The 72,089-nt window shown below is 40.4% G+C and overlaps 1 protein-coding gene across 1 annotated transcript; it reads left to right on the top strand.

Moving 5' to 3' along the window:
• Window positions 1-39,403: 39,403 nt before the first annotated feature.
• Window positions 39,404-40,902, top strand: LOC147637517 (chitinase 3-like). Its single transcript, XM_086799303.1, has 3 exons — window positions 39,404-40,094; window positions 40,186-40,294; window positions 40,430-40,902. The coding sequence occupies exons 1-3, from the start codon at window positions 39,638-39,640 to the stop codon at window positions 40,734-40,736; spliced, it is 873 nt and encodes a 290-aa protein (XP_086655429.1). The 5' UTR covers window positions 39,404-39,637; the 3' UTR covers window positions 40,737-40,902.
• Window positions 40,903-72,089: the final 31,187 nt, after the last annotated feature.

Below are 72,089 nucleotides of genomic sequence, written 5' to 3' on the forward strand. Positions count from 1 at the left end.
TTTTTGCATATAATCAAATTTAATTTTTAATAGGGCATGTAAGAGAGCTATTGCAGCTATTGAAGATGAATATCCGAATTTGAAAAAGGAGGCATAGTATAAGTTTCTAAATCAGCCAGTTGCTTTACAAAAAGAGTCTACCTCATGTGGATGGCATGCTATTGCCAATGTGTGGAAATTTCTTTTGTCTAAGTATACCGAGATTGATAGTAGTGTAGGTTATGTTAAAAATCCACTATTTTTGCTATGAATCTTTACCCAATTTTTTAACTTGTTTTCTATAGTTCCAGGTTCTTAAATCTGAGAAATTTTCTTAATTTGACAGACTCTTAAATCTCACGAGTTTTTGATGTGGAGTGTTCGTGCAAGATCAATCAATATTATTTTGAATAATTCAATTACTCCTAATGATCCAGACTCTTCACTCTCCCAAGTCAAGCCTCTCCATCTAATAAGAAGGAGAAAATGCATGTACATTCACCACGGAAGCATTTTATGTTTAAGCAAGGAACTCTACATAAAGAAACCAAGGGTGCTCCTCAACAAGGCACTCATAAAGAAACCAAGGGTACTAAACCAGGAAGTAACTCCAAGAAAAGTGGTCCGCAAGTGGGTGCCAAGAAGGGTGTTGGCAAGAAAGCTAAGAAGGAACTCAAGTTTGCTGGTAAGAATAACTAGAAGTAGTCAAAGGAAAAGGGCATGAAGACAAGGGAAAGGGACATGGAGACAAAGGAAGAGACAAAACCAAAGGAGATGGAGACAAAACAGGAGGAGACAAAATAGAAAGCTTCATTTCTCCTTATTTATCATTGTAAATATTTGTAAATTTTCTTCAAATTTTATAATATTTTTTTATAAAGACTGAAATTCTCTTCTCATTTTATCATGTTTTATACTCAGAACACATTTGTACTTAAATTTTTCAAGGTAGAAACATGTTGTGTTTGTAATGGGCTTGCTATGGTTTTGAGATATTGTACCACAATTGCCTTCAAATGTCATCTTGTGACTCGAGTACATCTCTAAAAGGAAAATATTAGAACTGTAAGAGTACTTCATAAAAAAAACTCAAAATATTGTAATTCTAAAAGAACTTCATAAAAACATTTCCAAAGGCACAACAATCACAAGATAAAACTTTTTATTGATGAATTACATAAGTAAATTTACAAAATTGGTTTGAGTGGAGCTCAAGAGTCGAAGGAAAATATTATAATTCTAAACAGACTTCATAAAAAAACTCCAAAGATTTCTTATTAAGTCATGCTTATACCATTAGATTCCCAATTAGCATCTACCAAGGTCTTCGACTCCATTCGCATTCGAATCTTTCTGTTTTTCACCTTGAATTGTGCCCTGCTTATATCCTCACTTTCCATGATATTGGGGTGCTACCTAATATTTAGGAGGCTCCAATGCCTGCTTGTATACTTACAATTTCCACCACACCATTGGGCAACCTAACGCATATGTCAAGAGGCAAAACAACTTGTTCATTTGCTTGCAATGGGACCCAACTACTATTTTTCTTCATCCACCATTTGTATTAAAAGTGAATGTATAAGGTAGCACGAGTTTTACCAAAATGTAACATTGGACTCTACTATATTGCACTTGAATGTATCATCCGTATGCTACCCCTCTACAATGTTCTACTACTCTCCAAGCCAAGAAACCATGTCATCATCTAGTACTTTCTTGCACACAAACATGGTAGGTGTTTGTGAGAAAGTAAATTGATTGAACATCTTAGTAAAAAGATGAATTGGGCATACCCAGCTGAGACCCACAGATCAAGATGGCTTTGCAAACTTTAAAGATCCTTGTATGTCACAAAGCATCTTTGATTTCATGACCACAACCGTCCAAGCATTAGGGGTTGGCCATTCAACAGAAGAGAGGAGAGGAGATGTGATGATATCTAGCTTACCAAACCCACCGTCATGCATTGGCACCACATAGGAGTGCTAGTAAAAGAAGATCTTTTCCTTAAGAAGGTCTGCACTAGTTTTACAAGAGAGAACAGTGCCTCACCAATGTTTGTAATAAGGAGTGCTTGAAATATGCTAGTAGGGCTTCGTAATGGTTTCTCATCTACCAAGTTGGAAGGAAAAATATCTACAACCCAAAAATAAGATCGTTAAACATGAAAGATATAGCTATCGTAATATCTGCAACCCAAAAATAAGATCATTAAACATGAAAGATGTAGCTATTGTAATATCACATGCCTCTTTCCTTCCCTATGATACTTACAGTTGCATGGGAATCAAGTTTGTTGGTAAAGATGGATGTCTCGTGCCGTGTACATATGTTGTATAATGGCCACCAGGTCTCCATTGCTCAATTTCTTGAATCCCTGTAAATGACCCTTCCAATGAAGCTCCATCACATCTCATCTTCGAACTCGGTGTGCTGACCCAATAGCAGTAGGTTATAAGAAAAACCAAGCACCCTTGCAAAATTCCTCTCTCACCCAAGCACCATCATCGTCCCTCTTGTTGTACAACGAGATATCCTCAATCTTATCTTTTGGTCTTTTCATTGTGCAGCCATATCAATTGTGAAGCTATAGTAGTGAGATTAGGGTTGGGCAAATGAGATGGAGAAAGAAAAAACAAAGATGCTATGTAAATTAGGGTTTCGAGCTTGATGGATATTGAAGAGATGAAAGAAGAAGGGAGGAGGGTTAACGAGAGTTTAATTTGGACGTTCAAGAGGGAAAGTGGACTTGAAAATAAAATTTTTGACTATAATGAAATTTGAGATGGGTTTTTAGGGAAAAAAAGTGACTTTTAAAGTTTTAAAATTTTAAAATTTTAAGGATTTTTTAAACCACGAGAATGGTGGGATCACTGTTGGTATTGGACTCACACACTAACACACACAGAATCCTACAAATTAGGGTTAGGTGCAGGAAGAAGCTCACACAAAAATGAGAGAGAGAGAGAGAGAGAGAGAGAGAGAGAGAGAGAGAGAGAGAGAGAGAGAGCCAAAACATGTGATAGCCACAAAATGCAAGTCAACCCTTGCATGTGTGTCACATCCATATAATATAAAAATATAAAATATTATATGGATAGAGTGTCCTTTCACACTTGATATCCAAGGGAAAAAACCACATGGGAAAAAGTGCCCTTGGTTAAGCCTGGATAGAGTGTCCTTTCACACTTGATATCCAAGGGAAAAAACCACATGGGAAAAAGTGCCCTTGGTTAAGCCTTGTTCATACATAGTGTGATACAAAGTTAGGGTTTTGATTTCGATCACTTCTTAGAATCAAAACACATTTGTATGAAACCTCACAACCTCCTCACCTCCCTTTCTCTCCCTAGGTTAAGATAAAGATAAACACATCAAAGGTGAGATCATAATTCATGGAAGAAAAGATGAAAGGCTCAGGAGAAGCAAGAATTTCTGCCAGTCTTGTAGCTCTAAACAAGAGGGCAATTCTTTGTTAGAAGAAAATCTTCCGACTCTCAGGGTTATGTGAACGGAAACATACTGGGAATGTTGGTAAGGTTCATCCATTCGAATTGGGCGATTTAGACAGAACATCTTAAAGTAAAAGAATATAGCAATCACTTACAAGAGGATAAGATACATGGGATTTGCTTTTTGATAAGAGATTAAGAGAAATTAATCATTATTAAGAAGAAATAATTACCAAAAGTCTATAAAAACAGAGATACACAGAGAATTAGAGTTTTAAATCCATATAGACTGTACAAAAGAGGATTACACAAGTACGTAGAGCTTGAAGAGAGCTTTGCGCCTATATAATAACTTTTAAAAACGGGCAACTGAGCGAAAAGTTATGAGCATTTTACAAGACTATAAAACTATCAAAATTCACCTAAAAGTTAGCAACTTTGGGAGAAATTTTGATCATCAATGAAGTAAAGGATTAAGAAATTAGTTATATGATTGGAAAGAGCATATAAAGAGCTTCCTAGCCACATGATCAATTTTAGAAACCAATACCTGAGTGATGAAAATTACCGGTTGAAACTTGGATATTAGACCACAAAAACTGCACTTCCCTCTCTTTGCATGAAACCTCAATTTTCACATAGCCTCTTGCCTTTCATCACATTCATAATTCAAGCTAGAGGGTAAGGGTTAACATTGCTCAGCGGACAATCGTAAAGATTTACCTATGGTCCCCAAAGTCTTTCCACATGCTCATTACCGCTAAAACCATTAGTACCTCCAAAGGAGGGCGGCAATAAGGCAAGGGCTACCTTGAGAAGTCACAGGCCCACAAAGATAATAACTCCTTATCCCACTTATCATAAATCATCAAAGAGGTCCAAAATTGGGTTAAGCATGAGGAGCTAATGCTAAATGAGACATTCACATGTAAATCTGAGAGTCTTTGAATAAGGGTTTGAAGATAAGAGAATGGCAATGACACAAAATGTTCAATTGAGGAGGCTTCATTCATTGATTTAAAAGGGAGAGGAGGGATCCTTTTATAGGTGGAGAATCACTCTCTCTTTCATTGTTACAAATTACAACATAAAAATCTTTAACCCTTCAGTGACATAAGGGTAGATGTCACCATCAATTGTCCTCTTAGGCTAAGCCTTCTACTGATTATTCAATTGTCCTCTTAGGCTAAGCCTTCTACTGATTATCAAATTGAAGACTTTTTAACTTTGAAAGTGTGATGAGATAATAGCCAAGTCTAAGTGGCATGTAGGTGGAGATCCCACTTACACATGGCAGAATTATCCTCTTCCATGTAGGCATTCTAGAAGAATCTTTCCCAATTATGCACCTACACACACTCCTCCACATGCCTTCCACACTCCGCAACTTGTAGCCTGATGGTGAATACTATATTAATAACACAACTAAAATCCATGTGAGCATGAAGGCCCACTTTTATTTTCCACATCACTAGACTATCTACCATACCAAAGTATTTATCAAGCATACTTGTGGCATTTACAATGTGTGCACCCTAAATCAAGTAAAACCATTATATTTGAAGATAGAATGTTGTTAATCAGGGTAGCTGCCAAGCCGTTGCATCACCACACCATTATTCCATTGTGGGCGCCGCAATCTTCCACCTTGTTACCATTGAGAAACCATCAAAATATGTACAAAATTGAAAATGAAAGATATCAATTTTTCATGTCACAATAGCACTACCATAAGTGAGCATATGTCTACAAATCCCCCCTGTAGTGAAAGTGTGAACCTGTACAAGGTAGCAGATCACTCTTTGTATGAGAGTAAGCCCAAATCTTTGTGGAAAGCTTCAAACTTTTCTCGAGGTAAAGCCTTTGTGAATAGATCTGCAACATTATCTTGTGTAGGGCAATAAGATAAACTGATCTCCCCTACATGTAACCTCTCTGTGACATAGTGATAATGAATCTCAACATGCTTGGTACGTGCATGAAATATGGGATTTTGTGCCACGGCCATAGCACTCTGGCTATCAGTGAGAATGGTGGTGGGTGTCTACTGACACTCACAAAGATCAGCCCAATAATCTACTCAACCATACACAATCTACTGTAGCTGGTGAAGATTGCCCTATACTTAGCCTCACAAGTAGATGTGGCAACATTGGGTTGTTTTTTGCTCAAGCAAGATATGCATGAACTGCTAAGAAAAAAACAATTCCCACTGGTGGATTGCTTGGTATCATAATCACCAGCCCAATCTTAATCACTATATGCATAAAGCTACAAGCTGCCCCCTGGGAGATAGAACAAGCCAAGATCCAGGGTACCTGAAGATAACAAAAAATGTGTTTGACTGCTCCAATGCTTTGTTCCTGGGCTATGCATGAATTTGCTCAACAAAGACACCCCAAAAGATATGTCAGGCCTTGTGTTACACAAGTAAATGAGGCATCCCATTGCCTGGCTGTAAATGCCAGCCTCAAAGGGCTCTCCAATATCATTCATAGTAAGCTATACACCTGGTTCTACTAGAGTAGAAATGGGCTTACATTCATCCATGTGAAACCTTTTTAGCAAACTTTTTATGTACTTAGTTTGCCGCATAACAATGCCATCATCTATATGCATAAACTATATGCCGAGATAGTAGTGTAAAGGCCCCAAATCTGACATATCAAATTCAACTTTCAAATTAGCTTTGAAATCTGAAATTTGTGCTTTGCTAGTCCCTGTAATGAGCATGTCATCTACATACAAGATGACTATGAGAATATCGGCACCGGTTTTCTTCACATACAATGTGCTTTCAGCTGGACTATTCACATAACCTGGGCTGGTTAGATGAGCATGTATTTCATCATACCAAGCTCTTGGAGCTTGCTTGAACCCATACAATGCTCTGTGTAACTTGCATACTTTATGTTCCTCACCAAGAACTACAAAACCAATGGGATGACTTACATATGCTTCCTCTTGTAAATCCCCATTTAAGAATGCAGTTTTGATGTCCAATTGATGCACTTTCCATCCTTTATGTGCAGCCAATGCAATCACTGATCTTATTGTAGTCATTATGGAAGTAGGAGCAAAAGTCTCCTCATAATCTATTCCCTTTTTCTGAGAGTAGCCTTTAGCCACAAGTCTTGATTTGTACCTGTCAATAGTACCATCAAACTTTCTTTTGACTTTGTACACCCACTGACATGCTTGCCTTTCGGCAAGTCCACTAGATCCCAAGTATTGTTCTTCATGATAGAAGAGATTTCATCTTGCATGGCTTGCACCCAATGCTCATTCTCATGTGCTTCTTCATAATAAGAAAGCTCTTCTGAATCAAAGAGACCACCTATGGCTAATGCAGACTCCCCATGATGCATATTCAATGCATGGCTGGAACTAGCCCTTGTTCTACCTATGAGTGGAGCTGCAAGTTTGCTTTCTTGCGAAGTTTTTAGCAACGATCTTGGCACCGACTTGGCTATGTCTATGGCTATTTTCTCTTCCCTGACAAGATCTTCTACTTCTTCCGAAAGGGGGCTGAATGGTTGGTTGTTCCACATGGTCTACATGAGGATTTGCTTGTGTAGGGGCTGGCTGATTTGAATCCCCCCTAATTGCAATGGGTAATAGTCCATCAAACATGTCATGTATGCCTGTATCATTACTTTTATATAAGCTGTACATGGGCTGTACTACTGAATTTTCAGCAAATACCAAATCTCTACTACTGACAAAAATCTTGCGCGTTGTTGGATTATAAAGACAGTATCCTTTTCTCTCATTGTTGTAGCCCACAAAAATGCATTTCATTGCTTTATTATCTAGCTTTGTTCGGAGTTGTTCTGGCACATGTGCATATGCCAAACACCCAAATGTACGCATATAATCCACTTTTGGCTTTCAGCTATACCAAGCCTCAAATGGTGTTATGGTTTTCAAATATTTTGTTGGACACCTGTTCAACACGTGTGGCACACATTATAGCTTCCATCCAAAAAATGTGAGGCAACTTTTGTGCTTTCACCATGCATCTTGCCATCTCCATGAGAGATCTATTTTTCCTCTCAGCTACACCATTCTGCTGCAGTGTATAAGGCATAGTACATTGGTGTTTGATGCCCTTTTGAAGCATATAATACTTAAATTTGACATGTATTCTCCACCTCTATCTGAGTGAAGTGTTTGAACTTTACATCCACACATATTTTCAACCATTGCTACAAAGTGTTGAAAGCATGTAAACACCTCTTCTTTCGCTTTCGCTTTCGCTTTCAAGGGGTAAACCCAAGCAAACCTGGAGTAGTCATTAATGAATGTGACGAAATAAAGATTCCCCCTATGGATGGTGTCTGCATTGGACCACATAAAGCACTGTGTATGAGCTGTAATTTACTTTCAGCTCTATCAGCTCCATCATTGGGGAATGGTTTTTGATGCATCTTTCCCAAACTTTACACCCCTCACATACATGTCTTGTTGGAGACTCAAGAGGCAGCATATTATCAACCATATGATGCTTCTACAAAAGCATCAAACTTTAAAAATTTACATGCCCAAAATGAGCATGCCATATCTCTCCATTGTGCATAGCAAGAGTGTGGGCAGCCACTATATTTGCATAATAAGTACGCTTGTCATAGCTGTCTAGCTTATACAAGCCTTTGTATCGTGTTCCAGAAGTGAATATTTCATAACCCTTTGATGGGTCTTTTACCAAACACTTCCCATCTTCAAATGCAACTTTTAAACCTTGGTCGTTTATGGCTGAGATGACGGAGAGTAGATTTTTCTTTATCCGTGGAACATACAACACATTTTTCATACATATATTGGCACCATTGGCTGCAACAAGTATGACATTGCCAATTCCCTTTATTGGATATGTGGTATGATCTGCACATGATACAGTGAGGCCATTTGAAGCATGAAGTGATGTGGCTCAAAGATCCACTATCAAAATACCATGATACATCCTGTTTGTCGTCAGATGCAATGCAAGACATATCATTGTCTGAAGCACTTTGTGTGTCACTAGTGTATGTGACCAAAAAAGTGTACTCTTCTTGAATTACATTAGCTGATTGTTGTGCTTTTTCATCAGAAGAGTTTGCTACTGTATTGCCTGCATCTTTCTTTTTCTCTTTTGCAATCCGCTTTCTACATTCATTGATGTAGTGGCCAAGCTTATGGCAATAGTGACATTTTCCCTTCTTTTTAAACATGTTTGCATTCCCTTTTTCAAACTTTTCACCACCGGAAGAGGGCTATCCATGACCAGCCTTACTAGTGATAAAAAACAGAAGCAGGAAGGAACACACACAAGAGAAGCAAACCCTAATCCATATCCATCAATCATAAAGAAGGAGAGAAGCCATAGTCACCATCTCTCTCACACACACAAAAGGAGAACACAACATAGTGTTATGTCCACACTACAAGTAAACCTAATGTAATGTCCACACCACACATGACCAGCTGGACGCGGTCATAAACACACCACACGATATCTATCTACCATACTGTCACTCTGTCAGCACCCATATGCTATCCTCCAGCTGTATACGAGCTTGACATTTCAACACTCCCTCTCAAGCTCGACATGTCCATCTCTAGGACTCCCAATCTAGTACGGAAATACTCGAACTTATCCTTACCAAGTGCTTTGGTAAAGATATCTGCAACCTGCTCATCTGTCTACACATATGTCAAATCAACATGCCCATCTAGCACTTTCTCTCTGATGAAGTGATAGTGGACCTCAATATGTTTGGTCCTGGCATGATAAACTGGGTTGCTAGCAAGCTGAATACTACTCATGTTGTCACAATGAATGACAACTTTCATATCACTCTGTAACTTGACATCATCTAGCAACTTCTTCAACCACATAGCCTCACATGCAGCTATGGCTGCTCCACGATACTCTACCTCTGTGGTAGATAAAGCAATTGTAGGTTGCTTTTTACTGCTCCAACTCACAGCTCCGCTACCAAGGTTGAAAACATAGCCACTGGTAGACCTCCTGTCATATGCACTACCGGCCCAATCTGCATCTGTATATCCATAGACATGCATGTCTTTTCCTGCCTCATAGAAAAGACCATAATGCACGGTAGTTTTGACGTATCTCAGAATACGTCTCACAGCATCCAAGTGAGGTTTACGAGGACTTTGCATAAACTGACTCACCAAACCAACTGCATAACTGAGATCTGGCCTCGTAATGGTCATGTAGATAAGGCTACCAACCATTTTCCTATACATGGTGATATCATCAAGCTCATCACCCAAATCAGCCCTAAGCTTCATGTTTTGCTCTAATGGTGTCAACATTGGTTTGTATGCTGTCATACCATACTTTGCCAGCATGTCAAGTGCATATTGCCTTTGCACCAACCATATACCCTTGCTTGTTCTAATCACCTCAATGCCAAGAAAGAACCTTAAATCACCAAGGCCTTTCATATCAAACTCTTTGCATAAAGAGGCCTTAACCTCATCAATGCCTTTCCCACAATCACCTGTGATAATCAAATCATCAACATAAATGACTATCATCACAATACCATCATGTGTCTTCTTCACATAGAGTGAAGAGTCCGCATTTCCAACCACAAATCCAATACTGACAAGATATCTGCTGATCTTGTCACTCCAAGCACGAGGTGCTTGCTTCAAACCATAGATTGCTTTCTTTAACCTGCAAACAAAAGTCAGATATTTTGGATGTACATATCCTTCTGGCTGTTCCATGTACACCTCTTCTTGTAGTTCACCATTCAAGAAAGCATTTTTGACATCCATTTGATGTAAAGCCCAACCTTTTTGTGCTGCTAGTGCAATGATAGACCTCACTGTAGCCATCTTAGCCACTGGGCTGAAAGTTTCATCATAATCAAGACCATAAGTTTGTGCATATCCTTTAGCGACCAGCCTTGCCTTATGTCTCTCTAGGCTGCCATCTGACTTGCACTTTACTTTATACACCCATTTGCAACCAATTGCATTCTTTCCTTGAGGTAACTCAGCCAATTCCCACGTATCATTTTTGTCCAAAGTATCCATCTCTTCATCCATGGCTTTCTCCCATACATGCTCTCCAATAGCCTCTGTATAGCATGTAGGTTCCACATGCTTTACCATAGATGTCATGTATGCATAGTGCATAGCAAAATCTCGATATGTCAATCTTTCAACTGGATATTTGACTCTCTGGGATCTCCGCAATGCATGCGGGTCACTCTGTACACCTGTAACTCTAGCATGTGGGGGCACATATCTGTCCTGCCTAGCACCAGGTGTGCGTAACACATGTATGCCAAGCTCCTCATCTAGACTCTCAGAACTAGATGACCCATAACCTGTGTTTCAAATTTATTCGACTTTCTTTTTGCCTTTGTCCATAGCACTACTCCCAGTGCTCACACTCTCATGCCTCAAACGTCCTGACCATGGACGTACACTGCTACTCTCAGCTTCTGCTCTGCTGGCCTAGACATAGTAGTAGAACTAGAACTTGCTTGTGATGGTAAGTTCACAGACACATCTGCCTCAAGTGAGTCAATAACTCCCTCATCTTTTGCTTTGTACCAACTAGCAAGCTCATCAAACACTACATCTCGTGAGATGACTACTTGTCTAGTTTGAGGGTTATAACATTTGTAGGCCTTTCGATCCTATGCATATCCAACAAATACACATTTCTCTGCCTTAGGATCCAACTTCCGTCTTCTTTCGTCAGGCACATGGACATAAGCTACACATCCAAAGACTTTGAGATGTCCAATGTCTGGCCTGTAACCTGTAAGCCGCATCTCTGGTGTGCTTCCATGAATGGCTGCTGTAGGTGTTTTGTTCAGAATATACACTGCAGTAGCACATGCTTCTGCCCAATAGTAATCTGGCATGCTCTTTTCATTGAGCATTGCCCTTGCCACTTCACATATAACTCGATTCTTTCTCTCAGCCACACCATTCTGCTGAGGTGTATACCTGCATGTCAACTATCTTCTTATCCCATGCTTCCGCAAGAAATGCTCAAAGGCTTTTGAGGTGTATTCACCACCTCCATCTGTTCTCAAACATTTAATCCAACAGCCATATTGCTTTTCTACAAGAGCTTTGAAATCCATGAACTTTTCCAGCACTTCACTCTTCTCTCTCAGAAAGTATATCCATGTCATCCTACTGAAATCATCTATAAATGTCACATAGTATAGACTGCCTTTGATAGATGGATTTTGTGCAGGGCCCCATACATCACTGTGTACTATCTCAAGTGGCCTGTTACTCATATTTCCTTCTCTAGGAAACCTCAGCCTTGCCTGCTTTCGAAACTGACAGGCTTCACAAACATGCATATGTCCATCATATTTGAATCTTGGCAATCCACTGACAATTCCTCTTGTTTGCATGTTCTTTAATCTCTGTATATTGACATGACTAATCCTCTTGTGCCACATGTCAATGTCCTGCACAATCCCATTGCTCTGTGAAAACATGGCTGAGCTCAATTCTGGTATGCCTGCATCCAATTTGAACAACCTTCCTTCCTTCTTGCCCTTGGCAATTAATCTACAGCCATGCTTAAAGTCTTCCACAAAACAACCATTCTCATTGAATCTTACTTGTAGTCCCTGCTCAACCATTTGGCCTACTGATGCCAAATTCCTTGTAATGGATGGTACATATAATACCTCTGACATATTCTTTACATTTCCATCATGCATCCTCAAAGGCACACTGCCAACATGTGTTATAAGATGCTGAGTATCATCTCTTGTGACCACATAACCATTTGTACCCAATGGTTGCATCTTCTCAAACCACTCACCATGACATGTCATGTGGTTTGAGGCACCTGAATCCATATACCATGACTCATCTCCAGCATCCTGAGAATCCATTGTCCCCATAATGTGCTTCATTGCAAAAAGATGATTTGAACTTCCATCATTGTTACTAGTAGATGCAGAATTTCCATGTTGTGGTCTTCCATTCCTGACATCATTCTGCTTTTTGTAACAATCTTTTGCCATATGTCCAAGTTTGCCACAATAGTGACATTCAATCCCATTCAAATTTTGTTGAGGACCTTGCCATCGTCCTCTACCACGAGCACCTGTTCCAACTCTCCCCCTATGGGATTGAAATCCATGACCTCCACGTGATCCAAATGATGACTGTGAATTCTGAAAATTTTGATTTGATTGTGGTTGAGTAGACCTGTCATTCCAACCACGTCCTCCATGGCCTCAAGGGGTAAATCTCCCCCCTGCCTCGAAAGCCTCTAGATGAGTAAAAAGCCTGATTCCTTGCATGCTCATCATTACTGGATGAGGATACACCACCTGTAATACTCATACCACCAAGTCCAAGCTTCAATTCTTCCACAATGAGCAATGACACAAGCTCATTAAAGTCTGGCATTCCTCCCAACCTTACTGAGATGGAAGTGTCAAAAGATTTGTATTCTTTGCCTAAACCACGCAATGTGAGAGCAACCAAATCATCATCATCCATTGGGGCATGGATTGATGACAAGGAATCTGCATAACCCTTGATTTCCTAAACATACTCATGTATACTCCGATTCCTTTGTGTTACACTGTGAATCTGTTGCTTTAGTTGTATCTTCCTTGCACCAGTGTCTGTCTCATACATTCGGCACAATATACCCCATGCTTCTTTCGGTGTATCTGCATCTTGGATGTGAATAAGCAAGGCATCTGTTACACATATTGAAAAATAATGCGACACCTTCGAAGACCGCTCTACCCATTGCTTGTGAGCCACCAACTGAGCATTATTTGGTTGAGGAGGTAGGTATGGCTCCGGGTCTTCATCCGAGATGAGACTCCATAAACCTTTGCCTTTCAAAAAACTCTTCATTCGAAACTTCCACACTTGAAAGTTAGTGCGGTCAAGCTTCTCTCCAACAATCTGTATCGGACCATCTCCCATTGTTGCAAAAATATAGTAGATGTACCCCTTTGACAAGTTGTATGCCGGACTTGTAAAGCTTCAAATCTCTCCAAATCACATCAAATGCTTGCAAATTGTGTGCATTAACATCCCACAATGATGCATCAACAATGTACACTTGATCAAAGTTGAAACCAAATGATACTTCTTCACAAAAAAATTTCTGGTTTTTTTCTCGCCAGTAACCAGTCAAGATTATGCTCTAAATCCTTCAAATCTTGTCCAAATTCAATGATTCAACTTGCATTGGCTTCCCAACACATTGCTCCAACATATCCTAGAAGGGTTTGATCAAATTCTTCAAGGTTAATGAGAACCACCAATTTTTGTAGCTCCCTGGTTTGCCTTTTTCTGCATCTGTCAGGTACCACCTTTCACTAAAAGTACTCTATCTCCTTCAAATCTTATCCAAATTCAAAACTTTTTGAATCAAAAGTTTAGCAACTCATATGACTCTACTTGTACCAAAGGAATTAGGCCAATTTGATATAGACAAGGATTAATGCCTTGATTAATAATGCTCTGTTTCTGGACAGACTTTCTGCAAACCTGCACACCTCTGATAAATGACTTCAATGAGCTCCAAATACATCAAATGAGCTGCAACCAAGCATCACAAGGCCTTAGCAATGTCTTTGCTAAACTCCCCAAGCTTTGAATGGCATCAAATGGATTAGAAATGAGTGAATGGCATGATATCAAATGAGACTATCCAGAATTCTGCAGAGAGATGCGCCGCCTGCTCCTGGGGCCTATAGAGAAGGGGTTTTTCACAATTGAGTTGATAAGCTTCTTAGCAATGACCTAATGCATCATGGGTATGAGGGGTTTGGCTCAATTTTGCTTCAATCTTTCGTATTCGATCCTCCACCAGGCATATGTTCTTTGTTTTTGTAGAGTCCAAAAAACCAGAATTTTTTCTTCACAAATTGCCTGTAATGTATCAATTTTCCATGCAATGACTTGCCCCAAAGTTGCTAATACATGTGTTCATTCACAATAAATGAGAGCCTCAGTGATTGCTTTGCATTTGATCCAATACATTTGCCAAGACACACTCCTTCATAAGCTTTCCATTAAAGCTTCAAAACAGAAATTTTCTGCTTGCTTTTGCACCTTTAATCTTCTCTTACACTTGCTCTTGATACCTGCAATCCGCAGAGGGGGTCTTGCTACACTTACCAATGGTCCTTAGCTCTCAGATCTGATGCCGGTGTGTGCTCCACAGCTTCTCCTTTGCTCCAAGCTCCAATGGCTTCCTTCACAGCTTTTTCTTCTTCTTCCCTCTTCTCTCACTCACTCTCACAACACAGCTAATGAGCTCTAGGCTCTGATACCATGATAAAAAACAGAAGCAGGAAGGAACACACACAAGAGAAGCAAACCCTAATCCATATCCATCAATCATAAAGAAGGACAGAAGCCATAGTCACCATCTCTCTCACACACACAAAAGGAGAACACAACATAGTGTTATGTCCACACTACAAGTAAACCTAATGTAATGTCCACACCACACATGACCAGCTGGACGCGGTCATAAACACACCACACGATATCTATCTACCATACTGTCACTCTGTCAGCACCCATGTGCTATCCTCCAGCTGTATACGAGCTTGACATTTCAACAACTAGATTGTTTCCCCATGCTTAAAGCTCTTTGCTTTACCCTTATCCTTGGCTGTAAATGCCTTGTCTCCACCACGGTTGCTAGATAGGTTTGCTCTTGTTTGCTCTTCCTGCAAGCGTAAACCCACCAGCTCTTCAAAAGTGACAGGATCACTGTTGGATAGGTGTCATCTCTGTTGAAATATACAAGTGAATAGGGTGTGTGTGGGAACAAGCTCTTGGTTAGAGGCTGTAAAAGAGAAGATGTAATTGTGAAAGAACCTGTGAAAAGGTGAGAAGAATCTACTAGGAGAGAATAAAGGGTAACATGAGATAATTTAGGAGTGTGGAGTTATTCTGGGAGATATTTAGGGAAAATAGAAGAGGTGGAGAGAATCAGGCAAGAGGTGGAGATATTCTGGGAGTGAATCATGGAGAAATCAATGGGATTTGATGCTTGATGTAAACTCTATAAATTGAGGCATAGCCCTAATGAGAATTGGCTGGTTTTTGAGTATCCATGCCTACATTAATCTATTTGTTAATTATCCACTAATTACATCTTAATTATTTGCTAATCACTTTGTTAATGATGTTGATTCTAGTGTATGATCCATCATAGCTCATCATTATGCTCAAATTTCAACATGGTATCAGAGCCATGCCTAGAATCAATTAGGTTTATGAGCCCATTATCTAATTAATTAGGATTAGTAGATAATTAGCAAATAATCAAAATTTTAGTTAGTTTTCACTTCCTCCCTTCACCCCCAGCCAGTGGGGAGGACTCCATTCACCTTGCACACATAGAATCAGGGCAAGCCCTTCTAACACAAGCTAGCCAACTCCCTTGGCTTCAAGCCTATCAAGACGGCGCAGCAAACCACCAGCGAAGGAAGCCAAAATCGTCATTTTATCAGGCACCGTTTTTTTGAAGCAGATTGGAGATTTCTTCTTGCTCAAGTCAAATCTCTCTAATTCCTTTTAGCCCAAGGTGTATTCAAGCATGCTCTACAAGCTGGTCAAGACAGAATTCAATTTCATCAAGTCTACAGTGAGATCCAAGCTCTTCATCAAATCTGCAGGTGACTTTGGTAAAATAGAGATTAAGCTTTTAATATTTGGTCAAATCTTGTGTTTCTTGGCTTAATCCTCTACTAGACTCATTGCTATTGATGCCTTTGAAAGCATTTGAGATCATTTTAAGTGTAAGGCACCAGATCTGGACTCCCCACATACTCTATTTTTTGCACACAAAACAGAGGATTAATTTACTAATCAGTGATTAATCAGTGCTAATCATTGTATTTTAGTGCAATTGAGGGTTCAAATTAACCATTAGGTATCTGATACAGATCCCTATAGCTTCAGATTGCAAATCGGAGTTGGTTTGATACTCCAACCATCCCGTACAAATTGGTTATCCCGATTTAATGTGAAAATTATACTGATAAATTTGTGATAATCATCATTTTACATTTAACCCTTGGTTAATGCCTGTAAATCTCACTCAAAATCAAGATTATTCACAGCCAGAGTTGCATTTGGAATGTGTATAAGAATGAATGCTATACGCATTATGTATTAGGCACATTGCATCAGTGTAAATATGGGATTAGACACTGCCCTTGTCCAGAATAAGGCAAGAGGTAAGACCTCCCGCATAAATTTGGGTTTGCATTGCATAATGACATAAGATGAACATCAAAATCCCAAAGAAACTGTCAGCAAAACATTGAAACATGTTGCTCACATGGAGCAAAAAGACCTAACGGACGAGCTCATGGCCCCAGCCATGAAAGAAGAAGAATATCTCTTTCCAAGAAGAGGATCCACACCAAGAAGATCTAAAGGAAGACATTGACACAAGAAGAGAAGCTACCACAAGAAGAGAAGCTGCCCCAAGAAGACTGAAAGAAGAGACGGACGCGTGGAGAGAAGCTGCCACGACAAGAAGACTGAAGAAAAGAGAAGATGTAAGGCTCCAAAGAGTGAGGAGCCATGTGAAAATCTCTGAGAGAGAGAGAGAGAGAGACCCCATAACCCAATGTAACCTGCCCCAACAAAGTAAAACCACCTCTGAGCCACCGATGATGTAGGCCACGTGGTAGATGTATGTGTGAGCACTTTAGTCAAGGTCACGGGCACTTATAGTAGCCTTGGACACAAAGAGAGAGAGAGAGACTGTTAAGGACTATGGAGTTTAGGGACTTGAGGCACTGGTCGCGTGCTATCAAGTAAGAGGGAAACTTGGTATAGGGTCCAGGTGTGCTAGGATTATTCGCTTGAGGGGAGGTGTTGAAATATACAAGTGAATAGGGTGTGTGTGGGAACAAGCTCTTGGTTAGAGGCTGTAAAAGAGAAGATGTAATTGTGAAAGAACCTGTGAAAAGGTGAGAAGAATCTACTGGGAGAGAATAAAGAGTAGCATGAGAGAATTTAGGAGTGTGGAGTTATTCTGGGAGATATTTAGGGAAAAGAGAAGAGGTGGAGAGAATCAGGCAAGAGGTGGAGATATTCTGGGAGTGAATCATGGAGAAATCAATGGGATTTGATGCTTGATGTAAACTCTATAAATTGAGGCATAGCCCTAATGAGAATTGGCTGGTGTTTGAGTATCCATGCCTACATTAATCTATTTGTTAATTACCCACTAATTACGTCTTAATTATTTGCTAAATAATCACTTTGTTAATGATGTTGATTCTAGTGTATGATCCACCATAGCTCATCATTATGCTCAAATTTCAACAATCTCCAGATGGTGTCACGCTAGTGGCACACTCTTTAGCCTCTAGGCATTTTTGGGATTTATAGCATTCATTTCCATTTTTTCCTATTTACACACATTTTTGGATGGAGGAAAGGGTGGAGGAACTTTCTTATATATATGAGGCATTGTAGTTCATTTCTAATGAAGTTGGATAGTGGTTCATTGACGAGTTCTTGAGTACATTGTCTCTTCTCTCATCTCTTCTTTCTCACAAGGTATCAGAGCAAGGTGGTGGCGCACATAGAGCCTCCTTATCCTTCTTCCTCTCTACCTCTAGTCCTCTTCATTCAACAACCCACTTTCAATTGCGTCTCTCATCTCTTCTTTCTCACATGGTATCAGAGCAAGGTGGTGGCACACATAGAGCCTCCTTATCCTTCTTCCTCTCTACCTCTAGTCCTTATCCTTCTTCCTTTCTACATCTAGCCCTCTTCAACAACCCCGCTTTCAATTGCGTTTTTTAATTCTTGATTATTTGCTAAAAGGATGCGTTTTTGAGGATTGTGCCCGAGTGACCTACTGGAATCATCGTGGTCTACAACTTTGCAGAAGAAAGTTTTCGCAAATTCCTCACCGTTTTTGAGTTGTTCTTCGCAGACTACCTGCATGCAGAATTTCTGCTTGCATTTTTTGCAGAAGCTCTTACATTCTTGATTATCTACGGATGCGTTTTTTAGGATTGTGCCCACGTGACCTATTGGAATCATCGTGGTCTACAACTTTGCAGAAGAAAGTTTTTGCAAATTCCTCCTAAAAATTCCACTTTGCTACACACACTTTGTGTTTGCGTGTTTGTGGACAATCAACTCCTCCATACTCCTTCTACCTAAGGCTACATTCTCAGCCCTCTTTTGGTGGTTTCTACGGAGTCTATTGGTTCATATATCCGCTGCGTTTTGAGGCTGCATTTTTGTGTTTTGTGGCTGCGTTTTGTGGCTGCATTTTTTGAAAGCTCCTAGCACCGGCCGTGCTTGCTCCTGAGCAACTAAGGTTCTCTCACGGTTCACAACTTGCTGTCTAGGTGCAGAGTTGGCTGCTTGTTCCCTTTGTATCCTTACAATGTGATTGCAGTCCGAAGTCACATGTGTGTAGTTCCATTTACAAAGCTGGCACCACTTCTTTGCTGGTTGATTGCGGTTGGGCACTGCTCGGTTTTTTGGCTACCTCCACATCCTCCATAGACGTAGGGGCCTGTAGGTACAGTATGCATGTATGATGGTTAGGGTTGGTAGGAAGGTCTGTAGTATTACCCCATCTTTTTCAATACTATCTCGGCAATCTGATTTGGATTAACTAATGGCACACTAGAGTCAGAGCCCTTCCCAGAGCTACGTTTATCATCCGGATGACTATCTTGGTTTCCCATGCCAGTCATGTCAAAGTTGTCATCATAATCCATGGCATCCATGCAACACTCATTGAAGATGACATGCTTCTTTGCGTACAAGTGAGCGTGAAGCGTTTTGTTTCGTAAGCCTTCCAGGAAGATAGAAATTAATCTCCCTTGGCTTGGCTTCTCATCGTCAGGGCATCGATTGATGTATTGCTTTAGCCTATTTACACAATCTCGCACAGATTCTTGATCTTTTTGCTTAAAAGCGTAAATTTGAGCTACCGCATTGTGCTTAATTCCCATTTTTGAAAACGCAGCTATAAAGCTCTTTTCCAGCCCATCGAAAGACCTCTTTGCCTCAGGCTCTAAAGTCTGAAACCATGATAAAGACTTGCTCTCTAGCGTCAAGCCAAATCCTTCGATTTGTGTATGCATATCCGTGACTTGCTCCACATGTATAGCTTGCTTAAAAGCTGCTATATGGTCATATGGGTCACCGGATCCGTCATACTTCTTGACAAGCTTTTGCAGTGCAGATGGTCTCACTTTTCTAGAATATTCATCGTCATGTCTCCTATATGAGTCTGGGCCTCTAAATCTAGGCTCTTCAAATGTCAGTTCACTTGGTCTATGGGGTTCTCTTGGAGGTACATATCCACTTGCTCGTGGTCTTTCTTCTCCCCTAGATTCTGTAATAGCCTCGGGTCTCCTCGTAGGATCAATCATTGGAAAGACTGTTCCTTTAGTAGTTGTTCGCATGGAAGGTGCTGGTCGAGCCACACTTGGGGTTCTAGCCCATGGTGGTGCTAGTGTTTCTCCTCGAAAGGCAGATTCATCTGGACGTGCCGTGTCTAAGGTAGACACCTCAGTGAAAAAGGGCCTTCCTTTCCATGTCATTTCCCTAACCTCTGGCCATTCAAGGGTTCTAAAGTCGTTCCCCCATCTATCATGAACACGCTTAGTGAAAAGGGGCCTTCCTTTCCATGTCATTTCCCTAACCTCTGGCCATTCAAGGGTTCTAAAGTCGTTCCCCCATCTATCATGAACACGCTTAGTGAAACCATCTAGATGCTCTACAGTTATTGTATGCGTGACTGGAAGCTCTAAGCTCGGGTGCTTAGTGGTTGCATAGTAGGTTTCTACCATATCCCTATACACCTCTTTAATTGGGTCGTCTTGATAGATTTTAACTACTGGAATTTCTTTTACTATGTCCCATGGGTTTTTCTTGGTCTCTTTTTCTTTTCCTGTTTTTCTATCCTCCCAATTCCTGTCGGAAAACAATTCTTCAAGTAAAGAATTGGGCGTACCATGTATGCGCGATGTTCCTGGCACATTTGGATCTGATGGAAGCTCCTTTTTCTGCTTTGCTTGTGCGCTAGGTTGAAGTACACCCAAAGCATCCACTTGTTCAGGATTTCTGGTGACCTCGTAGCGTACTCCATTTCTACCCATGTACATATCGTTTTGGTAGTTTACCCATGGTGTTGGTTCAAATGCAGAATGAATGTCTGCAATTTTAACAACAAACCGGCTCATTGGATCTTTGTAGATCTCATCGCCATGCGCGTTCGTATACAAGAAATGGAGTCTCATGTTGTCAATCAACTCCCCATCTAGGATTTCAAATGGATTAGCAGAACCTGCCATACCAATGGGTGTGGATGGTCTATTCATGCCAAATGACTCGTTTATGTCCATTGAAATATCACTCTCGGTTCTTGAGAGGCTCTCTGTTTGAGACTCCGAAGATGTCTCGAGAATGCTCTCCAAGTTGCCAATAACCGATTGAGTGCTGCTCCCTTGAGTGGTTACCCTAGATGGTGCACTAGTGTTACATCCCCCTAGTATTGTTCCAGAGCATAGGTTCATATGCTATTTTTAGCACGTTGCAGTGTCCAGTTTTTTTGATTTTTTTGATTTTTTTGATTTTTTTGATTTTTTTAAATATAAATAAATAAATAAATATATATAAACCCTACCTAACCCCACTAAATGCAACTAACATGAATATGTGTGTAACTATCTTTATTTTTTATTATTTTTTAATTATTTTTAACTAATTATACAAAAATATGAATTACGCTAAAAAATACTAATTATGTAAATTACACTAATTATGCAAGAAAAAAATTTAAAAAAATGCAAAATATGCAGGAAATATGGACTTAAAATAAAACACATAATTTACAGAATTTTTTTTTTCTCTTCTCTTCTTTTTTTTAAAAAAAGTTTTTTATTTATTTTTATTATTTTATTATTTTTTCTTTTTTTATTATTTTTTTAAAAAAATACAAAGAACATGAAAATTAACAAAAAATAAAAAATAAAAAATAAAAAAATAAAAAAAATACTAACCTTATCTTCGGCACCTTATCGCTTCCGGATCTGTGCAGCACCCTTCGCTTTCTCTGCAGCTACTCAATGAGCTCGCCGCCTTATCTAGCCGGCCACCTCTCCTTGTGCCTTATCTAGCCGGCCACCTCTCCTTGTGCCTCCTAGCGGTTAACTCCTCTGCTGCTCTCCTTTGCCGGCCACTTCGCCTTTTTTTTTGGCCAGCTCACCACCGCCAGCAGCAGACGCCTTCACCTCCTTTGCCCTTCTCGCCTTCTGGCCTTCGCTTTCGCACCGGCCTTGCTTACTTGCGGCCAATCAGCCACCAACCTTCGCTTCCACACCCTGCTCTCTCTTCAGCCTTCGTCGGCACAGGCGTCCTCCTCCACCACCTTCACTTCTCGCTGCCCCTCTTCCTTCTCTTCCACACAGCTTGCACTCGAGAAGGGCTCTCTGCTTGCTACTCTCGAGCCCGCCTCTGTGGGGCTGCTTGCGGCCACCTCACCTTCCTTGCGGCCCTTCACAGCTGCCCCGCCTTCAACTGCCACCACATAGCATCCTGTCCCCAACGCTCTCAGAAGGCTCTTCACTCTTCAGTCGCAACTCGCCTCCTCTCACCCTCTCTGCAAATGCAGATCTCGTTCCGGCCCAAGCCGTTTGATAGACTTCGATGCTCTGGCACAGTCCCGTCTGCCGTTGGCAGACCTCCGTCCAGGCAGTCTGACAGAGCTCCCTGTTGTCGTCGACGTCATTGTGCTTCGACGTTGTAGTTCCACGCCACCGCCGTCAATGCTGTAGTTGCCTGCTCACCCCACGTTAAAGTTCCACGCCGCTGTCAGAACACTGCAGCCTCCAGTCACCTGCCTCGCGTGCGTATAAGTAACGGGAGAGAAAAAGTGGAACTCCCTTCCCGTGCAGTAAGTGAACGAGAGAGAGAGAGAGAGAGAGAGTGCAAGCAGACTGAGAGAGAGAGAGGCGATGTTGTCCGCCGTCGGACGCACAGCCCTCGCCTTCACCTGCAGCCCCTTCTCCTCACCGCCTCTGCTTCCTTAAGTGGCCTTCACACTTGAGAGCCTATGGAGCTGCATAAGCTATGGAAGAGCTTAGCAACGCACCCAATAGCATTCTGCAATTCTCCATGAGAGCTACAACCCGTCACAATGCATGGTTTCTCTGTGTGTTTTAAAAAGAATATAACAAAAATAAAAAATAAAATTTACGACCTTATCTGGCCCCTCCTTTGTCTTTGTAATCTACCTTTTTTCTCCTCTAATCACTAGCTCCAAGATTCCACACTCGTGCTAATCCTAAACCTAAAAACAAAAAGAAATAGCGGTAGTAATGCAAGCTTCTCAACCGGTTTTGAGTCTTCTCCCCGGCAGCGGCGCCAATGGAGAGACGGAAGACTCTCTTACTTGTAGCATGAGTAGTATGATCCGTGTGTAGCTCAATCCAATGGGATTTGTATCCCTTTCGGAGCTAGGGATTTAACCCGTACACCGGTGCATGAAAGCTTATCCACGAATGGAGAAAATGCTATGAACACCACTACCTTGACATAGACTTTACACACACAAGCTCAATCTTGCCATAACTCATTCACTCATCATCCCACTCATTCATGCATCCAATACAAGAAGAAAGCTAAGCTAATGCATACATAAGCTCAAAGCATACTTCATTCTCAAGCTCTTACTTCCCTAGCATGCACACAAACCTTGAAGCTTAATGGAACTTGAAATAAACATGCATTCTCAATCACTACTCAAGCAATGCCTTGCCCATGGATAAGCTACAAGCTATGGATAAGCTTAAGCTTGAATCCACTACCACACAAAGCCTAATAGAGAATCCACAAGCATCCTCTTGTTTTCTTGCTTGCATCTTTGTGTTGCATCCTTGCATTGATCACCATTCGTCACGCAACATTCCCCCCTTCCTATTTTGCACACGTCCTCGAGCGCGTAGATACCAAGGAAGAGTAGCATCTCCAGTGTGTACCTGCAAGCAAAACGATAGGTGGTTTGTGTGTTCTTTTTTTTTTGAAAGCAAAAGTACTGACAGACAATAACGAAACAAGCAATTTTATTGAATAAGACATGGCAATAAACGTCCAATTAGCTAGAGGAAGAAAACATTGAAGCAGTGTAGAGATTGAATAGGTTTGTTCAAGCCTTAATAATTACTACCTGCAGCTAACTAAAGTAAATAATGTTTTATGCCAAATGTATTGTTCTTTTCCTAGAAGGCAAAAGACAACAGTTGATCGAGGGACTATCAAGTAGTATACCTAGCCTATGCTAAGTCAAAGATGTCGGTTCAACACTAATAAATCTAACATAATTATGTAATGGCAGACTCTTGATATTGCTTAGTGTTAAGGTTTAATATTTTAAGCACAATGGCGACCATCCTGGATTAGACAAGCATTTCTCATTCCTTGCTACACAAGGCATTGGTCTGGGAAAGGTATAGACCTCCCTCGCCTACCCTGAATAACAAGGCAATAGGCCACAAACATATACACTTTTCTTTTATTTTTGTCATGCCCATTTTTGTTATGGAAGGTTTATTAGATTGTCCCTAAGCAATGTCCTAGTAAGGGCAAGATATCCACTGACGGTCCTATGATTAATTTAGTCTCTTTGTCCTAGGTCTGGAACTCTTCCTTTAGCACAAAACACTAATTACTTTGTATTGCTAAACAGGTAAAAACAATTACGGTCAAACTTACACTATGAAGTCTAAAGCCACTATAATGATATCCCTACTCTAGACCAAATAAGATGCATATTGCCATGCTTAGTAAAGTAAAATTTATAAACAATCAAGCAACAAGAAAAATACAGAAAACACTAGAGATTGGCATGAGTTCACCTGTTTCTGTTAAAGTGCTGGTTGTTGAAGAATTGTTTGCACTCGATTGTATGACTGTCAGTTGCGGTACTGAAGCAGAAGATGTAGTTTGGTGCTTGTATCTGTTTTATTCTGACAAAACAAACTAAAGAGAAAGAAAATTAAAAAGATAAAAAATAAAAAACATTGGTGCTAAACACTGGATTTGACCGAGGGGAAAAACCCAATGGGAAAAAGTGCCCTGGCTTCTAGTTCTTATTAAGAGAGTACAAGAGCTAGTCTTGCATTGGGGGTGGAATTTGATTAGGGAAAGAGTAGAATGCCGACGACATTCCAAATAGTTGGAGTTGTAGGAAGAACGCTCTTTCCTTGATAGTCAGGGAGTCTACTTGTGTAGGAGCCTGATTGAAAGTTGTCGGCTTTGTAAGACAAACTTTGACATTGCTTGTGTTTTGAGGAATAGACTTTGAACTTGATTCGGTTGCAATGTCCTCCTTCTGATGTGTTGCCTCTGAGATAGAAGTGGGTAAAGGTACCCACTTGCCTTTTTCTTCCCATGTCAGTTTGGAGTATCCCTTCTTGTTCGAGACCTTCTGATGATGTCTGATTGATGCATCAGCTTGTGTTTCCATCTGGATTTTTTCAGGCTTGGTAAGGCGTGGTTTCCAGTATTGATTTGGTTTCTGTAAGTGAGGTGGTATTGACTGCTTTTGTTCTTGAGTAGATTCAGGAACATAATTAAGTTTTGCTGCAGTAGTTCCTGCATTCTTTTTTGGAAGCCACAAGGTAGTAGCACCCTCGTAGTAGCCTTGTGCTTGCAGAACCTTCTTTGGGATCCACCGTTGTTGAGTGGTCTTGTGTGAAACTGTTGGCTTTGGTGAACCTCCTCTTTAGCTTTGTATTCCTTGGATGTTCCTTGGCAGCATTGGGTCTTGCCTTGCGAGCTGCTTTAGGTAACCAGATTTGAATTCTAAGTGCTTCCCCCCTTCCGTAGCCTTGTGCATATAAGAGAGATGTTGGCACATGCCATCCTTGTGTATTGTCATTGTCATTATTCACCCAAATCATTGGATCTTTTGAGGATGTTTGTATCACAGTAGGGGATACTTCCTCTACACAGATACCATATCTCCTAGCAATAATGATTTGTTTGCTTCATACCTAGGGGTTTTTTGAGGTTCCTCTGCATAGATTGGTCTTAGCATTCTTACGGGAATAATGTCATACCCATCTGGATCACAGAACTGTGTTTGCCTTGGCAATGCACAAGTGTCTATGGTGGCTAAAACATGGTTCCATTCTAAGGGATCTATCAAGTTCTCAGGACATTAGGACCTCAATGGAAGGATTCTTGGGCTCTTTTATTTGGCAGTTTAAGGGAGTCAAACCTTTTCTCTTAAGAAGAAACGTTTTCTAATTAGAAGCTTCAAAACGGCTACTTTATTCGAATTTGAATTTTGGGGGAAAAATGGAATTTAAAATCTAGCGGATAAAACCATATCATGTAACATATCTATGGAAAGCTCTTGATGCGTAGATCACAGATCTATAATCTCCGCTCAAATCGGAGCTTGTATGTAGAAGTTATGGAGGTCCGAAAATTGTAAAATTGCCCCCCCCTCCCCCCCCTTTTTGGGAAAAAAGTGCACCCTTTGACCACTCTTACACCTCTCTTAAAAACCCAACATTTCAGTCCACATGGCAACCCCCCATTTGGCTATTCCTTAATCACCTTGATTAGGCTTGGGCAAATTAAAGGGCCCAAGAAGACCCCATTCACTTCCTAATGAAAGGTATTAGGATATACGCCTCATCCGTCACACTTCTGTCTATGGTAACATTTCCAGGTTGCAAGTCGCGACAAGATGCTCTATAGATCCATAGATCATCTCTTCCTTCAGACATAGTTGCTCCCGATGCTTCTGAAGAAGAGGAATCAAACTCATCCACAGGAGAGTGCGTCACATCTCGATAAGCGTGGTTTTTCAGATTCACCCTCGTGGTTACATTCTCATGTCTGAGGTACAAGTAATTGTAACCCCAGTCTTGAATCATTTTGAATTGGCGCATGAATGGCCTTCCTAGGATTACTTCGTAATTTGTGTTCTTGCCAAAGTCTACAATAGCAAAGGTATGTCCGTACTCAATGCCACATGACTTGACCATAACGTTCTCAAGCAATCCTATGGGACTCTCTAGATTTCCGTCTACCAATTGCAAACTCATCCTTGTACTTTTAATTGCAGGTTTTTCCCACATTTCCCATACAGTTTTTGTTGCTATACTCACCCTTTCTCCACTATCTAGAATAGCTATAGATTCAATCTTGTTGATCTCCATAGGAAGCATAGTATTTCCTTCATCGTCCTCACAATGCTTGCCAACTTTGTTCACAGGAATCGGAATTGTTTGCTTAAGCATTAGCTCAGAAGGCTTTGCCTTCAATAACTCCTTAACCTGGATGTTCTGGTTCCACAAACCTTGCTCAGTTAATTGTGTAGCCACTTCTCCCCACAATCTTGGCCTAAGCTTTAAGAACTCTGCGAGTGGAATGGTACACGTAACTGGTGCCGACATTAAAGCTTGTAAACTCCCTATATCTCGTTCCTGATGAGGTTATCGTGTCATTGATGGTACTCGCATGATTTGGCTATGTGCCTCGTACAGTCCTAAATATGAGGGCAGTGTCTTGCATGTGAGCTTGTTGCTCCGAGCTGAGACAACAGTCTGAGCATCATCTGGTAGAGATAAAACATCTAATTCTTGAACCCTTTGATTCGAGAATTCTACTATAGATAACTGTGGTGACTTGTCAGAAGATGCTAGATCCTCAACTTGTTTTTGCACCGCTTCCCACATCTCCCTTGCTACTGCTTCCTCTATTTCAGGAATTTCATCTTCAAAATCCACGGTAGTCAATGGTTTTGACTCGTCTGCATTGGTATGAGGTAAATCATCTCCTTCAGGCATTTCTGGGAAATGTAGAGACACAACTGCACTTTCCTTTTCCATGCTTGGCGTGGCTTTTGGTATCGTCTCTAAGTTAGGCTTCAGAGAAGCAGGTCCCCTTGCGTACATAGGTGGTGGGCCGTCTATTAGAGTCTGAGTATCCCTAATCAACTGCTTATGGATAGCCAAGTTGATTGTCTCTTCACGAGGGTTGGGATATTCTTGCAGCTTCTTAGGTAGCTCGATCAGAGCTGTGATCCTACTATTATACGCTTGAAGCGCTGCATCTAAAGGCTCGTACACCTTGCCCACAAGGACTGATCCTCCTGAGCTTTCCTCAGACTCGGATGCTTTTTCCTTTTGCTCAGTTTGAGTTTTCTCTCCTATTTGTTTCGTTTTCAACATTCCTTCTAGCTCTTTTGGGATAGAATTTTCTCCATCAGAGCTCTTCTGCTCCTTCGACTTCTTACTCCCCTTGCTGCGTGGTTTACGTCTAGTTGATTTCTTTCTCTCTTTTCCATCTTTGGATAGAACCTTAATCTCAGAGGGTTTCTCAACAACCTCTTTGACATTCTTTTGCGTCTGGGCTCTAGTCACTACTCTTAGAGACACTAGTTCGTTCTCCTCCTCAGATGTCGTGGGTGATGGAATCACTTCAACATAGTTGAGGGGTGCTTTAGCTTTTTGTGCTGCCGGATCCGCAGGCTTCAACAAGCAATCCTTTGGTAGATGGTCAATGCTACACCCATGGCAAAACCTCTCTATAGGTGGAAACGTAGATGTTGTGCCTATGTTAGCTAAGAGGGGTCGTTTCTTGTTTGGACATTCTCTCGCCCAATGTGGTCCACCACATTCATAGCATGGTCCTGTTTGTTGTGTGGGCTATAGTCTCTTTGTAGGATATGGTCTTGGATAACCTTGAGTCTTGGTTGGCTGAGATCCTATAAGCATCAAAGAGCTTGGGTCTCCATTAAAGTCATGAACTAGGCTTGGTCCGGTTGGGTTCTCAAAGTAGGGTTCGACAAGAGGATGCTCCACTTCGATGTAGTATGGTTGAGAGCTAACCATCTCCATACCTAATTCAGGATTCTCATATTCCACATATCTAAAGGAAGCTGTGCCAGGTGGAGGAGGTTGAGCTCCTAGCACCGGCCGTGCTTGCTCCTGAGCAACTAAGGTTCTCTCATGGTTCACAACTTGCTGTCTAGGTGCAGAGTTGGCTGCTTGTTCCCTTTGTATCCTTATAATGTGATTGCAGTCCGAAGTCACATGTGTGTATTTCCATTTACAAAGCTGGCACCACTTCTTTGTTGGTTGATTGCGGTTGGGCACTGCTCGGTTTTATGGCTACCTCCACATCCTCCACAGACGTAGGCGCCTGTAGGTACAGTATGCATGTATGATGGTTGGGGTTGGTAGGAAGGTCTGTAGTATTGCCCCATCTTTTTCAATACTATCTCGGCAATCTGATCTGGATTAACTAATGGCACACTAGAGTCAGAGCCCTTCCCAGAGCTACGTTTATCATCCGGATGACTATCTTGGTTTCCCATGCCAGTCATGTCAAAGTTATCATAATCCATGGCATCCATGCAACACTCATTGAAGATGACATGCTTCTTTGCATACAATTGAGCGTGAAGCGTTTTGTTTCGTAAGCCTTCCAGGAAGATAGAAATTAATCTCCCTTGGCTTGGCTTCTCATCAACAGGGCATCGATTGATGTATTGCTTTAGCCTATTTACACAATCTCGCACAGATTCTTGATCTTTTTGCTTAAAAGCATAAATTTGAGCTACCGCATTGTGCTTAATTCCCATTTTTGAAAATGCAGCTATAAAGCTCTTTTCCAGCCCATCGAAAGACCTCTTTGCCTCAGGCTCTAAAGTCTGAAACCATGATAAAGACTTGCTCTCTAGCGTCAAGCCAAATCCTTCGATTTGTGTATGCATATCCGTGACTTGCTCCGCATGTATAGCTTGCTTAAACGCTGTTATATGGTCATATGGGTCACCGGATCCGTCATACTTCTTGACAAGCTTTTGCAGTGCAGATGGTCTCACTTTTCTAGAATATTCATCGTCATGTCTCTTATATGAGTCTCGACCTCTAAATCTAGGCTCTTCAAATGTCAGTTCACTTGGTCTATGGGGTTCTCTTGGAGGTACATATCCACTTGCTCGTGGTCTTTCTTCTCCCCTCGATTCTCTAATAGCCCCGGGTCTCCTCGTAGGATCAATCATTGGAAAGACTGGTCCTTTAGCAGTTGTTCGCATGGAAGGTGCTGGTCGAGCCACACTTGGGGTTCTAGCCCATGGTGGTGCTAGTGTTTCTCCTCGAAAGGCAGATTCATCTGGACGTGCCGTGTCTGAAGTAGACACCTCAGTGAAAAGGGGCCTTCCTTTCCATGTCATTTCCCTAACCTCTGGCCATTCAAGGGTTCTAAAGTCGTTCCCCCCTCTGGCCATTCAAGGGTTCTAAAGTTGTTCCCCCATCTATCATGAACACGCTTAGTGAAACCATCTAGATGCTCTACAATTATTGTATGCGTGACTGGAAGCTCTAACTTGGGTGCTTAGTGGTTGCATAGTAGGTTTCTACCATATCCCTATACACCTCTTTAATTGGGTCGTCTTGATAGATTTTAACTACTGGAATTTCTTTTACTATGTCCCATGGGTTTTTCTTCGTCTCTTTTTCTTTTCCTGTTTTTCTATCCTCCCAATTCCTGTCGGAAAACAATTCTTCAAGTAAAGAATTGGGCGTACCAGGTCTGCGCGATGTTCCTGGCACATTTGGGTCCGATGGAAGCTCCTTTTTCTGCTTTGCTTGTGCGCTAGGTTGAAGTACACCCAAAGCATCCACTTGTTCAGGATTTCTAGTGACCTCGTAGCGTACTCCATTTCTACCCATGTGCATATCGTTTTGGTAGTTTACCCATGGTGTTGGCTCAAATGCAGAATGAATGTCTGCAATTTTAACAACAAATCGGCTCACTAGATCTTTGTAGATCTCACCGCCATGCGCGTTCGTATACAAGAAATGGAGTCTCATGTTGTCAATCAACTCCCCATCTGGGATTTCAATTAGCAGAATCTGCCATACCAATGGGTGTGGATGGTCTATTCATGCCAAATGACTCGTTTATGTCCATTGAAATATCTATATACTCTCGGTTCTTGAGAGGCTCTCTGTTTGTCCGAAGATGTCTCGAGAATGCTCTCCAAGTTGCCAATAACCGATTGAGTGCCGCTCCCTTGAGTGGTTACCCTAGATGGTGCACTAGTGTTACGTCCCCCTAGTATTGTTCCAGAGCATAGGTTCATATGCTATTTTTAGCACGTTGTAGTGTCTAGTTTTGATTTTTTTTAGATTTTTTTTATTTTTTAAATATAAATAAATATATATATATGTATATATATATATATATATATATAAACCCTACTTAACCACTAAATGCAACTAACATGAATATGTGTGTAACTATCTTTATTTTTTTTATTTTATTATTATTATTTTTTACTAATTACACAAAAATACGAATTACGCTAAAAAATACTAATTATGCAAATTACACTAATTATGCAAAAAAATTTACAAAAATTTTAAAAAAATACAGAATATGCAAGAAATATGGACTCAAAATAAAACACATAATTTACAGAATTTTTTTTCCTCTTCTCTTCTTTTTTTTAAAAAAAAATTATTTTTATTCATTTTTATCATTTTATTTTTTTCCTTTTTTAATTATTTTTTTAAAAAAATGCAAATAACATGAAAATTAACAAAAAAATAAAAAATAAAAAATAAAAAATAAAAAAAATACTAACCTTATCTTCGGCACCTTATCGCTTTCGAATCGCTGCAGCACCCTTCGCTTTCTCTGCAGCCACTCAATGAGCTCGCCGCCTTATCTAGCCGGCCACCTCTCCTTGTGCCTCCTAGCGGTCAACTCCTCTGCTGCTCTCCTTTGCTGGCCACTTCGCCTTTTTTTTCGGCCAGCTCACCACCGCCAGGCAGCAGACGCCTTCACCTCCTTAGCCCTTCTCGCCTTCTAGCCTTCGCTTTCGCACCGGCCTTGCTTACTTGCGGCCAGTCAGCCACACCAACCTTCGCTTCCACACCCTGCTCTCTCTTCACCGGCACAGGCGCCCTCCTCTACCACCTTCTCGCCTTCTGGCCTTCGCTTTCACACCGGCCTTGCTTACTTGCGGCCAGTCAGCCACACCAACCTGCGCTTCCACACCCTGCTCTCTCTTCAGCCTTCGCCGGCACAGGCGCCCTCCTCTGCCACCTTCACCTTCGCTGCCCCTCTTCCTTCGCTTCCACACAGCTTGCACTCGAGAAGGGCTCTCTGCCTGCTACTCTCAAGCCCGCCTCTGTGGGTTGCCTGTGGCCACCTCACCTTCCTTGCGGCCCTTCACAGCTGCCCTGCCTTCAACGGCCACCACATAGCATCCTATCCCCAACGCTCTCAGAAGGCTCTTCACTCTTCAGTCACAACTCGCCTCCTCTCACCCCCTTTGCAAACGCAGATCTCGTTCCGGCCCAAGCCGTCTGATAGACTTCGATGCTCTGGCACAGTCCCGTCCGCTGTTGGGCAGACCTCCGTCCAGGCGGTCTGACAGAGCTCCTTGTTGTCGTCGACGTCGTTGTGCTTCGACGTTGCAGTTCCACGCCATCGCCGTCAATGCTGTAGTCGCCTGCTCACCCCACGTTACAGTTCCACGCCGCCGTCACAACGCTGCATCGCGTGCGTATAAGTAACGGGAGAGAGAAAGCGGAACTCCCTTCCCATGCAGTAAGTGAACGAGAGAGAGAGAGAGAGAGAGAGAGAGAGAGAGAGAGAGAGAGAGAGAGCGCAAGCAGACTGAGAGAGAGAGAGGCGATGTTGTCCGTCGGACGCACAGCCCTCGCCTTCACCTGCAGCACCTTCTCCTCACCGCCTCTGCTTCCTTAAGAGGCCTTCACACTTGAGAGCCTATGGAGCTGCATAAGCTATGGAAGAGCTTAGCAACGCACCCAATAGCATTCCGCAATGCTCCATGAGAGCTACAACCCGTCACAATGCATGGTTTCTCTGTGTGTTTTAAAAAGAATATAACAAAAATAAAAAATAAAATTTGCGACCTTATCTGGCCCCTCCTTTGTCTTTGTAATCTACCTTTTTTCTCCTCTAATCACTAGCTCCAAGATTCCACACTCGTGCTAACCCTAAACCTAAAAACAAAAAGAAATAGTGGTAGTAATGCAAGCTTCTCAACCGGTTTTGAGTCTTCTCCCCGGCAACGGTGCCAATGGAGAGACGAAAGACTCTCTTACTTGTAGCATGAGTAGTATGATCCGTGTGTAGCTCAATCCAATGGGATTTGCATCCCTTTCGGAGCTAGGGATTCAACCCGTACACCGGTGCATGAAAGCTTATCCACGAATGGAGAAAATGCTATGAACACCACTACCTTGACATAGACTTTACACACACAAGCTCAATCTTGCCATAACTCATTCACTCATCATCCCACTCATTCATGCATCCAATACAAGAAGAAAGCTAAGCTAATGCATACATAAGCTCAAAGCATACTTTATTCTCAATCTCTTACTTCCCTAGCATGCACACAAACCTTGAAGCTTAATGGAACTTGAAATAAACATGCATTCTCAATCACTACTCAAGCAATGCCTTGCCCATGGATAAGCTACAAGCTATGGATAAGCTTAAGCTTGAATCCACTACCACACAAAGCCTAATAGAGAATCCACAAGCATCAACAAAGAAGCATGCACACTAGAGAATAGAAATGAGAAGAGAGAAAAACATCATCTCATTGCATTGAATTAGAAGAGCATTGCTCATACAATAGTGTAGATGGGGAGAGAGAAGAGCTTGCACCTCTATGAACAAGAGGGAGAGCTAGTCTCAAGAGAGCTCAAACATGAGTTTAGCCCAATGTCCATAAGCTCTCAAATGAGCCACTTTTTATACTAAAACTCCTAAAACTCCCAAAACTTCCCATGTAGGATTATTCTCAAGCCCACTCCCACACTCACCTACAACTTGGAACTTTTTACAAGAGCCCTAAATAAGAATGTCAAGTCTCTTGTTTTCTTGCTTGCATCTTTGTGTTGCATCCTTGCATTGATCACCATTCGTCATGCAACACCCTCCACAACATATAAGAGAAACTTAAGACATCTAATCAAGTGTGAGTAAAGGATGACAAGAGGTGTATTGTCAAGTAGGATTTATAGATCACTATGACCCTCCACTCTATCATAGAAATGTCCTTCAACCACAAAGGAATCCTTTTTGATGCGATTGTGTCGTGCATCCTTCTCGATCGTAGTTGTCAACCGCTTTGGTGCAAAGCACTTCAAAATGTAAAAGTCCTTGCCCTCTTCCTCGACATTGACTACAAAGTTACTCCCTATATGTGGGCATCACTCAGATCATCGCGGTGACCAGCATACATAGGCACATGATCACCACTATCATCGCTTGAAACATCATCTACATCTTCATAATGATCTTTGGGTTGTATCCTCAAGTACTACCGCATTTCCACATATGCTTTGTATTGGCATCTCCTCCACTGAGTGTGCACACAAGCATCACAAAAACAAGACAAGTTTCTACATCTCAATCCATGCCTATCTATACTTGAGTAACCATTCACACAATGCAAAGACTGTGATCCACTCACACGCATGCAATCCCAATGTATATCTCTTTATACATCACCAACCTTGATTTCCCAGAATACCTTGTTCACTCCTTTTGTGGATGACGTGGTTTCCACTATTGCTCATTGTATTGAGAAATTCCTCCACACTTATTGCATTGTCTAATGTCCATCCATCTGGCTTCAATTGATCACTTATTGCATTTTATGATGTCCATCCATCTGACTTCAATTGATCACTTATCAGTGCTCTCTTGATTACTGCTCTAGCCAGTCATGCTCACCCTTGCCATGTCGTCCTGATTCAAAATAGTTATGCATCATCTCAAGACCAATGAGTTTGAAGTACCTCACAAAAAAGTAGAACAGACGCCTTGCTTTAAATTGCTACGCCGCACCATCAGACCACACCCAATGCCGCTTTAGATTGCTGCTTTGTTCTTTCAACCACTTGTTATGCAAAAGAAAATAGTGATGCACAAACAAGTTTCATTGACCTTGTCATCAGAGATATATAAATGGGTGGTCGTTTTGATATCGCCCATTGCCAAGTGCACGTAAGAAATGTGAACCAAGATGGTCACCTGGTTTGAATACCAATGCATTGATTGGATCTCATTTTTCACTTTGAAAGAGTAATTTTCTACAAAGTCCACCACTGAGACCACCACATCATCTGGGAACTTTTGTAAACAATCTTTGAATTGGTCAGCCTGCCATTTGTAAATATAGTCATGTTTGATAAAAGTGGTTAGCTTGTCCTTGAACAAAGAAATTAAACTTTTGCACCCTACTTGCAGAACTACAAGATCCTTTTTTTAATTTTGTTTGGCCCTCTTCATCCACTTCTTGTGTCTCCACATCAGCAAAAAGCTTGACGGTTACCAAGTATTTGTCATCATGCTCTTCTGAAGCACACAATGCCATCCTTCCTATACCACATTGACCACACATTCCTAAACAAGCATCTCTTTAAGTGGAACGCTGAATTCTCTGGTCTTGTATACTATAGGGACTCCCAAACAGTTGTCAGGTTGTGAAATGTGGTTTTTTTTGCTGCACATGTAATACCACCTATTTTGGAAACACAGATTTTATAATTGCAGTTGCAAGCCAATCCATGTTGTCCAAACCTCCCTTGTCGCGTTTGATTGAAGGCATCTTTAAGATACACAACGTGCACACAACAAGGGAGGTTTGGACACCAAATATAAGGGTTGAGACCCTCAAAAGCATCTAAGGGAAATCTTCACATCACGATGTTTGTCTTGAAATCTTCTATACAATTCCACCTGTGCCAATACACCATGCGAATTTATAGTTAAAACAAAGAGATCACTCTACAAGAGTTGTTTGCAATTGCAATTACAAATAACAACTGACATCTAAGAGCACTCCGGATATTACCTGAGAGTATCCCAGAGTGTGCTTGGGAGTACCTGGGAGTACTTGGAAGTGCTTTAGAAAGAACCTAAGAGTACTTCCAGAAAGTGCTTGGGAGTGCTTTAGAAAGAACCTAAGAGTACTTCCAGAAAGTGCTTGGGAGTGCTTGAGCCCACTTGAAAGCACTCCAGAAAGTGCTAGACCTTTTGAAAGTACTCCAAAAAGTACCTAAGTGTACTTGAAAAAATGCTTAGGAGTTTCTGAGAGTACTTGGAATTACTTTAGAAAGTACCTAAGAGCATTTGTAAGTACTCTAAAAAGAACCTAATAGTACTTGAAAGTACTCTAGACAGCCCCTAAGAGTACTCCAGAAAGTGCTTGTTAAGGAGTTCTTGGGAGTACATGGATATAGTTTAGAAAGTACCTAAGAGTACTTGGAAGTTCTTTAGAAAGTATCTAAGAGTACTTGGAAGTTCTTTAGAAAGTATCTAAGAGTACTTGTGAGTACCTGAGAGTAGTTGGGAGTACTTTAGAAAATACCTAAGAGTACTTCACAAAGTTCTTGGGAGTGCCTAAGTCCGCTAGAAAGGATTCTCGGATGCACTTGACAACACTCCAAAACTTGTGCTTGGGAGTGGCTCATACCACTCCTAAGTAGTCCAAAAAGTGCCTATGAGTACTCTAGATAGTGGTTGGGAGTGCTTAAGAGTACATAGAAGGACTTTAGACATTGATTAAGGGTTCTTAGGGGTCCTAGGTAGGACTTTAGGAAGTACATAGAAGTCCTTCAGACTAAGAGCACTCTACAAAGTTCTTGGAAGTGTGTGAGAGTAATTGTAAAGACTCCAAAAAGTACTTGAGAGCTACTAAGTGTACTTGAGACCTCCCACGCATACTTAAAAGAACTCCAAAAAGTACTTAAGTACTTAAATGGGAGAAAAAACTGGATAAGAAAGCTGTATGAGCTTTGCAAAGTACAAAGTAAAACACAATGACACCTTAGTTGAGAGGATTTCATAGGTAACTGAGAGCACATTCAAGGATAGATTGCATACTTGAGGCAAGTCAACTAGATGCACTGGATGCGCTTTGACCCCTAGCAGAGGATGGGATTAGCATGTAGTTCTTTGTAAATTAGTTGTCTTACATTTGTAAAAGAAATGTGATATTTTGCTCTTTCCCATGTACTATAGATGACAAATCCAATGACCCAACATATTTTAAATATTATCAAGTACTAGACATGGTAAGTTGGAGGAGGCCAATTTTAGTGTGTGGCCCTAGGGGTAGGAGATGCATGGCCACTGGCATGCATGACCACATAGACATGGCCAATTGGTTGTGTATGAGGCCATGCACTTGGCCGCGTGTGTGGTTGCGCTGGCATTGTTGCTTGGATTTTATCTCCTTTCTCCTCCCTTGCACGACCACTGCCTCATTCTCTTGTAGTGGTGGTTTACCTCAATATCCTTTGATAGCTTGAAACATGCATTCACAATGACACATATTATTAAACCTTTTGATGCAATGAATTTTTCCACTTCCAAGAACATTTGAGGTATTTAAAAATAAGAATTCAAGAAGAGATCCCTCAAGGAACACCAAAAAAGAATCCACTAGGCTTAGGAGAGTACATGGACCAAGCCGGTGGCCACATCGTCTACAAGGATGTGAAAAGAATCCATAAGTTTTGAATATCACTCTTCTAAGTGTAGGAGGACATTGTAGTATATTGATCTATAGAACAAGCTAGAAGCAGTGGGGATATGTAGGGTTTTGAAAATGAAATGCCATGCCCAATTAATGCAAAGCTATGTGCAGAATTCCTCACAACTTATGACATGGGAATAAAAATAAGCAAGGTGAGAATACCTGATGGAATGGAGATCAAGGTCAAGATAATAGTGGATGCTAGGAATACCTTAGCAACAAAAGACCTAAAAGCACAAGGTAGGTAAAAAAGAGGAACTACCATTATGATGCACACTAACGCCTTGAACAATAACATTGGCACCGTATACTCTAATGTCAAGGAAGGCAGATTAGGTAGAGACATATCTATGTTGATACAATTGTGTCAAGCGAACATACAAATATAACCAAGTTGATTATTGTATATAGGGCAACCCGATGATTAGGCATATCACATTCACAAAGAGATGACCAACCACCTCGAGTCCCATTCATGTAAAGTTGCAACTATCAGGTATAAAGTTGCAACTATCAATTATAAAAGTAATTACATACCATGAGGTCCCATTTATACCATTAGTGTCCAATGTCCTTCTTCTCTTTTTCACAAAATAAGAAGAAGAGGAAGAGGAATGTGTTTTCTTTTTCTTCTTTAAGATGACAAAGAAGAAGAGAAGAAGAAGAACCGTGCTTCTTCTTCCTTCTTTTTACACAAAAGGAGAAAATAAAAGAAGAAGAAGAACATGGAAAACAAGAGGAAGAAGCTCACCTTTGCTTTAGAGAGGAAGAGGTTCACCTTACTTAAAGAGAGAGTTGGGGAGAAAGGGAATACTATCTCAAGATCTCAACCTATATTGTAGGCCAGTGTAACCATTAAAGTTTCATAATTTTTAGGTTATCTTTTGAAAAAAAGCCACCTACACCAATATGAGAAGTTGTAAGTTGAGCTTCCCCCTAGTGTTGGTATCGTCTTAGGGGTTTCACCTAAAAATATGTAAGTATACCACGTGAGTTCAAATGAGAGGGTTTGTTATTTCAAAATTTTAAGGTACATTTACAAAAATACATTTACAGAAGGGGTTTTTTAATTCAATTTCAAAAAACAAAACCCGAAAGTCCATAAAGAAAAAGGCCCGGTCATTTTAAAAATTCATGAAAAATTTGTGTGGTGTAATTTGTGAGCCAAAAATTTCAAGGCATTGTTATTGCCAATGTTTACAAAAAACAAAATTTATAGAACGTATAGCCTATGTTTCTTGAGAATTTGGATATGTTTGAGCCAAAATATAACTGAGTCATCTTAAACTTTGCAAAGTTTTCAAAATTGAGAAAATAAAAACACAAGTAAAAATCAAACACTTGTTATTCACTATACATATTGACTTTGCCCCTAGATTAATTAATTAATGGGGCTCATTAGAGCCCCATTAATTAATTAATGACGTTAGGCCAAACCTTACCACATGTCTCTCTTTGTAAATCCTCCCTCTCTCTAATTAATGAGGTAAGGTCAAACCTTACCACATCTCTTTCTTCGTAAATCCTCCCTCTCTCCCTATGCAAACCTTTCGCGACACACCCACTCTCTCTCTCTCTCTCTCTCTCTCTCTCCCTATCCCTCTCTCCCCTTGCCCCCTCTCTCCTTGCCCCAACCACCCTCTCTCTCTCTCTCTCTCTCTATCCCCCTTGCCCTAGCCTCCCTTTCCCTGCCTTGCCCTGACCTCTCTCTCAATCTCAGTCTTCTTTTATACCGTTTGAAGCCAGTATGTGCGATGAATCTAGAAGGCACTAAATTTTTGCATACATCAGTGTCATCGTCATAAGGTTTATGATACTAGTTATATATATATATATATAACTAATTAATTAATGTAAGAAAACGTTCGGACCCATATATATATATATATATATATATATATATATATATATATATATATATATATGAGACACTTGCTTTGGATGAAGCATTGACTCCTTGTATGGTGGAAAGTCGTGCCTTTAGGTAATGCCAATGTCCTAGATAGAGAGGTTCTAGAAACCGGCAATCGAGCCAAAATTTCGTCGATTGGACCTCTTCTCTTTTGGGTTGGTTCAACTTGGTTGTGGATTTCTGCAGTCCGGGCAAGAGAGAGAGACAGAGAGAGTGTGTGTGAGAGTTAGAGTGTGCGTGTGTGTGTGGGGGGAGAGAGAGCGAGTGTGTGTGTGTGTGTGTGTGAGAGAGAGAGAGAGAGAGGGGGCGGATGTCCGTTTCGGTTGGTGTCATCCTGGTGACGATCATCCATTGTCAGAATAAAAACGCGTGGACTAGTTCCAAATTCTGATTATAAAAGAAACAATGGAAACGTTAAAAGGGTCCGGGCCAAGATTCCCACAATTTCCCAGGGAGTAGGTGGCTGTTGTCCTCATTGCTGCACAAAACGCTCTCAGAGGTCAAAACCGCCGTCATGGCTCTACGACGGACACCTACCCATGGGGCCTATTAAACGGAGGGACTCTCTTGTCTCGAAGTCTATCTCTGCGCATAGTGTTATTCTTATCTCAGCGTTTGAAGATAGTGTCTGCATTAAGCTGATCCTAGAGCTCAAAGCATTTCTTATAATTATAGCCCGCTGCGATGAGCAGATCGAAATTAAGCTGCGTGACCGTGGTTGCGCTCATAGTGCTGTGTTACGGCTGCCTTCTGTGCTGGGCGCAGCAGTGCGGCAGCCAGGCGGGCGGCGCAAAGTGCTCCAACAACCTCTGCTGCAGCCATTACGGCTACTGCGGTAGCACCAGCGCGTATTGCGGCTCTCACTGCCAGAACGGGCCCTGCACTAGCGGCGGCAGCAGACCAACTCCGTCCACACCGTCCGACACCAAATCAGGGGTATCTGACATCATCACCAGCAGCATCTTCAACCAGTTTCTCTCGAAACGCACGTCTTCCAGCTGCCCCTCGAAGGGCTTCTACACCTACAAAGTCTTCCTGTCGGCGGCTGCGGCCTACAGCGGCTTCGGCACGACTGGGAGTTCCGACGTCCGGAAGAGAGAGCTGGCTGCCTTCTTCGCCAACGTCGCCCACGAGACAGGAAGTGAGTACAGAACCCCTCCACCCTACGTCGTATACGCTCTTCATCTTGTATACAAGTATCACAGTTCTGAAGGGCAGCATTTCGTGCGCAGGTGGTTGTTACGTGGAGGAGATCATCAAGGGCAACTATTGTGACCCATCATCTGCTCCATGTGCTTCTGGGCAACAATACTATGGGCGAGGACCCATTCAGCTCTCATGGTATACATAGCGTACTGCGATTCGCAAACCCACACATACACATAAATTATATGTATAATCTTTTCCTTGCTGTTTCCTGCGTGCCGTAATATGAATTATAGAGGCACTCGTCATGTGTCGATATTGCACTTGCAGGAACTACAACTATCAAGCTGCCGGCAAGGCCATCGGCTTTGACGGCATCAACAACCCGGGCATCGTGGCCAAAGACGCCACCATCTCCTTCAAGACGGCCGTGTGGTATTGGATGACCCAGCAGTCCCCCACCTGCCACAGCTCCATGGTGAACGGGAAAGGCTTCGGCGCCACTATCAACGCCATCAACGGAGGGCTGGAGTGCGGCAGCTCCGCCAACCAGTCGGAGCAGCAGGACCGCATCAAGTTCTACAAATCCTTCTGCTCCATTTTGGGCGTCCAGCCCGGCAACAATCTCACTTGCTAGCTGAAGCATTCGCCCGGACACCATTGTGAACGCACAAAATTATAAAACAAGTTGTAGAACTTGTCTTTTTTTTAAAAAGGTGGGTGGGGCCCTCCTAAACTTTGTAGTTGCAAGTTCTCTTTTTTTGAAGGTTATAAAACGTGTCAGAAATAGACTTTTTTTCTAAGCACTGAAAAAAGGAGGACCTTTTACGTCGATCCATTTTTATTAAAAAATCGTATAGGTTAACCCGTTTTTAACTAAAGTGTCAAAAATTTAGGGCTTTAATTTTAGGGAAAAGTTAGGTAGATAAATTAAATAAATATAATCAAAAGTTGAATTGTGATGAAGTTATACCAAGCAAAATTGAACTCCAATTGAAAGTTGATTATATCAAAATATAAAAAATTATGAATAATGAGAGAGAGAGAGAGAGAGGGGAAGGGGGGGGGGGGGGACTTGTTTGTGTATCAAACGTTAACAACAATATGGTCCAAAGAGAGGTATACTTCTTTATCCTACTATGAAAAGAAAATAAAAAGTATACTTCTTTATGCTACTATAAACTAGTGCACATACCCTAAGATTCATGTATTAAGAAATGGTGTTGTCTTTATCCTACTATAAAACTCGTGCACATACCCTAAGATTTGTGTATTAAGAAATGGTGTCGTGTCTTTATCCAACTATGAAACTCGTGGACATGCCCTAACCTTCATGCATTGAGAAATGGTGTCGTGTTCTTAAAAGACGTCCTTCAAAAGAATACCTATTTTCAAAAGAATGACCTTCCACTTTGCAGAGTATTTATTGTAAACATTGACTTCAATAATAAAAAAGTGTCTTGCAAACATTGACTACAATTACAAAAAAAACTAACTTGCAAACATTAACTACAATTATTGTAAACATTGACTACAATTACAAAAACGTGACTTGAAAACGTTTTGAATAGCCAAGATTAAAAACAAATAACCACTTTCAAAAGGGTGACTTTTTACACTGTAGAGTATTTATTATGAACACTGACTACATTGTAGAGTATTTATTATGAACACTGACTACATTGAACACTGACTACATTGTAGAGTATTTATTATGAACACAACTTACAAAATAGTGAGTAATTTATTACAAAAGTGACTTGAAAATGTTTTGAATAGCCAAGATTTTTTTAAAAATAACCATTTTAAAAAAGGTGACTTTTTACATTGTAGAGTATTTATTATGAACACTGACTACATTTACAGATTAGTAAGTAATCGTTTTGAATAGCTATAATTTTCAAACAAGATAAATATGCATTCAAGTTAATAAACTTGTAATACAAAATGTGATAACCAAAAAATGAGAATCATTAGGTGAAAACTAAGGGCCAAAAAAGTAACATCTAGGATTGAATTGTGTTGTGATCACAAAACTCACCCACTACTAGATCTTGTATAAGGAAGGACAAAAGTGACAAGGTTAAGTTACTATAGATAAGTCTAAATTATGTAGAACTGAGGAAAAGTTGCCGTCCTAACATTTCCACCCATCTAAACATCATAAATACAACATCAAAAGACCTCGAACCCTTCTAAACATAAAAATCATGGTAAGGATGTAAAGACCTTGAACCCTTCTACATAATTGTAGATGGTCCACTAACAGATGCACTCCACCAAACATTAACAACTAGTTTTTGTTTTGATCATGATGCTACACTACCATGATCCCACTAAAGGCTATATTATATTTATAACTAAAATTACCCATAAAGGGAAACCACTTTTCAGGGATGGTAATGATGTAAATACCTCGAACCCTTCTACATAATTGTAGATGACATTAACAAATGCATTCCACTAAACATTAACAACTAGTTTTTGTTTTGATCATGATGCTATACTACCATGACCCCACTAAAGGCTATATCATATTAAACTAAAATTATAAACTCCAAAGGAGTGGATATAGTAGCCATTCATTACCCATAAAGGGAAACTACCTTTAAAGGAGGCCTAAACCCACTCCTTATGGTGAAGTTGTTGGCCTACACCAAAAAATATAAAAAATTGGTATGGCAGTTGCAATATCCCCTTTTTCTTATGGCGGTGGCAGGGTAGCCCCCTTCCCTCCCCAGAGTATACCCAATATCATTTTAGACTAAGAAAATTAATATTGTGGTGCATATTCTTAATAGGAGCTATGCCAAAATATTCAAGAGGATTACTCTTTAACACAACAAGCCTAGACTAGTAAGAAGCTTTTAGTTGCATACTTCACAACATTTGAAAGTGATTGTTTTATGTATATTAGACTCAAACATGAGCAAGTGGGATCCAAAAAGTCACAAATTGTAACATACCCATCTTCACTAATAAAGAAATGTTCATGTAATTATGAGTTTTTATGGTATAAAAATCAATGATTTTATTATTTGAGTCATTTCTACTTAGAATCTTCAAATTCTGAGCCCAAATTTGGAATCTGCGCGCGCGATTTTACCCTAATATAGGATTTCATAGCATCCAAAACGGACACCGGATCAAGTCTATACGCAAATTTCAGTCATTTTAGTTAAAAAACGGTGACCTTTAAACCTTAATAAATGCACGACCGGGCGTCCGATTGACGAACGGTCTGAACCCCAACGACCAGGAGAACCTCCCGGACAAAAAAAATTTTCGCCCCCGGGGCGATCCGGCACGCAAATCGAGACGAGCGTCCCAAATTTGGGTACCCCGCCCCAAAATTTGGGCCGTACACACTTACTAGGGTGCCCGTATGATGGCCGCCCAAGAACCAAAGGACAGCCGCCCACTGTATGGTCCACACGTACCCTACGTGGACACCCATGCTGCCCCAGACCAGATAAGGTACATGCGTGCCACTCCTTTCCCTGACAACTGACACCGTACCTTTCCCCTAGACGCATGCAGGCCACTGATCCATAGCCCTTGAAGGTACACCGTCCTTTCGTTCTTACTTTGCGCGGCGCCCGTACCCTCTCCTCCCAGCTATATAAACCCCCGCGGGGTGCTCCATAGGCAGCACGCATTTCTGTGTAGCGTATGCCCTGTTGTACCGCTGTTCGTACCGCCGTCTGTCCTTGTGCAGCGTACTTGCTGTAGTACAGCCGCCCCTTACAGTCGCCTCTCTCACACCTCCTTATTTGCCTCTTTTCAGATAAGCCAATTTTCCTCCGTCCCCCTCTTGCTAGGAGGCAGTGTCCTCCCCTCCCCCCCCGTGTGAAGAGACTTACAGCAGCCCCTCACAGCCCTCTCCACGTTTTTGGCCTTAAGGACATCTCACAATTCCCCCCCCCCTTTTGCGTAGACTTTAATAAGGGTTTTTTGCCTTAAGAAAGGGTTCGTGCGCCATAATCTTTTGCTCATACGGTGAGCAAACGATCTCCGAATTGAGATCCGACTGAAGCGTTTCGATCGCGGCAGCGAGCTCTACAAATCGATGCCCAAGATGGCCTCTTCTCGGAGATGTCAAAATATTACCTCAAGAGGAGCATGCAACAACGAGATTAGGGAAGATGCTCCCAATGCGGCTCTAGCCCTTCCTTTTCAAGCTCCTCAAGGAAATGGTGGCCAGGTTAGCTTGGTCATTTTTTTAAAGAAGAGTTTTTCCTTAAAATTAGTGTTAATAAATGTGTATCTTTTCCTTTTAAAATAACGACATAAAATTGTATGAAGTTACGAATTATGTGATGCTGTATTCAATAAATTGCGTTGAAATTGTTATCTTCACGAATTGTGTAATGCTATATTCAATAAATTGCATTGAAATTGTTATCTTTAAGAGTACAAGTTTTTTTATGGCTTCAACGCTAACTCCGTTCCGTGCCTGTGTAGCCGGGCGGCATCGTTAGCAAAGCCCGGGAATGGCCCAAGGTATCCCTCATACCATTGGGAGAATAAGGATCGCCAATTGAGGCGAGAGATTATGATGCTGCCTAGTTCTGAGGGCCCAGGCTAGTGTGGTAAATAAGCCCACCCTAGTGCGCAGACATCCCTCTAAGGGGCGGGAGGATCGAGCGATGGAGCCTGAGAGGGCAACAGGCCGGCTTGAGTCCTCGCCAGCGGCGGCCGACGATGAGGTGTATGGTCTCGTAGGGTTTTGCCCACAGCATGTAGAGGCTAGAAGGCCGAATTCTAGATCATCGGCAGAATAAAGGAAAAGAATAAGAGAGCCAGTTTGGCTTGTATGGAATTGATTCATGTATAAACTTTTTATATAAATATATCTTGCCTTTGGCATGATTGCATTGTGTAAAAAGGCTGTTTTAACAAACCTTGTGTGAAAAAGGGTCTTAATTAAGGAGCATGTTTATTTATGTCAAACAGTGTGGTAGGATTAATTAGAAAACAAATTGATGCGTGAGTAGGGTGAAAAGTGGGAGGATGGAATGCCCCGACGGCACTATCCTACGGATGGGTGGACCCGATTAGTCGGGTAGCTTTCCAACAGATTAAGAGAAAGCCCTACGCTAGATAAATAGGTTCTTGGGCAACTCTATTCTAGAAGACTAGTCCAGCGACGGCTGTGCCTTGCTTAAGATGAGGAAAAAAGCGTTGCCTCTAGAAATCAAGTCTAGTAGTTGCCCAGTTTATGATCATTTTCCCTATGGGTGATTTGATGTTTAGAAGATCACACTCCCCTTGCGAGATAGAACTAGGTCTTACCTATGAATCGTATCCTTGAATCTCTACATGGTCAAGGTGTCGATGAATAGGAAATTTTCTCCAAGTTAAGACTTAGTGGACTATCTTAAGTGTTTCTCCCATTTTAGAAGGGAGAAGCCTTACAATTGGTATCAGAGCTGATCTTAGCTCCTAGGAATTGTCATTTAAGGATTGTTTTACAATGAATGTTTTACCTAATATAATGCTAATTAGTAAAAACATCCTACTAAAACAAATAAGTTGAATTGATGTTTGAATGATTGTAGGAAGAGGAAGATGCCTACTCCAAGTTTCTAGTTTTCCAATGCATCTTCGAGACTGCTAGTCACTCCTCGAATTTCGAGTTCCGCGATACCATGGTGTAGATACTAGAGAAGATGTCCCTCCCTCATTTCTCTCATATTGAAAGAGGATGGGGTAGAGATTTCTGGAGTCGTGGGCCGAGATATTTCTTCATCCGAGCAGATCGAATTGGGTACCTCACCACCGACCTTAAGCGGATTCATTGGATTGAAAAGCATACCTCAAAATCGCTGGGTGTATGACAAAGTGATGCAGATCTTACTTGATAGAGTAGCTGTGTTGGGATCTACCCCAATCCAGAGTCTACCACCCTTACCATCAGTTTTTAGAGTCTTAGAAACTACAGCGGAACCCCCATATTTCACCTATGTGGACCGCTCTACTCTTATGTCATAGTCAAGCCTAGAAATTTCCCTTGATAGCAAATAAGACTGATTGTATTAGTCTCAGATCTTTGTAATAAAACTTATCCTTGTAAATATTTAGAAATAAAATGATTTGAATGTTTTACTCTCCAAAAATAAGCGTTGTGCAAATATGAATCTTGTAATCTTAAAATTGTTTTTACAATGATGGCTAGGACGACCACCCTCCACTTCCCAATGCGCTTTACTGATACCCAGGAGAAGAAGCTCCTGCTCAAGCAAATGCAACCTCCCTCTTTTAAAGGAGAAGGTTCAAAGGTTGAGAAGGATGCTGAAGTCTGGATTGAGGCGATGGACGATTATTTCTCTGCCGGTACTGGAGTAGCAAATCATTCTATGCTCGCACGGTTTTGCCTCAGTGGTGCCGTGACAAGGAAGTCACCGAGGATTCTCAAATGTGGGAAGACATCAAGTAGGCAATGAAGAAAAGATATCTTCCCCCATCCCATGAATCCATAAAGATGAATGAGTTTTTTAGTCTTAGGCAGTGCAGCTTAACTCTTGAGGACTACTATTCCAAATTTATCACCCTTCGGAAGTATGCCCCAGCTATGACTACTTCCCAGCAAGTGGCTCGTTTCTGCCAAGGGCTAAATGAACCCTTAGATTCCCGCCTTGAAGCAATGAGGCCAAGCACATTACAGGATGCTCTCATACGAGCAAAGCCCCTTGTGAAAGAAATGAAGGCTAACAAACCGAAGAATCAAAAGAGATCTTACCCTGAGGCAAATCTTAAAGATCAACCCTACAAGAAACCCCAATAGAATTTCCCCTACTACAACAGAGGGCGACAAGGCAACTCTTTTGTCCCCCGCTCGTATGCTGCTTCTTCCAGAGAAGGCCCTTTGTGTTTTGAGTGCAATGAGCCGAGACACTTTAGAGCCAACTGTCCCAAGATGGTAACATCATTTCCCCAAGGTAGCAGAGGAAATCAAGGCCGTGGAACCCCTATCCACCAAGGTGCAAGAGGCAGTGGCCGTGGCAGAGGCCGCGGAGGAGTAGTTGCTAGGACTGCCTGTGTTATAAGTGAAGAACCGACCTTGGAAACGGTTGAAGAAGAGCGCGCCACCGTCCATGCGGCAGTAGAACACCAAGGTCCGAATAAACAATTTGGTGTAATCCAAACCCCCGCCACTCATCACGGTAAGCCATTTCAGCTTTTGATTGATTGTGGCAGTACCCATTCATTCCTTTCTCTTAGGTGTTTGCAAAAATTAAACTTGGGTCAAAAAACAGCTAGAAGAATGATTGTAGAGTTAGCCAGTGGGATAGAAGTAGTATCTCGCCACTCTATAGGAAACCTTGATTTTGAGCTGGGTAATGAGCAAACTCATGGTCACTTTAGAGTCTTGCCATTAGGAATTTATCATGGAATCCTTGGGATGGATTGGTTAATTGCAAACAAAGCTAGCATTCATTGTAACTAGGGGAGTATCACTTTTGAAAATGAGCATGGCCAAGTAATATCTGTTCAAGGGATCACAGGAAAACCTAAATCTAGGGTAGTCAAGGCAAAACATCTTCTCAAGGGAACACGTAAGGGCCAGCAAGTTTTCTTAGTCAAGCTCAACAAAGTCATTGAACCTAGTATGGAGACAGAACCCTCTTGGCTCCAAGAATTCTCTGACATCTTCCCTGACGAGCTTACAAGGTTACCGCCTCCTCGAGAAGTCGATCATGAAATCGAGGTGATCCCTGGAGCTCAACCCGTCTCAAAAACTCCCTATAAAATGTCCCTTCCTAAAGCCATTGAACTTAAGGAGTAACTTTCCCAACTCATTGAACAAGGATTTGTACGTCCCAGTAGCTCTCCTTGGGGAGCACCTGTTCTTTTCCAAAAAAAGAAGGACGGAACTCTCCGCCTCTGCATAGATTATCGAGGGCTAAATCAAGTCAGTGTTAAGAATAAGTATCCTATCCCTCACATCGACGAACTTCTTGACAGGCTTCATGGGGCCAAAGTCTTCTCAAAAATAGATTTGAGGTCTGGTTACTATCAGATCAAAGTCAAGGAAGCAGATATACCCAAGACAGCCTTCAATACCCGTTATGGCTACTATGAGTTTACTGTAATGTCATTCGGGTTAACCAATGCTCCTACAACCTTCAACCGCCTAATGCAAGATATATTCCGTCTTTACTTGGATGAATTTGTGCTTGTTTTCTTTGATGACATCTTAATCTACTCCAAATCAATGGAAGAGCATGAGGAGCATGTGCGTAGAGTTCTGCAATTGTTGCGCAGACACAAACTCTATGCCAAGAAAAGCAAATGTACCTTCTTTACTCATCAAATTGAGTATCTTGGATTTATTGTCTCCAAAGATGGCATTTCAGTAGACCCCGCCAAGGTCAAGGATATTCTTGAATGGCCACCTCCTAAATCAGTTCGTGAAAATCGTGGGTTTTTGGGAATCACGGGATGGTATAGGATTTTTATCAAAGATTATGCCTTGGTAGCTGCACCTTTGATGGATCTTCTTAAGAAGGATTGCAAAATAGTGTGGCTGCCAATCCATCAAAACAGTTTTGATCAGCTCAAGGTCATTATTACTTCTACCCCAGTCCTGAAACTTCCTGATTTCGCCAAGGAATTTGAACTGGTAACTGATGCTAGTAGTCTAGCACTTGGTGGTGTCTTAGGCCAAGAAGGACGACTAGTTGCTTATACTTCTCGCAAGCTAAAGCAATATGAAGCAAATTATGCCACCTATGATTTGGAGCTCTTAGCAGTTGTTCATTGCCTCAAATTATGGAGACATTATCTCTTGGGGGGCAAATTCCAGCTTGTAACTGACCACAAAAGTCTAAAGTGAATCTTCACCCAGCCTAACTTCAACATGCGGCAAAGGAGATGGATTGAAATTCTACAAGAATATGACTTCGACATAAAATTCCGCCCTGGGAAAGATAATGTGGTAGCAGATGCACTTAGCCGCAAATCTTTCTTGAGTGCAATTTCAATGCCAAATAATCCCATACTGGTCAAGGTGGAAGAAGTCTCATCTCATGATCCAGATTATCAAAGAATGATGAAGTTAGTAGAAGAAGGGGGAAATTCAGAGAAAGAGAAGAATCTAATCAAGGGATACTCCACTCATGAAGGAAGCCTCTACTTCAATCACACAGGCTATGTATCCCTAAGGATCCTGCTTTAAAGAAACTAATCCTCCATAAAGCTCATGATAGTCCTAGTACAGGACACCCAGGCTATGCAAAAACATTAAATGCCGTAAGAAGGAGCTTTCATTAGGTAGGATTGAAAATGATGTCCTTCGGTACTTGAAGCAATGTCTCTCATGCCAAAGGATCAAAGCTGAAAGAGTTAAGATGCCTGGAAAACTTCAACCCTTGGATATTCCCCAAATGAAGTGGGAGTGCATTAGTATGGATTTTGTCACAAGTCTCCCCACTGTTCAAGGAGGATATGACTCCATTCTGGTAGTAGTGGACTTACTTACCAAAGTAGCTCACCTTATACCAGCGAAGAAGACCTTCAAAGCTTCTGATGTTGCTCGAGTATTCATCAAGGAAGTCCTCAGACTTCATGGTCTCCCAAAAAGGATAGTAAGTGACCGAGAATCTGACTTCACTTCAAAGTTCTGGCAGTCCTTATTTCAAGCCCTGGGAACTCAACTTTGCTTTAGCACAGCTTATCATCCAGAGACCGATGGCCAGACCGAGAGAGTCAATCAAGTAATTGAAGACATTCTCAGAGCATACTGTGGACGGGAACCAAGAAGGTGGATTCAATACCTTCCTTTGGTAGAATTTGCCTACAATGCGTCTTATCATCAAAGCATAGGAATGTCACCATTCAAAGCACTCTATGGGCAAGAATGCTTGTCTCCTCTAAATTTCTCTGATCCAACCATAAGAGTTGAGGCATCCAGGAAAATGCTCGAAGAAATGGAGGAACAAACCAAGGCAATCCAAAAGGATATTAAAGCTGCCCAAGATCGACAAAAGCATTATGCTGACAAGAAGAGGTCTGAAAGGATCTTCAAGGAAGGAGACAGAGTTCTTCTACGAGTGCGACCCAAACGAAGTTCTCTATCACTTGGGAAATATAAGAAGCTCAGCCCTAGGTATTGTGGTCCCTATACAGCAAGTGTCTAGGTAAAAGTGCCTATAAACTCCAACTCTCCCAGCCCATATCAAAGTCCATAATGTATTTCATGTAAGTTTGTTAAAACCATATGTACCCAGTCTCGATCATATTCTTGATGATGAACAAGTTGTAATCCCTACTCAAGGAGTCCTTGAATTACAGCCCAGTAGCATCATAGATTCTAGGGAAAGGCAACTCCGAAATAGAACTCTCGTAGAACATCTAGTACAGTGGAAGGATTACCCTGAAGAGGATGCAACTTGGGAAGATGAAGCTAAGGATTATCCTGAATTCATGACGAGATGAGGACATCTCGATTTCTTTAAGGGGGGAAGGATGTAACATACCCATCTTCACTAATAAAGAAATGTCCATGTAATTATGAGTTTTATGGTATAAAAATCAATGATTTTATTATTTGAGTCATTTCTACTTAGAATCTTCAAATTTTGAGTCCAAATTTGGAATTTGCGCGTGATTTTACCCTAATATAGGATTTTATAGCATCCAAAACGGACACCGGATCAAGCCTATACGCAAATTTCAGTCATTTTAGTTAAAAAACGGCGACCTTTAAACCTTAATAAATGCACGATGGGGCGTCCGATTGACGAACGGTATGAGCCCCAACGACCAGGAGAACCTCCCGGACAAAAAAAAATTTCGCCCCTCGGGGCGGTCCGAGGGACGGGCGCCCCAAATTTGGATACCTTGCTCCGAAATTTGGACCGTACACACTTACTAGGGTGCCCGTACGATGGCCACCCAAGAACCAAAGGACTGTATGGTCCACACGTACCCCTACGTGGACACCCATGCTGCCCCAGACCAGATAAGGTACATGCGTACCACTCCTTTCCCTGACAACTGACACCGTACCTTTCCCCTAGACGCATGTAGGCCACTGATCCATTGCCCTTGAAGGACACCGTCCTTTCATCCTTGCTTTGCGCGGTGCCCGTACCCTCTCCCCCCAGCTATATAAACCCCCGGGGTGCTCCACAAGCAGCACGCATTTCTGTGTAGCGTATGCCCTATTGTACCGTTGTCCGTACCGCCGTCTGTCCCTGTGCAGCGTACTTTGTAGTACAACCGCCCCTTGCAGTCGCCTCTCTCACACCCCCTCATTTGTCTCTTTTCAGATAAGCCAATTTTCCTCCATCCCCCTCTTGCTAGGAGGCAGTGTCCTTAAGTCTTCCGCCCCCCCCCCCGGCGGTGTGAAGAGACTTACAGCAGCCCCTCACAGCCCTCTCCACGTTTTTGGCCTTAAGGACATCTCACAATCCCCCCCCCTTTTGCGTAGACTTTAATAAGGGTTTTTTGCCTTAAGAGAAAGGGCTCATGCGCCATAATCTTTTGCTCATACGGTGAGCAAACGATCTCCGAATTGAGATCCGATTGAAGCGTTTCGATCGCGGGCAACGAGCTCTACAAGGCGACGCCCAAGATGGCCTCTTATCGGAGACGTCAAAATATTGCCTCAAGAGGAGCACGCAACAATGAGATTAGGGAAGATGCTCCCAACAGCCCTCCCTTTTCAAGCTCCTCAAGGAAATGGTGGCCAGGTTAGCTTGGTCATTTTTTTTAAGAAGAGTTTTTCCTTAAAATTAGTGTTAATAAATATGTATCTTTTCCTTTTAAAATAACGACATAAAATTGTATGAAGTTACATATTATGTGATGCTGTATTCAATAAATTGCGTTCAAATTGTTATCTTCACGAATTGTGTAATGCTATATTCAATAAATTGCATTGAAATTGTTATCTTTAAGAGTACAAGTTTTTTTATGGCTTCAACGCTAACTCCGTTCCGTGCCTGTGTAGCCGGGCGGCATCGTTAGCAAAGCCCCAGAATGGCCCAAGGTATCCCTCATACCATTGGGAGAATAAGGATCGCCGATTGAGGTGAGAGATTATGATGTTGCCTAGTTCTGAGGGCCCAGGCTAGTGCAGTAAATAAGCCCACCCTAGTGCGCAGACATCCCTTTGAGGGGCGGGAGGATCGAGCGATGGAGCCTGAGAGGGCGATAGGCCGGCTTGAGTCCTCGCCACACAGCGGCCGACGATGAGGTGTATGGTCCCGCAGGGTTTTGCCCAGCATGTAGAGGCTGGAAGGTCGAATTCTAGATCATCGACAGAATAAAGGAAAAGAATAAGAGAGCCAGTTTGGCTTGTATGGAATTGATTCATGTATAAACTTTTTATATAAATATATCTTGTCTTTGGCATGATTGCATTGTGTAAAAAGGCTGTTTTAACAAACCTTGTGAAAAAGGGCCTTAATTAAGGAACATGTTTATTTATGTCAAACAGTGTGGTAGGATTAATTAGAAAACAAATTGATACGTGAGTAGGGTGGAAAGTGGGAGGATGGAATGCCCCGACGGCACTATCCTATGGACGGGTGGACCCGATTAGTCGGGTAGCTTTCCAACAGATTAAGAGAAAGCCCTACGCTAGATAAATAGGTTCTTGGGGAACTCTATTCTAGAAGACTAGTCCAACGGCGGCGGCTGTGCCTTGCTTAAGATGAGGAAAAAAGCGTTGCCTCTAGAAATCAAGTCTAGTAGTTGCCCAGTTTATGATCAATTGCCCTATGGGTGATTTGATGTTTAGAAGATCACGCTCCCCTTGCGAGCTCCCCTTGCAAGATAGAACTAGGTCTTACCTATGAATCGTATCCTTGAATCTCTACATGGTCAAGGTGTCGATGAATATGAAATTTTCTCCAAGTTAAGACTTAGTGGACTATCTTAAGTGTTTCTCCCATTTTAGAAGGGAGGAACCTTACACAAATGCACATGTCTAAGATATGATTTGAGTACAAATTCTACAATCCTTTAGGTAAGAAATTGTGGTGAGCCATTATGTCCTGTTTTTAGAATGGTCCCATTAGGTGGAGGAAGCTCCCTTCACTTTATCTACTATATCATAACCATCTATGTATCTATATCTATACAGGATTAAGGAGAAGAAGGTTGGCATTGACGTGGCACCATATGCGTCCTTTGCGCTGAATCTGGGTCCACTCCACGAAATCCGAAGGTGGTTTGTTTTCGAAATAAGGAGGCGTGTCCGTTGCAAGCGTGAACTTCATGCTTGCGGTCCACCTCCAAGTTTGTCGAGTCCAGTCCACGTCCACTTTTCGCCTGCTATTCTAGGGTCGCCATCACGTTGCCTACTGCTGTTCCATGCTTCTGAGTCGCCTCGAGCTCCAGACAGTGCAGGTACATTTTGGAAAGCTGTCTCTGGAGTCTGGACCTGAAATGTTACGGGTTGTGTGTGTGTGTGTGTGTGTGAAAGCCATATCATTCTCTCTGCATCCCAATGGGCACACTTTTGTGGCCTTACAAAAGAGGCAACACACATGCAACACAACACACACACACACAGAGGGGAGAGGGAGAGAGAGAACTCACCACAAAAATGCACAAATGCTTGAATCCTTTTGAAAAGAGGAGTAGGTGTCGTTTGAAACCTACACAACATGTAGTTAGTCAAAGCAGCATGCGACACACACATACACGCACACATAGAGATCTCACCTGTCGTAGCTTGCTCACCCCGCAAAGGCACTCAGACATTTGAAACCTGCACAAAAACACACAAACAAAGATTAGTCTAAACACCATGCAACACACACACACACACACACAGAGCAGTGAGTGAATGAGAGAGAGAGAGAGAGAGAGAGAGAGAGAGAGAGAGAGAGAGAGAGCATAGTCGAAACGGCATGCAACGCCCACATATAGAAGAAAGAGAAAGATCATAAAGAGAGAGAGAGATCTCACCAGCAGCTTGCTCACCCCGTAAAGGCGCTCGGACGTTTGAAACCTACACAACAACACACAAACAAAGATTATTAGTCTAAACAACACACACACACACACACACACACACACAGCAACAAGAGAGAGAGAGAGAGAGAGAGAGAGAGAGAGAGAGAGAGAGAGAGAGAGAGAGAGAGAGAGAGAGAGAGAGAGAGAGAGAGAGAGAGAGCATAGTCAAAAGGGCATGCGACACACACACACACACACACACAGAGATCTCATCACCAGCTTGCTCACCTTGCAAGTACGTGAAATTTGAGAAAAAAACGTTTAGGTGAAGATGAATTTGAAATCCGCCAACCTCTCCAACCTCTACACGGTGTGATTGTTGTATTGCACCCGTGCATTGGTTGGGTGATTACGAGCATAGCAATTTTCGAGGGATACAACCAAAGATGCAGTGGGCTCCAGAGGGCAAACGACTGCAAACCCACGTGTGGAAAATCTACATGGAAGTGTAAAAGGAGGTTGGAAAGCTGTCTTTGGAGTCTGGACCTGAAATGTTACGGGTTGTGTGTGTGTGTGTGTGTGTGTGTGTGTGTGTGTATCAATACCAATAAAACTAAAACTAGAAATTGAAGGGCATATATATATATATATATGAAATTGTAAGCCCCTTTTGTTGGACGCACATGATATTTTACATATTCCTCAGACTTATTTTCATCCATCTTTTTAAATTAGTTTCCTAAAAGTTCTAAAAGTGTATTTTGTAAAATGATTTTGGACTTTTTAAATAAAAAATGATTTGTTTTGTTATATATATATATACATATATACATACATACATATATATATATATATATATATATATAGAGAGAGAGAGAGAGAGAGAGAGAGAGAGAGAGAGAGAGTAGAATAATTTGGGTTTTTTAATAAAAAAATGGATTGAGAAAAAGTGGTTGCATTTTGGCTAGCCTTCAGATTTTTAAAAATTTTGGTTATTCTATGTATGCCAGGCACCTCAGTCTGCCAGCTTTAAGCTCCACGTGGTCGTGCCTTTGGCTCCTCGAGCTCCTCGACTGCCTTTGTCTCCTCCAAGTGCTTCATTGCTCAAGGTCATTTTATATATACAAAATGTATTATATAAACAAAGTGTATACAAGATAACGGGAGAGTGTAGAATGATTCGTTTTGTTTTAAATTTGCGCATCAATAAAAAAGCATTATCATATTTGACGACCTATATAGGTCCAATTGTATACATGAGTGTTATATATATGTGTGTGTGTGTGTGTGTTTAGATTTAAATAAAAAAGATTTGGATTGTTTTGTTTTAAATAAAAGATTTATTTATATAGAATATATATATATATATATATATATATATATATATATAGAGGACTACCTAAAGATTTCAAACAAAATGTATTATATATATCTATCTATATCTATACAAGATTAACCATAACTCCCCCTCCCTCCACGTGGCCAGCCAACGGGGTTAATTCAAAAGGAGGGTTAATTAGCGCAAAATACGAAGGTGCTTTGTTTTTGAAAATATGCGCTCCAGCCAAAAGTGTGATCACGCTTGCACTTCACGCCTACAGTCCACCTCCATGTTCACCTGCTCCAGCCCACGTCCACATTCTACACTCCGTACCCATATAATGGTGATGCTAATATGAGCGCACAGCCGTCCAGCCACATGACACATCATTGGTGTGCGTCTCTCTAAAGGTTGTCTGGCATCTCCCGTGGCTCAGCTGTGCAACTGTGTTAATTGACTGAAGGCCTCACCCCCCATCTGCATTGCAAACCAAGCCCAGAACTGGGATAGCCTCTACAGAGTGTGCATCGAGGTGGCCAGCTTTGAAAGGCAAACATGCAAAAGGAGGTATAATTTGACAATAGGAAGCAGAAGAAGGTTTTAAAACGCACACAAAAATGCACTGCAAACCAGAACTGGTACTGCACTGTTACCTTGAACTCGATGCATTCATGGATGGGAGAGGAGGCTATTCATGAACGGCTCGATGTCAACGGTGCAGCCAACGGCAGCCCCTTCGCCATGGCCTCTGCAGAGTGTGCATCGAGGTGGCCAGTTTTGAAGGCAAGCATGCAGAAGGAGGTATAATTTGATAAGTAAGCAATGCCATGTTCAGCTTGGTTTTATAATTTGACAATAGGAGGCAAAAGAAGGTTTTAAAACGCACACAAAAATGCACTGCAAACCAGAACTGGTACTGTGCTCTTACCTTGAACTCGATGCATTCATGGATGGGAGAGGAGGCTATTCATGAATGGCTCGATGTCAACGGTGCGGCCAACGTAGACCCTTCGCCATGGCCAGAAGGAAACGATCGATCACTGCCTTGGTTTTTGTTGTGATACCTGAGAAGCCCATGGGACCAAATCCCTTCTGCATTGACAGCTATTGCCTTGCAATTGATCCCGTGACTTGCATGATGATCGGCATGTATGTTGAAAGGCTTCTTGGTGTTGGTGACCCAGAGAGCATTGCCCCTCATACCTCTTATGCTCGAATTATTGACATGAATGCCTTCAAGAACAGATTTCTTTATGAAAGTTGACACAATATGTGTCCTCTACATGGGGAACATGCATAATGTTCAAACAATATGTGTCCTCTACATGGGAAACATGCATGTTGTTGAGACAAAGAGAGTGGTTCTCATGATAAGTGTAAGGGAGTTCACTAAAGGAGTAGTTTAAAACTCTTTGATCTATGAAGCTTGATGTTTTAAATATACCCATTTTGTTAACTTCAAGGTAATAAACTACGATTAAGCTTACAACTTTTTTCATTCTTTGTATTTAAAAAATCGAGGATGTATGTAAAACTTTATGTAAGTCGATGAAATTGTAAGCTCCTTTTGTTTAACTCACATGATATTTTACATATTCCTAGGTGAACCCCTTGAGCCCACACTCTCATCCATCTTTTTAAATGAGTTTCCTAAAAGCTAAAATTAGGTGAACCGCATTCAGACATATATAGATATATATACAAATACATATACATATATATATGTATGTATATGCATATACATATACATATACAAATACGTATACATACATATATGTATGTATATGCATATGCATATACATATACATATACATATACATATACATATACATACATACATACATATATATATATATATATATATTCATGTGGATACCTTTTTACCATTCATTCACTTGAGTGTAGTTGGGTCTTAATCTATTCTACATACGTGTGATTTAGTTTGTGATTCACCATTTGGAATATTTTAATAATCCTTAATTTCTTCTAGATTAAATAAAATTTAAATAATATTTCATTAATATATTTCTTAATGATGTACAGTATGGATAACGAGGGAAAAATTATGAGGTGTTCCATGGATGTTGAGGATAGAAGCCATCGTGCAGAGTATTCAAGACCTCAACAATCTGAGGTAAGAGAAGATAATGAGAAGACTCAACGAATAATGCATGCTTTTAAGCAATGCCAGAGGAAACTAAAAACCTCTACTAAGTGGGTGCGACATAACCATTGTAAGAAGATTCCAAATGGAAAGAAGATAATAAATGTAACATCAGAGAATATACTCCATTTGGTCAACGACACAAACTCCCATGTGTTAAATGTGGAGAGCTTGATTGCTGGTCTTGGTCAGTGCATAAGAAATCATGGAAGTGGGGAGAGCAGTTCAACTCGAGAATCAGTTTCTGCCATTATAAGTGGCAATCATGAGATCAAGGATATTGTCGAAGCTACCTACCTCTGCATAATGGATACATGTGGTGCTTTCGGAGAAGCACACCTTTGTGATATTGGTTGCTATAAAAGGGCAACAAGACAAGTTAAGTGCCCATGTTGATAGGCTTGGAATGGAAGTATCAAGCCTTAAAGTAACATTGAATAGGTTTGGGGTTTACTTACCAAAATGAGTCGTAGATTGCAAACACATGGAATGTAATTACTCATTTGGTTCACCAATTAGGAGTTGATATTATGATCCTTTTGTAATGCTTATGACACTATTATCTTTTTGTAACTTTGGGCTCTAAGTACTCTAATGATAATGATGGTCCTTTACTTACCAAAATGAGTTATCGATTGCAAACACGTGGAATGTAATTATTCATTTGGTTCACCGATTATTAGGAGTTGATGTTATGATCCTTTTGTAATGCTTATGACACTATTATCTTTTTGTAACTTTGGGCTCTAAGTACTCGAATGATAATGATGGTCCTTTCAGATATCATTGCGAGAGAGAGGGAGAGAGAGAGAGAGATTGATTTATATATGTGGATATAATCTCTTAGTATTTATATGGAGATTATAGAGAATGTCTCTTTTAATGGTTTTTTACAGAAAATTCTCTTTTTATGGCTTTTTGTCTCTTATATGTACATGGGGGGAAGAGAGAGAGAGAGAGAGATTTCTAAGCTTGGTTTGGTCATTTTGGAAGACTTGGATGGTGATTTTATAATGTTTTTGTAATATTTGTAACATTATTATTATCTTTTTATAAGTATATATGTAATGTTTTAGGATTATAGATTTTGTCTGTTATTTTTATATATGTAAGTTTTAAGGAAAAATGTGAAATGAAGTTAAGGGGATGGAAAGAGCTCTCATCTATTCTACTTTGTGGATCAATGTAGGTACATTAGCTTTTCATAGGGCTGCCATATGGTTGATTTGTCATATAGTTTGGGTCTTCCTTAGTTTTTTGAGGTAAGCTACCAAAACTTTGCTTTATTTTTTATTTTCTTCTTAATTATATGTTTATTTTTAGAATTTATGATTTTTAAATATGAATAGTTCGATATAGTTTGATAAGAGCATAAGGATTTTAATGCTCATGAAAAAAGATGAAACTTGGCAAAGATCAAATAAGTTTATGACATTTACTTACCTACATATAAGCACAATCTAGCTTGAGTCAGAGGAATGGATATATATATAGATATATATATGTATATATATGTATATACATGTATGTATATGTATATGTTACATATGTATATACATATATATATATATATATATATACATATATATATGTATATATGTATATATATGTATATATATATGTATGTATATATGTATATATGTATATAAGTAATATATATGTTTATATATACATATGTATATATATATACATGTATATATATATATATATACATATGTATATATATATACACATGTATATATATATACATGTATATATATATATATATACATATATATATACATGTATATATATATATATATATATATATATATATATATTCATGTATATACATGTATAATATATTCATGTATATACATATATATATACATGTATATATAGATGTATATATACATGTATATACACATGTATATATAGATGTATGTATATATATATATATATATGTATATATATATATGTGTGTGTGTGTATATATATATATGTGTGTGTATATATATATACACATGTATATACATGTACATATACGTGTGTATATACCCACTTGAGACTAGACCGCTTAACGTCGACTTAGAGGGTTATTTCTACCCAATCGACGGGGAGACTTGAACCCAGGTGGGTAAATATCATCCCGAGAGAGAGAGAGAGAGAGAGAGAGAGAGAGAGAGAGAGAGAGAGAGCTTTATAATCTTTTAGTATGTATGTGAAGATTGGAGAAAATCTCATGAGGGATTGTATATTATGTGTATACACAAATATTATAGAAAAAATATTGTTATTTCTATTCAATGTTTACTATTTTATAATAATAAAGAAAATGACTTTATACTCAATGTGCCACTCCTTCTAATTGAATACTTAATGGAATTAGGTATATAGCAAGAATGGTAGAGACACATAGTTTGAGGTGTCCTCTTCAGACCATTTCCTTGAATGCTCCAAGGAAAAGAAGAAGAAATGAAAAAATAAAAGTGCACAGGAGTCAAGGGATAGTGAACCTCATTGTTGTGATGCAAGGATGCATAATGTTACCTGTAATACCGGTGATGTATTGATGCAAGAGACTCATAGGATTCTTGTAGAAAACGATACCTTTTGTGCACAAAAACAAGTAGCAAAAGAAACTTTGATGTATTTACCTTAATCTAGCACTAGGAGGTCTCTAATTGCCCTGGGTGGAGATAAAAGGATATCTAACAAGAGTACTAGAAGTGTTCACCGTGAAATTGCTAGGAATAGGACTCTTTTGAAAGAAATAACAAGGGAAATGGCAAGTGGAGTTTATTCAGGGATATCACTAGTTCAAAGTTTGAGACTTACAAGAAGGTACCGTCGCTTCATCGCTAGAAATAGGACCTCTTATAATGCAGCTAGAAGAGTAAATGAGGGTAATGCAATTACAATGTCTTCCTTTTTTGCCCATGAAGAGAGAGAAGTGCCATTTACTAATACAATAAGAAGGGAGAGTATCGAAGAAATTCCCTCTTATGTATTTGAAAAAAGAAAGGGAGGAATTTTGTCTATCCTCCATGAACTCCCGCCCGTACAAGGTACACATGCAGCTACTTGGCCTTTGGTATATTCATGCACTTTAAGTCACTCATTAGGAGGGATGACACATGAGTGTCGGTTTTGTGGAGCACAGTTATGGGCAAGTGAAAAGAAGATGAGTTGTGGACAGGTTCTTGGCAAATATTGTTGTAAACATGGGCATGTGTTTGTTCCTTCACTTGCTGAACCACCTGAGCCATTAAGGTCTCTTTTGATTGGTAGTGACACTACAAGTAAAAATTTTTGAGAAAACATCAGGGCTTATAATAGTGTGTTGGCTTTTTCATCATTGGTTGCACAAATAGACGACTCTCTCTTTCACAATAGTAGTGTCTATACTTTCAAGGTGCATGGGATTGTTTATCATCGGATTGGGTCCTTGGTACCCAATAATATGTACAATCCTAAGCCACAGTTTGCACAGTTGTATGTGTTTGATACTGAGCACGAATTACAAAATCGACTAGGTGTCATGAATGGATTGGAATCCACAACCCTAGAAGACTTCAATCCATGATGCACACTTCTAATCCATTTGCACAAGCTTTTAAGTATGTGGGAAGAATGTTGCGTGACAATCCGAGTTTGGATTTGAAAATGACTATATGTGAGATGAAATCCACATCTAGGCACTACTCAATGCCAACAACTTCTGAGATTGCTGGTATCATGATTGGTCAAGGTGATGATCATAATGTTGGTCGTCGTGATATTTTATTGCATACTCGAGAAGGCACATGCAAACACATCTCTAATTTGCATAGGTGCTATATGCCTCTTTTGTACGTCATGTTATTTCCAAGAGGGGAGGACGGATGGCACTTGAGAATCCCTTATGCTGATGCACAAGTGAGTGCATTGAGAAATGGTCATTGTGTGACTCAACAACAATACTATGCTTATCGATTGCAAATTCACCCAGATACAAATGCATGCTTGCTACATGGTGGAAGATTGTTGCAACAGTTTATGGTTGATGCCTATTACAGTGTTGATTGTTGCAACAGTTTATGGTTGATGCCTATTTCAGTGTTGAAGAGTCACGATTATCTTGGCTACGCCATAATCAAGAAAGTTTGCGTTCAGAGGTTTATAGTGGTTTAGCAGACATGCTTCATGTAGAAGGAAGTGGAAATGGTATTGAAGGATAGTGGGAAGTAGAATAGTGTTACCTTCCAGTTTTATTGGTGGGCCACGACAAATGTATCAACTTTATCAGGACGCCATGGCAATTGTTCGTTCAAAGGGCAAGCTCAATTTGATTTGACTACTAGAGTATTTCACCAAAGACATTCAGATATGATGAAAAATATCGTGAAGAAGGAGCTCTTTGGTAAGGTGATTGGATATGTGAGTGTCATTGAGTTCCAAAAAAGAGGATTGCCTCATTCACACACGTTATTGATCTTGGATAGTGCCCATAAACCTAAGACTGTGTTGACAGATTAGTATGTGCCAAATTGCCTTACAAGCAAATGTTTCCTACTCTGCAGCATGATGTCGTGTTGCATTGCAATATCCATGGGCCCTGTGGGCCATTCAATCCAAGTGCAATTTGTATGGATAAAGGGAAATGCACAAGGAACTATCCACGAGCTTTTGCACAAGAGAGTACTGTGGATGAGAGTGGTTACCCCCATTAGGAACTCAATGGAGTCTTCTTGGGCCCTTTTATTTGGCAGTTTAAGGGAGTCAAACCTTTTCTCTTAAGAAGAAACGTTTTCTAATTTGAAGCTTCAAAACGGCTACTTTATTCGAATTTGAATTTTGGGGGGAAAATGGAATTTAAAATCTAGCGGATAAAACCATATCATGTAACATATCTATGGAAAGCTCTTGATGCGTAGATCACGGATCTGTAATCTCCGCTCAAATCGGAGCTTGTATGTAGAAGTTATGGAGGTCCGAAAATTGTAAAATTACCCCCTCCCCTTTTTGGGGAAAAAAGTGCACCCTTTGACCACTCTTACACCTCTCTTACAAACCATTGGTTTTTGCTTACATGGCGGGCTCCTATTTGTCAAAAAGTTAAACGTTTCCATAATCTCATGGCAAATTAAAGGGCCCAAAAAGACTCCATTGAGTTCCTAATGATATATATGCATCGAAATGATGGAAGAACTGTGGCATTGAAAAAGTGTAATGTTGATAATAGATGGGTTGTGCCATATAACCCTTATCTTTCAGTCACATATAATGCTCATGTAAATGTGAAAATATGCTCAACAATAGCAACAATGAAATATCTTTACAAGTACATATACAAGGGGCATGAAAGAGCAACAATAAGATTTAGCACTGTACAAGCTGGGGATGTTAATGCTGCTTGCGTAGTTGATGAGATTCAAAGGTATTTGGATGCACGTTACGTCTCTGCATCAGAGGCATGTTGGAGACTCCTTGAGTATGATTTACACAATGAGAAGCCTCATGTGCAACGGTTGCAGGTACACTTAGATGGGGGTCATAATGTTATCTTCAAAGATGATGATAATATTGCAGATGTTTTTCAGAGGGAAAATGTAGGCAAGACTACTATGACTGAATGGTTTACCTGTAATCAACAACATCCTGAAGCAAACAATACATTGTATAGTGATTTTCCTCAACAATGGGTTTGGAACTCCAAGTTGAAGAAATGGACCAAAAGAAAGATTGGAAACACTATAGCATCATCCATGCAAAATGCCTTGCAGTTGTTGAGATGTATTTTTGGTACTATATTGCTATTTTGTGAGCCTTCTTGTCCAGGAATATTGTGGAAGAGATTTCAAGAAGAAATGATAGAAGATTTTCTATACTAGCTATGCATGAAGCAGCAGGGGTCAGTTTATTGGTATTTGTGAGATCCCTGTTCCCACCGAGCAATGGATTCAGGGTACTGGCAGCAGAAGTAGTACTTCTCGCGCGGGACAGGGGTCCCACATTCGGGGCCTCACCCACGGATATCCGGATAAGAGACTAATCCGTCGGTTGTTCCAAAACCGAACCCAGAAAAACTTCCTTTACCGGAAAGCATGGGTGATTCCACCAGGATAACTTTTTACTCTAATATAGTCAAACCATTTCTGATCAAGCTGATCCGACTGCATCTATAAAGATACTTGGTCAGATCAAGGAAGAAACTTGCACTTGGATCATTGGGATCAACGTTTTTTTCCCCCTCAAGAGGCACAGCCGTTGATTCCTATCCATAGAACAATTACTATCCGGGATTTACTTTATCTATCGTAGTAACAGAATTTGAGTCTCGATTTACGGATCCATCAGTCCAGCCTAACCCCATCCAGTCCCATGGGTTAGCCAACTGCCCAACCACTGTAGTGATGGGATCCCATTAAGAATCTGGTTAGGTTTTGTCCCGGGTACCAAGGAAAAGAGTTCCAAGGCCCCCTAGCCGGAAGTTCATGCAATTATAAAACTAGTCACACCACTTACACACCCAATATGAAATTGCCTTTTTACAGATTCAACCAAAAACAATCCTTTAATAAAACCATAGTATCACTGATCACAATCTTCCAATTTATCCGGTTGATTCAATTTCCCATCATTCCTTCATCGAGTATCTATGGCATCATTGGCAACTAGAACGCTCACCACCTGTCCACACAGGGGCCTTTTCAATAGTTCCTAGCCCATAATACTCGGTAATATAATCACTTATCAAGATGGACTCTCGTTGAAGATCAGCAAGATCAACCAACAGATCCATATAAAGAGCCATGGACTCATCCGTTGAGGACCAGCAAGGTCAGTCAACCAGATCCATGCCCGGTTTAAGAAAACAACTCTTACTCCTGGTCCCAATATCTTCCTCGACGCACGCGTGGGTATCCTGGGCGACCCAGATCCCGAGCACTATATGGTCAGCACCCTCTAGGATCCTTCGCAGGTGACCTAGCGCTTCACTCATAGGCCGCTTCCTTGGCCCCTCATCCACCGTACCGGAAGCTCACCATTTTAATTGCACCGAGGCTGGTCAAGACCTCGGCTCTCTAGGTTAAAACAGTTAGAAACAAGGTCTTTATATTTCTAAAGAGGGAATTGATTACCGGGAAGATACTAGACATTTTGAGAGGCTGGGGAGGAATCTTACATTCTCTCCCACTTGAAAAACGCGAGATGTCCTCGTCTCGCAAACTGGGGTATTTTCGCAAGATGCACGAATATGAGACTTAGAGAAAAATTTAAATCAAGATTAACCACCAAGAAAAGTCTCAAAGAGAGCAAGATTCAAGATAAGAACAAGATTTAAACTTTATTCATTCTCGGAACTTATACAGTAAAGATAGAAGAACTCTTTAAACTTCCATAAGCCCGTCCATCATATGGTCACAAAAGCAGCACTCACAAGCTGCACAAGTATAAGGTAACTCATCTATGGGAATAATTCTGTTGGTTATTGCCACACCTATCTCAGTGGTATGAGGTGATCTAACAAAAGGACCTCTGAGAGGTAAGCCAAAAACAGGGTAAAGGCATATCTTCTCATGAGGAAGAAAACACGCCAGTAAGAAGACCCGCTCAGAAAACCCAAGATGTCTTGATCTCATGACGCAGTAGTATCGGGGACCCAAACCCAAAGCTTCAATAACCATGGCCAAGCGGACATTGTTATGAAAGTGCTGCTGACCCCAGGGTGTCACCCTAGTTATGTTTTGATAGGTTCGCCATTTGGTCTGAGCTACAGAAGTTCCTAGGTGAGGAAAAAGTGAGCGCTCATACTATTCTATAAAATCTTTCTTCACAGACTCGCTTGCGTCTTGAAGGTGAGAAATCATCATGGATAAAACTAATTCCTGTTGCCAAGCCATGAAGGAGATTAAGAAGAAGGGAGATCGATGGAAGTAAGATTACTATGAGCGACAGGTAAAAGTTACGACTTATATAAAGGAAGGAGCTAGCGTAACTTAGAAGCCAACGGTAACTTGCCACTAAAGTTTTACCGTCTTTCCATGATTTGGGTTTGGCACAATTTTCTATAGAAGGCATTAAGAATTTTGAGATGAGGAGATAAAAGAAGTTCGTAAGCTAAATCACCTACTTTCTTTGGTCCACAATATCTGAGAGATAACTTCTTATACTTCCCAAGAGATAAAGAACTTCTTTTGGGCTGTACTCGAATGAAGACCAAAACCTTGATATCCAAAACATCGATTCTCACTTCTGAACTCATTGTTCTGAATCCTTAAAACAGGTGGAACTCCTGAGAAGTATTCTAGGGAAAGGGTCTTCCTTTTTTAAACAGAATCTTTCTTTTATTTTAGAGAGGGAATAATTATAAGATCAAAAAGGGAGATTCTTACTCTTGTATACCTCGAAGGCTGGGGAGGAATCTTACATTCTATAAAAAAGTGCGAGATATCCTCATCTCACAAGGTAGAGGACAACTCTTTTTCTTAAGATCCAATTTTATTCTGGGGTTCCTTATATTCTGGTCAACCCAACAGAATACTGGGGTAAATATCCCTTATATAGAACTCATAATTAAATAACAATTCATTCAGATCTTATCATTCATATCTTTAACATGATAATGGTCCATTAGACCGAAAAATTTCCTTCTGAACATTCCTCCACGGGAATTTCAGTCAAGCAAGTTCTCAATTTGTCATCCCTTAACTTGATCTACCGATCAAGTGTTAACAGTAACAATTTGACAGCACAACCCACTAATCTCATAGTGATTTGCTGAATTCATTATCATCATTCTAGTTATATGAATATCATCACAGGGACTTGTCCCATTCATCCTCATTGTGGTTTCGCTCAGCTTATTACATTTCAACTAAATTTCAAAAATCATCATTTTTCAATCAGAATCCAAATCAATTCATCAATTCTCAAACAGAATTAAAAATCATATCAATCACATTCGAAATCATCATCTGGATAGCATTAACGCTTATAATTTCAAGTCTTAGATTTACTCGTATATACTGTCAGTAAAGAGCTGCAGTTATACTCTCGGTATATATGGTAGTCACTGCCCTTGGAATTATAAGGTAAATACCATCATGTCTAGGCCTCAAGCAAGTCAGGGATTCTATATAATTGCGGTACTTCCATTTGAAGACCCAATTACCAAATTACGAGTTTCAGTTTATCAATTTGTATGAATTATATCACACAATTATAACCTTTTTGTCTTTCTTGATAAATTTTTGACATATTTGTCTTCTCAGTTGATCTTTATTAACCAAAGGCTCTGATACCAACTGTAGGATCCCTGTTCCCACCGAGCAATGGATTCAGGGTACTGGCAGCAGAAGTAGTACTTCTCGCGTGGGACAGGGGTCCCACATTCGGGGCCTCACCCACGGATATCCGAATAAGAAACTAATCCGTCGGTTGTTCTAAAACCGAACCCGGAAAAACTTCCTTTACCGGAAAGCACGGGTGATTCCACCAGGATAACTTTTTACTCTAACGTAGTCAAACCATTTCTGATCAAGCTGATCCGACTGCATTTATAAAGATACTTGGTTAGATCAAGGAAGAAACTTGCACTTGGATCATTGGGATCAACACTTTTTTCTCCATCAAGAGGCACAGCTGTTGATTCCTATCCATAGAACAATTACTATCCGAGATTTACTTTATCTATCGTAGTAACAGAATTTGAGTCTCGATTTACGGATCCATCAGTCCAGCCTAACCCCATCCAGTCCCATGGGTTAGCCAATTGCCCAACCACTGTAGTGATGGGATCCAATTAAGAATTTGGTTAGGTTTTGTCCCGGGTACCAAGGAAAAGAGTTCCAAGGCCCCCTAGCCGGAAGTTCATGCAATTATAAAACTAGTCACACCACTTACACACCCAATATGAAATTGCCTTTTTACAGATTCAACCAAAAACAATCCTTTAATAAAACCATAGTATCACTGATCATAATCTTCCAATTTATCCGGTTGATTCAATTTCCCATCATTCCTTCATCAGAGTATCTCTGGCATCATTGGCAACTAGAACGCTCACCACCTGTCCACACAGGGACCTTTTCAATAGTTCCTAGCCCATAATACTCAGTAATATAATCACTTATCAAGATGGACTCTCGTTGAAGATCAGCAAGATCAACCAACAGATCCATATAAAGAGCCATGGACTCATCCGTTTTGAGGACCAGCAAGGTCAGTCAACCAGATCCATGCCCGGTTTAAGAAAACAACTCTTACTCCTGGTCCCAATATCTTCCTCGATGTACGCGTGGGTATCCTGGGCGACCCAGAGCCCGAGCACCATATGGTCAGCACCCTCTAGGATCCTTCGCAGGTGACCTAGCGCTTCACTCATAGGCCGCTTCCTTGGCCCCTCATCCACCGTACCGAAAGCTCACCATTTTAATCGCACCGAGGCTGGTCAAGACGACCGACCTTGCTACGCGAGATGTCCTCCATTGACTCTCCGTCAGCAGTTGCAACTTTATCAGTTAGGTCTCTACGACCTTAATCACAAGATGGTCAAAATGCTTTCCCAGCATTCTTGACATAAAACATACATTTACAAACAACATTTACAAACAGTCACAAAATACAGTTTCTATATCGAATTCCGTCTTTCCACATTATCCCTCCTCAATCCACATTCTTACTCATTCTCATCCATTCATTCATATTAACGACACATTATTTCCCATACACATTCACCTTCATTATTCTTCATACACATCCATGCATACATCCATTTTCACATCCTTATTTATACATCCATATCCACATACATACATCCATACATACACATCCACATGCATACATTCACATCTACATGCATACATCCATACATCCACATACATCCATCCATTTCCTCATTCCCATTCATATAACCCCATACGCCTTCTCATCTATTCTTTTTCATCACATCCGTTCTCACCCTATCACAATCCATATTCATCTTATCTCATCACATACACTTCTTATCTCATCCCATACATATCTTATCACATCTTAACTCTTCTTATCACATCCTAACCCATCTCTTATGCATACCTCTATGCATGAAATTCAATTATGCTAAAAGTAACTCTTTTATAATAAAATATTCATCTCTCATGCATACCTCTATGCATGAATTTCAATTATGCTAAAAGTAACTCTTTTATAATAAAATATTCATCTCTTATGCATACCTCTATGCATGAATTTCAATTATGCTAAAAGTAACTCTTTTATAATAAAATATTCATCTCTTATGCATACCTCTATGCATGAATTTCAATTATGCTAAAAGTAACTCTTTTATAATAAAATATTCATCTCTTATGCATACCTCTGCATGAATTTCAATTATGCTAAAAGTAACTCTTTTATAATAAAATATTCATCTCTTATGCATACCTCTATGCATGAAAATCAATTATGCATAATATAAAAATCAATGACTCTAGGATTGCAATGTATATCTTTCAATTAATCTAGGATGATAATTCCTAGAATATGGTAGGAAATCCTCTTTTCATGCTTTGAATGAAATTTTTTTATGTGTAAATTTTTATAAAATTTTGCCATAGCTCCGCTTCTATAACTAATAAATCTCAATTATTTTAAAAGATAGGTTATCTTTAAGGGAATGATTAGAATTATGCCTAATTGGATCATTAACCCTTAATGGATTAAATAAAAAATAATCATAAACTAAAAGCATAGATAAAAAAACTATTAATTTATTCTCAAGCATAAATTAATTTTGGATTAAGAAAAAGCTTTATGAAAAGCTTCATTTGGATTGAGAATGGGTCATGAGTATGACCATTTCTTAAGTGAGAGAAAGAGAAAAACCATTAGAATTAAACATAAATAGAAATTTATGTAATTCTTTACTATCATTAATTAATTAACTTCAATAGCATTTCAAAAACCATACCAATTAAGCTTCTCAAGCTTGAGAGGGGTTGAGAAGAGAGAATCATTGAGAAATTATAGAAAAGATCAAAATTCACTATACTTATCTTATAATTTGCTTGATTCTTTGTTCACGGTAGAGGCCCCCAACCAATCAATTGGTTTAGTATGTTGATGGAGCCACCAATGGATATTAAAGAAGAGGGAAGTGTCAAAAACTAGTGAATTATTAAAGAATTCACAGTTCTTGGCTTAGGTGGAGTAGAGTAACAATGTATAAGACTCTATATCTTTTTCAACAAGGGGAGGCTTCTATTTATAGGAAAATTTGAGCTCCTAACCAAACAAACTGATTCTAGAATTTTCCAAGTCAGTTTGGTCACTTTTTGACCATTTTTAGGTCAGTTAAGCTAACTTTTTGGAACTAGACTTGAATGAGGAGAGAGGAGAGATGAAATATATCAATTTTTATGAGTTTAAAACTCATTCAAGCATGTGAAATATGCACCTCCTTTAAAGAACTCCCCTTCCTTACATATGTGTCAAAATGGAATCATTATACCCAAAATATCTCATATTTTTAATATAGCTCATAGATTTTTATTAATAAACCTTGTACATTTTCAACTCTTCATCTTATGTGAAATATGCACCTCCTTTAAAGAACTCTCCTTCCTTACATATGTGTCAAAATAGAATCATTATACCCAAAATATCTCATATTTTTAATATTGCTCATAGTTTTTTACTAATAAACCTTGTACATTTTCAACTCTTCATCTTATGTGAGCATTTACTCATTTTTGGATACCCAAAATATCTCATATTTTTAATATTGCTCATAGTTTTTTACTAATAAACCTTGTACATTTTCAACTCTTCATCTTATGTGAGCATTTACTCATTTTTGGATACCCAAAATATCTCATATTTTTACTATTGCTCATAGTTTTTTACTAATAAACCTTGTACATTTTCAACTCTTCATCTTATGTGAGCATTTACTCATTTTTGGATATATTCTTTTACAAATTAGATTTATCTCCTCCCTACACATGGATTGATGCTATTGGCCCATAGGAACCTTAATTGGACCACCATAATCCAAAGATTTTTGAAAATCTAGACCCTTAGACTAAGGTTCTTTATACCTATTTCTAATTAATTCCAATTGCACATTGGAAAATTATTTTTTAATTTCTGTTTCAGGGGAACTTATTTTAATAAGATGAGATAATTTTCTATCCAAAAATATTAAAAATCTGAATATTCTCTCTCTAGAATATTTTCTCTCTCTAGGTTAAAACAGTTAGAAACAAGGTCTTTATATTTCTGAAGAGGGAATTGATTACAGGGAAGATACTAGACATTTTGAGAGACTGGGGAGGAATCTTACAGTATTGAACAATTAGCTGAAACTCATGCACTACTACATTTAGAAGAAATTCTTCGTGCTCAGAGACGGACATTGACAGATTTTGAAGGAATACCTGAATTAAACAGAACTGATTTGGAAGTCTTGGGTGAAAATAGATTGCTTTTGGAAGAGAGATCTTTTTGATACTGTCGAACAATCTAACCTATCAAGTGCTATGGAATCAACATAAACAGATAGCCAGCGTGTTGCTTTTGATGCTATAATGCATGCAATTGTGATAGATGCAGGTGACATTTTTTTCCTGTATGGTCTGGGGGGATCGGGCAAGACCTATTTGTATAATTACTTACTTGCACGAGTACATGGACAAAGGTCACTGTTGCTTGGTGGCCACTGCATTGTCAGGTTGCTTCTCTACTCTTGGCAAATGGACGTACTGCACATTCTAGATTCAAGATACCTCTGGAGCTAAACAATTCTTCAACTTGCAAAATCCATGTACATGGACAACTTGCTGAGGTTTTGAGAGTTTGTAAGCTCATTATTTGGGATGAGGCTCCAATGATTCATCGTTATGCTTTTGAAGCATTGGATAGGAGCTTACAAGATGTATTATTCTCAGAGAAGCCATTTGGTGGAAAGGTTATATTAATGTGGGGAGATTTTAGACAAATCTTGCCTGTTATATAAAGGGAAGACGTGAGGACATTGTTAATGCAGCATTGTGTCGTTCCTTTCTATGGAACTCTATAAAAGTTCTAAAGTTAACTGGAAATATGCGTATTCAATCAAGCAATACTAATGGATGCAATGAGTTTAAATAGTGGGTCATGAATATTGGGAATGGAGTGGATTGTAGCGATGATAATACGATGGTGATACTACCAAGTAATATGGTCTTGCAAAGATCGACTCTTAAAGACTTGGTACATTGGGTATACTCTGAATTGGCTATCACTACGACATATGCTTCATACTTTAGTGAGCGTGCTATTCTTGCTCTGATAAACAGTCAAGTGGATATTGTGAATAAGACAGCTTTGGATGCAATGCCTGGTGAGCCTAAGCAATATTTCAGTGCAAATTCAATTCTTGAAAATGATGAAAATTCATTCCTATATTCCACAGAATTTTTGAACACAATCGACCTTCGGGGCAGATATCCACCTCACTGCTTGGTTTTAAAGTTAGAAGCTCCTGTTATTTTGCTTCGTAACTTGGATCCAAGACGTGGACTCTGTAATGGTACACAGATGATATGTAAGGCCTTTCACTCTAAAGTCTTGGGGAGACTAAAATCATCACTGGTACTAAAGTTGGT

The sequence above is a fragment of the Cibotium barometz genome, chromosome 6 (genome assembly GCF_041138505.1).
Source record: "Cibotium barometz isolate CiBa-2024 chromosome 6, ASM4113850v1, whole genome shotgun sequence".
Taxonomy (NCBI): Eukaryota; Viridiplantae; Streptophyta; class Polypodiopsida; order Cyatheales; family Cibotiaceae; genus Cibotium; species Cibotium barometz.

Coding starts and splice junctions, on each gene's coding strand:
- LOC147637517 (XM_086799303.1), top strand. CDS start 39,638: ATGAGCAGATCGAAATTAAGCTGCGTGACCGTGGTTGCGCTCATAGTG. Junction 40,095..40,185: donor CGTCGCCCACGAGACAGGAA/GTGAGTACAGAA, acceptor TTTCGTGCGCAG/GTGGTTGTTACGTGGAGGAG. Junction 40,295..40,429: donor GGACCCATTCAGCTCTCATG/GTATACATAGCG, acceptor TTGCACTTGCAG/GAACTACAACTATCAAGCTG.